Genomic DNA, 72,089 nt, shown 5'->3' with positions numbered 1-72,089 from the left:
GGCTTTTAAGGTTTGATTTTTTTTGTTAGTTGGGTTTAGGGATAAGCGTTATTGTTAGGGTTTAGAGTTTAGGATAGTCAATTAGGATTATAAGAGGATTAAGGCCTAATGACTAACGAAAGTCTAACACTGTTAATCAAAAGGGTAAGTTGATGTATTTTTCGAAAAGTGATGGGTATATAATGAATTTGGAAAGTTGAAAGGGTATACGGTGCAAAAAAAAGTTTGTCAGAGGTATATGGAGAAAAACCGTTATAATAAACATTATAGAACCAAAGAAAAAATAATACTTAAATATCATGGATCAAATGTAAAATACCTAATACAAATGTTACTTTATATCATAATTTAATTTACAAATTATAACTGAGCAACAAATAGAAAAATCAGAGACACTTTCTCAACTACTGATAATTACCTAAATCTGTTCATCTAACATACCCATCTCTTCGCGATCTACAAGACGAAAAATAAAGCTTAACATCATCAAGCTCAACAAAACCCAAACAAACAACAAAACAGCCACAAACCAAGCTCATCAGTTGATTCTTTTGCTCATCTTTGGTTCATCTTCGACTCTTGAACTTGCCTTTTTAGCTTTGAGTAATTCTTCCACCACCGATAAATATAGATTAAAAACAAAAGGGTTATATAAGCATCAATAATGAAGTTTAAAGAAACTAAAAAGAAAAAAAACTATTCACTATCAAAAAAGCAACAAGATACAAAAACATCATAATATAAGCAAACATAAAAATAAAACATCAGAACGAAAGAAATAATTGAATTGCCAAAGAACTAAAAAGGAAGATAAGATGAAGAACTAAAACGAAAGTGAATCTAAAAACCCAAATATTAGGAAAATCCACAGTAGATAAAGAAAAAAGAGGCTCTAATAATGGAGAGTGACTCACTGGTAATTGAAGGAGAATGTTCTATAGAGATAAATTAACTTTTAAAAATCAGAAAATCCACCACCAACAGATTCAAACTTCTCGGCGGCGTGGAATGAGAGAGTGTTTTCTTTCGAGCAACATTTCAATGTCGTTGTTGAAGTGTACATAATGAAGCAACCAGCAAAGTTTAGATCTAAAATAAATTAAAATACAGCAAGCAACAAGCAAGATGTAAGAAAAAAATGAACCTAAGAATCGAAAAAACAAACAAAAGCAGATAATTACCATGTGTAATTGAAGAACATGCCTTAGGACCTGTTCTCCCCATCTTATTTTCAGTTCACTTCAGTTTAGTTTAGTTCAGTCAGTTCAGCTCCAATCAGTGCAGTTCAGTTCAGCTCTAATCAGTTCAGCTCAGTTTAGTTCAGTTCCATTCTTTGATAACCATTTTGTTCTATATTATTATTATGTTGGTATAATTTATTTTACTAATTACTGTTATTATTATTATTTATTTTTATATCATTATAATAATAATAATAATAATAATAATAATAATAATAATAATAATAATAATTATTATTATTATTATTATTATTATTATTATTATTATTATTATTAATATTATTATTATTATTATTGTTGTTGTTGTTGTTGTTATTGTTGTTGTTGTTTCTATATATTATTTTATTTATTATAGCTTTACTCATTATTATTACTATTATTATTAGGAGGAACATGGTTTAGGTCAAAGCACAAATAAACCCATATTTTTTAGCCCATAATCCAATCAAATCGCGTCAAGACGGTTTATGATGTAATTTTCGCGGTCCAACCCAATCATTATTTTTATTACTAAATATTATTATATTATTAAATCTAATTATTAAAATAGTAATATTAATTTACTTCTTAGATATTATTGTTATTATATATCATCATCAGGTATTAATATATTAATATAAATAATATAAAATAATAATAATTAATTATCATTATTATAATTAATTATTATTATTAATTTATGATTATTAATATTATTTATTTATAACTATCATTTAAAAATATCCAAAATACTATTATTATTATTATTATTATTATTATTATTATTATTATTATTATTATTATTATTATTATTATTCATTATTACTTATCATTATAATAATTATTTAATATTCATATTATTATTATTTAGATATTATTTATATATTTATTACGTTCAATTTAATTCAATTCAGTTTAGTTTAGTTTAGTTCAGTTCAGTTCAGCTCTAATCAGTTCAGTTTAGTTCATCTCTAATCAGTTCAGTTCAGCTCCAATCAATTCAATTCAGTTTAACTGTTTTATGCCGAATAGCATAGACCCTAAAGCGTGAAAGAAGCAAAAGAAACTAACAAAATCAGACAAAACTAACTATTTTTTGATGAATATTGAGGGAGGTTCACGAGAGAAGCAAATAAATGAGTTGAGAGAATAGAGGAAAGTGAAAGTGGGGATGAACGTGGGAGGGTGAGTGATTTTAGGGAAGGTTGAACTTGTGGCTAGTATAGCATGAAGGTTATAGTAATAATTAATAATCCCTTTTTTTTGGGGTTGTGATAGGATCTTCAAAAATGAAATCAGATTTAGTTAATAACAAATTATACATTGATATATTACATAATATGCAAGTGATGTCTGTATTGATCTACGAACATCATAATTAATATAAACCAACTTTGGCATATTAATTTATCACTAAAACAATGATAATTTTGAATTACTTAAATATTAGTTGAACATGGGTAATATAAAAAATTGACTTATCGACTAAAACAGTGACACTTTCTCAATTACTAATAATTTTAAAGCATAATGATATTCGAGTCGAGTCTCGATAGTCGATAACATGATTCAGATTAGATGATTAACTTAAACAGAGTATAATTTTCTTGAATTAGCTTATCAACTAACATTGATACAGTCGTCGAATCCAATAATAACACGCATGTTTCAGTTCAATTAGACGATTTCAATTTTTAAATGCATTTCACAAAAACGATTAACTCTAATGTTATATTTTTTTTATCTAGAATTTGCTTATCGACTGTCATTATTGACACATTCATTTAGTCCAATAAATATTCTTAATCATTTAAGTAGATGTGCTGTTTTTAGTTTCAAAATGCAACACACTTAAAGACGATTAACCTAATGATTACCCACTCACATTGACTATTCTATGCACTAATCAATTCGTATTAGTTTGTGTTTATACTAATCTATATTCCAGATGCAGTATCGATCTATACACTATTCATACATTAATAGTAAAACAAACATGAATAGAGAAGATAGATTGCACGAGGATCACAAAGCATCACTTTGGATGAATTTGGGTTAGAATAAAGCGAATAATCACTAAAAGAAATACGAAAACTGACTCTTCTACACTCTTTTACTCATAACTTTCTATGTACTAGTGATAATGGAGTGATTATAATTGGGTTATAAATTACACTTGAAGAGCTTTCCAACGACTGGTCAGACACTAAATTTCGATGAGAGATGAGAAAGTTATGATGTTTCGAATATGAGAAGTTTTGATGATTGGTTGAGGGACCGGCTCCGCGAAATCTTGCCCGGACGGGCGGATCACTTTTTCACTTTATTCTACGCGTTATGACCTGACAACCGCTCGATCGGGTCGTAATTTTGTGGTTCTGGAGCGCGTGTTGCGCTGTTTATTACTTTAGTATGTATAAGTACTTCTCCTTTAAGTAAAGAGAAACCATGTTTTCATATTATATTATTCAGCTTATTAGTTTTCTAGAGACCGCTTATTCTCTCAAGAACCCTAATTTATTATAATTTGCAAGCACATTCAAGATTCAATGGAGAAATCATTTTCAATATTCGTTCTTCAATTGGTATTGTCTCTCATATCTTATTATTCTTTTTTTACTTCTTCCTTGTTATCCCATCATGTTGCTTGGCTATTTAATTATGATTATGATTATGTTTTGCCCAATCATGTGTGAGTATTTTATTTTCTAGGGATTTGGGAATCTATGTGTCCATATTAGGATTGATTGAATGATTATTTAATTTGTTGAATCGTTTGATTCTTACTATTGAGTTATTAATGTAAATCTACAAGTTTGGCCAACTGTGTTGATTATTATTGCACTACAAATTTATAGACCGAGAGGTAGGATTTTGTATAGGCTCTTAATAGTATGCTTAGCAATCTATGACCATGTGAGGACGGCTTAATAAGCTTCGAGGGAGGTAATGTTCGAGAGAAATTACATGTGACCTAGTTAGATTGATTTAGGAAAAATTAACGAGAACAGTTCAACTATGGGCGTTCTGCCCTTTTCAGTCTTAACTAAGGATTATTTCGGAGTACTCCCACCTATGCATCATTTTTTACAACATTGATCCCGGTTGAATAGTTACCTATTTAAGAGGTTAATTTTTTTCTAATTTCTTAAATTGGTTTACCACGCTTGTGCCTCCCCCTCCTCTAGCACCCCCAAAATCCCCTCCCATGCCTTGCATAATTTTCCATTGGAAATTCTTGTTTCGTGTCAGATTTCCTAACAATCTTTCAACTTTCATGTTACAATGACATTTAGAACTCAAGAATTCAACTTCACAAAAAAGAATTTTCCACAACTTTCAACGAAAAAATGGGTTGCAGGACATATAAATATCATATACTATAAAGCAATTAAAAATAAAAGGAGAAAGAATGAAAAGTGAACTTGAATTACATCTATGAGTTTGTGACCTTGAGATTGAAGACCTAAAATTTCATCATCAAAATCAGCACACATAAGATCAATCTGCAATTTTAACTCATTGAGTTTCCCACGTGTCAAGTGCTCAAACTACGCTGAGTTAGCTAGTAATTACCTTGAAAACCCCTCCCCCCAAAAAAGACGGTATCATGAACAATCTCATTAAAGCATCAAACATCATCAAGTTCCGCACTTAAACCTTGATAAAAAGAGAATAAAATACGTCATTTCAATCTCAAATTATAACTACAAAAAATAAGTAGAAAAAAACAAGTAATACATCGATGAATCAGAATGATGAGCGAAAAAATTAGGTCTGAAATTACCAGTATGAAGAGAAGAAGGAAGATTGTTAGCTAGTATACATTGATAGAATATGATGTCTTCACTTTTTGTGTTTAATTCAATTTTGATTTGCTTCTCTCAGACATCTTTGTTTTTGTATTTTCATATTGAATTTTACTAGTATTTGTTGACAACGATTTTTTTAGCGGACCTTAGTGTTAGTCTTGGACGAACACTTAAGCCACTACAAGAGCCGGGGGGGTGAATTGTAGTTGGAGAGATTTTCAAACTTTTTGGGGAAATAAAAGAATGAATAAGTAAGAAGGAACTAATTGCATGAATAAAGAAAGAACTAGGAACACGGGATTTTTACAAGGAAAACTTCCTAAGCCCAATAGGAAGAAAAACCTTGACCACTAGGGAATTTGACTCAATTCTCTTTAATCACTTTTAGGCCAAAATACTCTCTTTTGTACAACTTAAACTCGGACCAATCTGTTCCTCTAGGAACTTGTTCCCAGTCAGCCTGTTCCCTGAACAGTTGACTTCTCCCTTGACTTCATCGAAGTCTTTTTCTTTCCTTCTCTCTTTCTCTTTCTCTTTTTCTCTCAAGAATGACTACAGATTTTGATTCTCTCAACCCAATCCATAATACATCAATGTCTAAGAAGAAGAAAAACCGAGCAAACTTTTGCTAAGAATATTACATAAAAATTCTGAAAGTTATTTTTAGAGATCCGTTACAAACATCTATTTGTAGAGACCTATTTACTCGAATTCTTCTCCACGATCCTCTCCATGTTTTTCTCCATGAACACACGTACTCTTAGCCACTTCTCCATTTTGTTCGTTATAATCTTTCCGTTGGCAGTTGAGTTAGTAGGGCTTCCACGATCTTCTCCATGATTCAGCCACTTCTCCATGATCACACGCCTCACATATAGCTAGGTTGTTGTGGTTCATAAATTCTAGGAACTACCTCAACGTTCACTTTGTTGGCGCGATAGCTTAGGTTAATGTTTGGCGGCTCATTATTTCTAGGAAAACACCAATGCTGCGCATACATCTCACTAAACAAAATATTCTGGAATCTTCATATATTTCATTTGTTATAACCATAATATAAATCGGATAACACAAATAAATAATAAATAATTTTAAACTTGATTAAACAGTTAATCAAACCTTCATAAAGTATTTACCATTTTATTTGTGAACCTAAAGACTTTTAACCGTATTAAAACTAGATAAATAAAATAAACAAAACAAAAACAAACTAGAGAACTAGAACTAAGATATAAACAAGTTACTTCTAACAAAGAAACTAAAAACCGAATTAAACTAATAAAGTATAAACATTAATTAATTATTATCAAAATAGTGAAATAAAATATTCCCCTTTTTGATTATGACAATTAATTAAATTTTTTTTAAGGTTTTTGTTTTTGTTTTGAAAAGCAACTCTAAATACATAGAAAAATAAACTACACAAACTATCCACAATCTAACTAGTGTAAATAACTCTACAGACTGGAACAGGAGCAAATAGGTAGGAACAAGACAAGGAGAAGATACAAGGAACTAGATAAAATTTTTGTTTTTGTGGACACACACTATTCTTCCCCTTTGTCATTATCAAATCAAATGTTGTACCTGCAGCACTAGAGAGTCGCAGTCTAGGCACCAAGCAAGTTGCTCAAACAGATATCTCATAATATTAGCCATACAAACACACAAGCATAATAGGCAAGCAGCAAGAAGCATTAGGGACAGCAAGAATCAATCCCGGAGCATCTTGTTAAGTCCAGTTGTAGAAAGTAAAGGGAAATCCACGACAGTAGAAGGAACAGGATCAGAATCTAGGTGAATAATGACAGTTTCAACTTGATCCCGTTCCTTCTGGAACTTGGACCCACCCAACCTTTGGCTTTTTCTGACAGACCCACTGGCAACCCCTTCTTCATCCAACTTTCTTTTACTCCCTACCTCAACCTTAACCGGAGTTTCTTCTCTCTCACACTCTAGCTTCCCATTCACCAACCTCAAACTTAGTATAGACAAAGTTTCTTTTGTAAAATAATTTTCGGGCTCAAGAGAAAAGGAGGGGTTGAAAGGGAGTTTAACCTTGCATTGTTTGAAGACATAGGACAGGATATTGCCATAACCCACTTTGGTGTTGTGGGTAATGCAGTGAGAGAGATGGGCAATTATCAGTGAGGGAAGGTTGATTTTATTGTTTTCAGCAAGGCAATACATAATGGAAAGATCCATTAGGCTTGCCTGGGTTCTTTTAGAGGAGCGAGGTAAAATAAAACGCCAAACCAACTGAAACAACAGCTTATGAAACGGAGAGACAACTCCTTTTGATCTAAAGATAAAGCATTAGAATGGCCGTTAAAGATGGCAAGAATTTTGGCGTTAGTGACTCTATTTATGTTTAACTTAGCCCTACCCTTAATGTAATCCTTATAACCCTCATTTGGAATATCAAACCAGTCCCCAAGTTTCTTCTCAGTGATTGTAACAACTGACCCATTAACAAGCGACACACACACCCTCTATAATTGCAAACCCAGAACAAAAATCTTTCATCTCCTTTTCATAAAGACCCTCATCTATGCTAACAATTTTCAACCACTTCTGAAATTTTAAAATTTTAACAACTCATTCCATTTGACTTTTTGCACCATGCAATGTCTACACAAAACCCACAAGAAATTGTGAAGATTTTGTTTTCTTACCTCTTTTTGTAGGTACACAAGTTCTTGTTCTTGTTCGCTTTCAATTTCATGATCATCTCTTCCTTTTTCGGGGAGAGGAAATTTGTGAAGAAGATGCCGTTTTTGACCCAGAAGAATCTGCGTCATTCTTGGAGGATTCTTGAGCACTTTCTTCTTCAGGAGATGGTGGTTTCTATTTTGGTAATTTTGCATGTGCATCAGAGGTTTGAGTTTTGGAAGACATGTTGACAGAGGTTTTGTGAGGTTGAAGATGAGAATTAGGAGAGAGAGAGAGACTTGAGTTGATGTGTGAGAAATAGTGAAGGGTCAGTGATTTGATGTGTTAGGTTTATAAAGTAATCATGATGCCTGTGAAAAGAAGTGGAGGATGGTTTAATGAAGCGGTTTATGGGTTTTCGGAAGGAATTAATGAAGTTACTCCTCTTAACTAGATTAATTGAACGCTTAATTTTGGGCATAATTCAGAGTGATGTGCTTATTTTTGGACGGAAGGTGTGAAAAGAAAAAGAAACAAGGAAATTTTGAAAAAAAATTTACTCTTGCATATGATAAATTTTTTGTCCATTACAAAAATACAAGCATACCAAATATGTGTAAGGACACTAAGGGTAATATTCAGAGACATATGTGAGTCCTTATACTTGACCCTAGGTGTATGAAAATTAATTCATGAAGATTGCAGTACATACTTAGTAAGAAACAATTTGGGGGAAACAACATCATGTGCACATTTAAACAATCTTTATCATTCCTAGTTCCAAGCGTATCTTTTCAAACCTGTCCCTAGATAGAGGTTTAGTCAATATGTCAGCTATTTGATTTTTAGTAGGACAAAAACAACTTTGACTAACCCTTTCTCTACATTGTCTTTTAGGAAATGATGTCTAATTGAATATGCTTGACTCTAGAGTGATGAACTGGATCCTTCGAAATACAAATAGCACTAGTATTGTCACAAAATAGGAACACACTTGAATTTTATGCCAAAGTCACGTACCTGTTGCTTGATCCACAATACTTGAGAACAACATGCAGCAGCAGCCACGTATTCAGCTTCTGCTGTGGAAAGAGCAACGGTGTTTTGTTTCTTTGAGCTCCAAGAAACAAAGCTTATCCTAGGAACTGGACATACCAGATGTGCTTTTGCGATTCACCAAGTCTCCAGCATAGTCAGCATCGGAATAGCTTACAAGATCAAAGATGTCACTTCGAGGATAGAACAAGCAAAGATCATCACTTCCTTTCAAATATCTAAGAATCCTTTTAACAGTGTCAAATGGGATTCCTTAGGATTTGATTGGAATCTTGCACATAAACCAACACTAAAGGATATATCAGGCCTACTTGCAGTTAGATAGAGTAAGGAGCCAATCATACCTCTATAGAGTTTTTGATCTACGGACTTACCACTTTGATCCTCATCTAACCTTGTACCTGTTCCTATAGGAGTATGGTTTGTTTTTGCTTGATCCATTCCATATTTTTTCAATAACTCTTTTACGTATTTTTGTTGATGGATCATTGTTCCTCTTTCAGTTTGCTTGATTTGCAAAGCCAAGAAAGAAGTTTAATTCTCCCATCATACTCATTTCAAATTCACTACGCATTAACTCAGCAAATTCTTTACAAAGAGATTCGTTAGTTGCACCAAAAATTATATCATCCACATAAATCTGAACCACTAGGATGTCTGTTCCTTTGGATCGAAGGAACAGGGTCCTATCAACTTTGCCTCTTATAAAATCATTAGAAAGTAAGAATTTTGAAAGTCTTTCATACCATGATCTAGGAGCTTGCTTAAGCCCATAAAGAGCTTTATCTAGCTTATAGACATGATTTGGAAGATCCGGTTTTCAAAACCAGGAGGTTGTTCCACATAGACGTCTTCAATCAATATCCATTTAAAAAGGCACATTTGACGTCCATCTGGTACAACCTAAAACCCAGAATGATGCAAAGGCAATCAAAATTCTTTTGCTCTATTCTAGCTACAGGGAAAGGTTTCATCAAATCAATACCTTCTTGTTGATTGTACCCTTTGGCTACGAGTCTGGCTTTGTTTCTATTGTTCTGCTCGTCTAGCTTGTTCCTGAAGACCCATTTTAGTCCATTTTTGGTTTTTGGCTTGTCTCGAGGTGCCAGACCTTGTTCCTTGGAACTCATTAGTTCCTCTTGCATGGCGTTTATCCAGTCAGACTCATAGGCATCATTGTGATCTCGTGGTTCTGTCATAGACAAAAAGGCATGGAAAGCACAAAATTTTTCAGTTGGGATCTCGTTTGAGTTCCCTTTTAATATCACTTACTATTAAATCCAATGGATGGGATTTTAAGTTTTTCCACGCTTTGGTATCTTTCTTGTCTCTGCTCCTCCAGTTTGAGGAGCTTCATTCTCTGTCTTCTGGATGAATTTCTGGTGCCTGTTCCTCCTGTATAACAGGATCAGGAACATCTATCTCTTCTTCAGAAATATGCTTTTTGTCGTTACCTGCAGGTGTTAGTTCCTCATCAATGTTTACTGACTCCTCAATACGAGTCAGTCCTATTTCAAAGTCATTTTCATGACTTGGTCCTGCAAGAGATTAGTTTCATCAAAAATACATGGATACTTTCCTCAACACACATTGTTCGTTTGTTGTAAACTCTATATGCCTTACTACTTAAGCATATCCAATAAAAACAGCCTCATCGCTTCTAGCATCAAACTTTCCTAAATTGTCTTTACCATTATTATGTACAAAGCATTTACAACCAAAGATCTAAAGTATGAGATATTGGGTTTTTCTTCCTTTAAGTAGCTCATAAGGGGTCTTTAAGATGAATAGGTCTTAGCATGACTCTATTGATATATAGCATGCCGTATTCACTGCTTCGCCCAGAAATTTTTCGGAAGATTGCTTGCTATTACATTTTCTTGCCATGTCCTCCAAAGTGCGATTCTTCCGTTCTACCACACCATTTTGTTGTGGGTTCTAGGAGCTGAGAAGTTTGATCAAGACCTTCATGCTGCAAAACTCATCAAATTTTGAGTTTTCAAACTCCTTACCATGATCAGAACGCAAGTGCTTAATCTTAAAACCACTTATTCTTTGAGTTCTTTTAGCAAAGTTAAAAATTCTCAAATGTTTCATCTTTGCTATGAAGAAAATAACCCAAGTGTATCTTGAAAAATCATCAACTATTACAAGTACATATCTCTTACCAGATCGACTTTGGATTCGAACAGGGCCACACAAGTCCATATGAATCAATTCAAGGGGACTTTGTGAGCTTACCATTTTCTTTGATTGAACGAGGATCTAACTTGTTTACCTTTTGCACAGGGTCCACAAACTTCATGGTTTGAGACTTTGATAGTTGGTAATCCAATCACCAAGTCCTTACCACTTAGCTTCTGGAGTAATGTCATGCTTGCTGACCACATCTTTTATGCCAAAGAAGTGGTTCATATCAACGGCACTTAAACATGTTAGATTGTTCCTAGGAACAAGGTTGAGATCAACAACATAGGTGTTCCCTTTCCTTGTTCCTTCTAGAATTTTGGTACCTGTTCCTGTTTCTTACTATACAATGTTCATCAGTAAAATTTACACTGTTCCCTTTGTCGCAAAATTGAGAAATACTAAGCAGATTATGTTTTATACCCTCGACCAAAATACATTGTCTATGGAATGTGACTTAGATTTTCCTACCTTCCCAATTGCAACTATGTTACCGGTAAGATTGTCTCCAAAGGTCACAGTTCCTCCATCATAGGCTGAAAGCGAGAGAAATTTCTCTTTATCTCATGTCATGTGTTTAGAACAACCGCTGTCGAGGTACCACAGGTTGCTCCCCCTCACTTTAGCCTGCATCAAAGCAATCAGTCAGTGTAGGAACCCAGTTTGACTTGGGTTCCTCTGTGGGCTAGTATTTCTCTTAGCTTTCCAAACTTGTTTATTAAGTGGGTATTCATTTCAATATGTTCTTCTCTGGAGGAACAGTCAGACACTAAGTGTCCACTGTTCCCACAGTAAGAGCATATTCGGCTGCTTGGAAGATCAACATATTTTTTCATTTTGTTTTTCTTCTTGTGATTGAAACCTAGCCCACTTCTTCCTTCATTTTTATATTTTTGTATCCAACTTCTGGATCAGGAAAGTCGTTCTTGAAGTTCCATTTTCTCTTTAAGTACAAGATATTTACTTAAAACTTTTTCATGTTCGAATTTTAATTTTCGAACTCGGATCTGTATTTATAGAGGAACTGGTTCCTTCAGGAACAAATAGTTTCAATTCAGCCATTTCCATATTCAAGAAGTAGTTTTCATTTTTAGCATTTTCAAAAGCTTCTCGAATACGTCGGTTTTCATCAAAGACTTCAAAGAATCTTTCTCAATGTTTGCATTCACTGTTTTAAACCAATTTGAATGCCTTTGGTGACTTCAAGGCTTTTTTAAATTTTCTTCTCTAACACAAATGCCTTGTAGTCATCTAAGTTTCCAAAAGTAGTTTTATTAGTTGATTCTTTGAAAGTTCTTTTAACTCTTCTTCTATAACATTTATGCGTACCTTGTTGTTTGGCAAGTCTTCTTCTTCGTCTGTTTTTGCCATGAGACATAAGTGTGCTGTCTCCTCTTCTGGTTGTTCCTGCTCCTCGTCTGAGCGATTCTCCCCAGGCAGCTAATGGCCCTTCTCATATCAACTTTTGAGAAAGGTTTTTGTTGTTCCTTTCCCTTCTCCTTGTACTTTCCTTTGCCTTTTTCATTTTCCCAGAGAGGGCATTCTTTATGAAGTGATCCGGACTTCCACACTTGTGACAGCTTAACTTTCCAGGCTTTTTCATGTTCTTCCCTTTGTAGTTTTGTTGAAGAACTTTTTGAATCTTTTCACGATCAGTGCTGCTTCTTATCATCAGTATCTGAATCCTCCAGATCATCGGACTTGAGAGCCAAGGCCTTAGGTCTATTAGAGTCAACTTCATGAGTTCCTAGATGGATTTCATGAGTTAACAAGGAACCGGAAAGTTGCTCGATATTGAATGTGGTGAAATCTTTAGTTTCGAGCAAGATGACCTTTGCCATCCATTTTTCATCCTGAGGAAGACTTCGTAGAATTTACGTACTTGTTCCTCGGGGGAGATGATCTTTCCTAGAGATTCAAGCTCATTTATGATGTTGGAGAATCTTGTGAGCATCTCTTGAACAGACTCCTTAGGTTTCATTTGAAATAGCTCATATTTGTGCATGAGCATGTCAATCTTGATCGCTTGACTTCGTTGTTCCTTCATGAGTAACTTGAAGAAGTTCCCACATTTGCTTGGCTGACTTGCATCCCATGATTCGATTGTGTTCATGGGGACCAAGACCACAGTGAAGAATTTTTTTGCCAAGTTTTCATCTCCATTTTTCGAAGTCTCTTTATCAAATTTGGAGAGAGGCTTAGGGAGTCTTCACCTTTTTCATTTTTCTCTGTGACTTCGAAGTCACCAATCTCTATTACTCTCCAAACTTGATATGTTTTCGGCCTTGATGAAGATTTCCATACGATTCTTCCAGTATGGTAATACTTGCCATTAATATGGTGGACGCTGAGTTGAGTAACCTTCTTCCAATCTTTCTCCTGATGTGTTCATCGTTTCCAGGAACTAGCTCCTCAGTGTTAACTGATTTTGGAGGAACTAGGCTCTGATACCAATTGTTAGTCTTGGACGAACACTTAAGCAACTACAAGAGGGGGGGTGAATTGTAGTTGGAGAGATTTTCAAACTTTTTGCGGAAATAAAAGAATGAATAAGTAAGAAGAACTAATTGCATGAAAAGAAAGAACTAGGAACACGAAATTTTTACAAGGAAAACTTCCTAGACCCAATAGGAAGAAAAACCTTGACCACTAGGGATTTTGATTCAATTCTCTTTAATCACTTTTAGGCCAAAAGACTCTCTTTTGTACAACCTAAACTCAGACCAACTCTGTTCCTCTAGGAACTTGTTCCTAGTCAGTCTGTTCCCCCTGAACAGTTGACTTCTCCCTTGACTTCTGAAGCATATGCATCTGACTTTATCTCAAAATTAATCATAAGTTTGTTTAATTTCTGGGTTTGGTTAATATTGAGGATTATTAAGATCTTTAAGGGCTTAATTTGCTCTAATCAAGGTGGTAATAAGCTTAACTAGCTCGGTTTTCCCTAAAACTCTACTTAAGCATCTTAATTAGGTTAATCTTTTGCTAATCTCCTTTTAAGCAAGATTAATTAGTACTAATGATACCTTAATCATCATTAGGTATTGATAATCAAGTTTAGTAGGTGATTAACTAGCCTAATTACATGTTTAAGTTAAGCTAATCATGTTTAGAGCTAAACTAGCTTATTTCTCTTGTAATCCGATTTGTATTAAGCTTAGGGAGGAGTATTTTGCTGCAATTCCAAGCCACCTCAAGCTTGTAGCTGATCTTAGGGAAGTGAAGAAGACCATGTGAAGTTCACATGGGCTAAAGAAGACATAGCAAATGAGAAGAAGAAACTTCAAAGCAAGGAAAGCTATTCTGCCCAGTTACACGTTCAGCAGCCCATCCTTTCTTCTATTTTGGGCAAGGCTTTTTACTTCTCCAATTGGCTTGAGCTATTGAGTATATTTACTTTAAGATATGTATTTTAATGTCCAATTGGTAGTTTTTCTGTTTTCCCTCGTCCAATAGGGTAGCTTAGCTAATCATTAGAAGTGTGCTGTAACAATTTTAGTTTTTGTTTCTCTTATTTTATTGTCCTAGTTGGAATAGCAAATGACGTCCAAATGAGCTGAATTTTGGACATGTTGTAGCCATATAATTTTACTTTGTAATCCTTTTGGGATTAGATCAATTGAAGGAAAAGTGAAACTTTTATGCCCAAAATACTAAACTGTGTGCATAGTGTTTATTTCGGTCAGTTTTGACCTCTTATCAAACCTTATCTAATTCAATCATCTAAACGTTGATTTGGTGCTTGAATCACAAAGTAGACTCAAACTAGAAGCTCATTGTTATAGTTTGGTCTTGATTGGTGGTACTTGGGTTGTGGAAAGTTGGTGGTTGTTCAAACAATTCGAACCGGTTTGGTACATGTTACTTATCTTTGTTCTTTCTTAACTTGAATGCTCTTGGTGTCTAAATATTTATGCATCATTTGGTATCAGAGCTTAAGGTTGATTAAGAGCATTCAATTCATCCCATAAACACACTAAAAACACTCCTTAAACCAAACACAATCCCCCCCTAAAACCGAACCTATTCTAAGCCCAAACACACTTATTTTCTTTCTTTCTAGCCTAACTTCATTGAGGTTGAATCAATCATGAGTGGAGGTGAAGAAAATCAGTTTAGAAGGGGTATGAACATGAATGAAGCAAGGTTGGTTGGAGTAGAGAATCAAATAGCCACTTTGTCTGAGAAAATGGCTAATATGATGGCAGTTATGAGAGAGGGGTTTAGAGGATCAATGAGGAGAGAAAATGTGGAGGATGAAGGTGTAGCTTATGATAGTAGTGAGGAGGTTGTCTCTGAATCTTCAAGAACTAGGAGAAAGCCACGGAAAGTTGATGGCTTTAGAGACATTAAGTTAGAAGTTCCTGAATTTGATGGAAACCATAATCCAGATGTTTATTTGGAGTGGGTTTCATGGTGTGATAGGATCTTTGAACTTAAGGAGTATGATGATGCTAAGGCTTTCAAAGTTGATGTAGCTAAGCTAAAGGGGTATGCATCCCTTTGGTGGGAGAATGTTGTATTAGCTAGAACTAGAAAGCATAAGCCTAAACTCAAGAGTTGGATAAAACTTAAGAAGAAGATCAAAGAGAAGTTTTTACCTTCCACTTATACTCTTGATTTATATAACCAATTAGCTGATTTGTCTCAAGATCATAAGGGAGTTGAACATTACATTCATGAATTTGAGAAATTGATGATGAAGCTTGATGTTCAAGAGAGGGAGGAGCAAACTATGTCACGTTTCTTAGGAGGATTAGATAAAGACATTCGAAGGAAGGTGGAGTTGCAACCTTACTCTACTTTGGATGAACTTTTCAGATTAGCCATCAAAGTGGAGAAACATCAAAAGGAGAGAAAGAAGAAGATGGCATGGAGAAATAACAAGGAGGAAGACTCATCTTACACTCCACAAGATGAACCAGCAAAGGCCGAAAACCAAGGCCAAAAGAAGCTCACAAAGCAGGAGGATGTCAAGTGCTACAAATGCCAAGGTTATGGCCATTATGCAACAAAATGTCCTAACAAGAGAGTCATGACTCTTGTAGACATTCAAGCCATAGAAGAAGAAGCATCCAAGCAACAAGAAGAAGAGGAGCAGGTGGAAGAAGTGGTGATTGAACCAATCCAAGAAGGTCCATTACTCATAACAAGAAGATTACTCCATGAAGAGGGGTGCTCCAAAGGCCTCACAAAAAGGGAGCAGATTTTAAAGACAAGTTGTGAAGTGGAAAGCAAGAAATGTTCACTTGTGATAGATAGTGGGAGTTGCGCCAATCTAGTGTCCTTAAACATGGTTAAGGAAATGAAGCTTCCATTGATCCAGCATCCAAAACCTTACCTTCTTCAATGGGTTAATCATGAAACTTCAATTAAAATTTCTAACCAAGCACTAATTTATTTTTCTTTTGGCAGCTATTATGAAGATAAAGTGCTTTGTGATGTGTTACCCATGGAGGCTTGTGAAATCTTATTAGGGAGGCCTTGGATGTATGATATGCGAGTGCAACATGATGGTTATGAAAACACTTATAGCCTAGAAAAAAACCTTCAATCCATTACACTTGAACCATTCATTTTGAAACCAAAATCCACTGAAAATAGTGAGCTACATGAAAACAAATCGAGTGCAAACCTTATACCAATAAAAGAAAAGACTGAAAAAAAGAAAAACCAAGAAAGAATCCAAGAAGGGGAGTGCACTAACAATAAATTTCATGTTTCAGGTGAAAAAGAGAAGAAGATTCGAGGACGAATCTTACTTCAAGAAGGGGAGAATGAATGCATATGCATCTGACTTGATCTTGAAATTAATCATAAGTTTGTTTAATTTTGGTTAATATTGAGGATTATTAAGATCTTTAAGGCTTAATTTGCTCTAATCAAGGTGGTAATAAGCTTAACTAGCTCGGTTTTCCCTAAAACTCTACTTAGCATCTTATAGGTTAATCTTTTGCTAATCTCCTTTTAAGCAAGATTAATTAGTACTAATGATACCTCAATCATCATTAGGTATTGATAATCAATTTAGTGGTGATTAACTAGCCTAATTACATGTTTAAGTTAAGCTAATCATGTTTAGAGCTAAACTAGCTTATTTCTCTTGTAATCCGATTTGTATTAAGCTTAAGGACGAGTATTTTGCTGCAATTCCAAGCCACCTCAAGCTTGTAGCTGATCTTAGGGAAGTGTAGAAGACCATGTGAAGTTCACATGGGCTAAAGAAGCCATAGCAAATGAGAAGAAGAGACTTCAAAGCAAGGAAAGCTATTCTGCCCAGTTACACGTTCAGCAACCCATCCTTTCTTCTGTTTTGGGCAAGGCTTTTTACTTCTCCAATTGGCTTGAGATTTTGAGGATATTTACTTTAAGATATTTATTTTAATGTCCAATTGGTATTTTTTCTGTTTTCTCTCGTCCAATAGGGTAGCTTAGCTAATCATTAGAAGTGTGCTGTAACAGTTTTAGTTTTTGTTTTATTTCTATGTCCTAGCATTACGTCCAAATGAGCTGCATTTTGGACATCTTGTAGCCATATTTGTTTATTTTGTAATCCTTTTGGAATTAGATCAATTTAATTAAAAGTGAAACTTTTATGCCCAAAATACTAAGCTGTGTGCATAGTGTTTATTTCGGTCAGTTTTGACCTCTTATCAAACCTTTGCTAATTCAATCATCTAAACGTTGATTTGGTGCTTGAATCACAAAGTAGACTCAAACTAGAAGCTCATTGTTATAGTTTGGTCTTTATTGGTGGTACTTGGGTTGTGGAAAGTTGGTGGTTGTTCGAACAATTCGAACCGGTTTGATACATGTTACTTATCTTTGTTCTTTCTTAACTTGAATGATCTTGGTGTCTAAATCTTTATGCATCAACTTCACTCGAATTCTTTTCTCTTTCTCTCTTCTCTTTCTCTTTCTCTTTTTCTCTCAAGAATGATTATAGATTTTGATTCTCTCAACCCAATCTATAATACATCAATTGAAGAAGAAAAACAGCAAACTTTCACTAAGAATATTACATAAAAATTCTAAAGTTATTTTTAGAATCCTTACAAACATCTATTTGTAGAGATCTATTTACTCGAATTCTTCTCCACGATCTTCTCCATGTTCTTCTCCATGAACACACGTACTCTTAGCCACTTCTCCATTTTGTTAGTTATAATCTTTCCATTGGCAGTTGAGTTAGTTGGGCTTCCACGATCTTCTCCATGATCTCAGCCACTTCTCCATGATCACACGCCTCACACATAGCTAGGTTGTTGTGGTTCCTAAATTCTAGGAACTACCTCAACGTTCACTTTGTTGGCGCGATAGCTTAGGTTAATGTTTGGCGGCTCCTTATTTCTAGGAAAACACCAATGCTGCGCATACATCTCACTAAACAAAATATTATGGAATCTTCATATATTTCATTTGTTATAACCATAATATGAATCGGATAACACAAATAAATAATAAATAATTTTATACTTGATTAAACACTTAATCAAACCTTCATAAAGTATTTACCATTTTATTTGTGAACCCTAAAGACTTTTAACCGTATTAAAACTAGATAATTAAAATAAACAAAACAAAAACAAATTAGAGAACTAGAATTAAGACATAAACAAGTTACTTATAACAAGGAAACTAAAAACCGAATTAAACTAATAAAATATAAACATTAATTATATGTCATTATCAAAATAGTGAAATAACACTTAGTTTATTTTTGACTAAGTGATACAACTTTAGCCTCAGTTGGTTATAGAGCCTTTGATCACTAACCTTGCCTTGTTTCCAACAATTATTTTATATTCATCTAGCTTTCTTGTTCCGAAATACCCATTTCAAACCAATTATCTTTTTATGCTTAGGCTTAAGTTTCAGATGCCATACTTTGTTCTTTTTGAACTCATTGATTTCACATTGCATTGCTACAATCCAGTCGGCATCTTGGAGTGTTTTCATGTGATTTCTTGGTTCCATAAGGGACAAGAACCCATGAAATACACAAAAGTTCTTCAATTTATGAACACGTCTGAGTTCCTTTTTTAATGTCACTTATAATGAGATCTAGAGAATGTGACATTTGATACTTGCAAGGTTTAGGATGGAATTGGCTACTGGAATATTCTCAGGTTTCTCCAGATTGTCGTTTTGCTCATTTCCAGTTCCATTTTGATTTTGTACGTTTGGTTGTTCCTCTTTTGTAGGAATTTCATCATTTCCTTCATTTTCATGCAACCTTGGCTTGGGAATTTCATCATGTTGCATCTTGGTAATGGTTTCTTCATCATTACCTACATACTTGGTTAGTCCGATTCCAGATTCATCTTGTTCGACAACATCCAAAGAATTGTTAGTTTCATAAAAAATAAATATGGATGTTTTCTTCTACACACATAATCCTTTTATTATAAACTCTGTAAGCTTTGCAATATAAAGCATATCCGAAGAATACAACCTCATCACTTCTTGCATCAAATTTCCCTAAGTTCATCTTTCCATTATCATGAACAAATCACTTACATCCAAAAATCCTAATGCAGGAGATGTTTAGTTTTGTTCCTTTGAGGAGCTCATAGGGATTTTTATGCAAGAAAGGTCTTACCATTACTCTGTTGATGATATAGCATGTTGTATCGACTGCTTCTGCCTAAAAGTTCCTAGGAAAGGAACTTGCTAGTAGCATGGTCCTTACCATCTCTTCAAAGTTTGATTCTTCGTTTCAACGACAGCATTTTGTTAAGGGGTCCTTGGAGCTGAGAAATTATGATCCATGCCTTGTTCCGTCCAATACTCATCAAACTTGTTTTTATCAAATTTAGTTCCATAGTCAGACCTAATATGAATTATTTGATGACTAGTTAATGTTCTTTGAATTTTCTTAGCAAATTCTACAAGATCCTAGGAGGTTAATGACTCTTGGTTAGAGAATGTAAAGTTTGTAGATTTTAACTCTTCTAGAGTTTCTTCACCTAACTTGGCCATCGAACACAAGTTTATAGTTTCTTTACTTGGTTGAGGTTCCTCATCTTGAGAGTCAGATTTCCCCCATGCAGCTATCATTGCTTTCCGGAAGTTTAGTTCAACAAAGGTTGATTTATTGAATAATTCTTTGTTTGGTGTCATCTCTTTGCTATTTTTTTCTCTCATTGAGGACATTGTCTATTATGTGGTCAGTTCCTCCATATTTGAAACAACCAGGGTTAGGCTCAGAACTTGAGTTTTTATTTCCAAAGTTCTTTCCTTTCCCTTTACTTAGCATGTTGTAGAATTTCTTGAACCTTCTAACCAACATGGCTGCTTCATCTCCAACTTCTGCTCTTAGTGCAAGTCCTTTGTTTCTAGAGCTTTCAAGAACATTGGTTCCTAAATGTAGCTCATGAGTCGTAAGGGAACCCGCAAGTTTTTCAATATTAAACTTAGTGAGATCCTTAGTTTCTTGAAGAGTTGTAACCTTGGCTCTCCACCTTTCATCGTAAAGAAGACTTCTCAAAACCTTCCTAACTTGCTCAGCAATAGCAATTTCTCTTATAAGGGAAACTAGCTCATTTGTTATGTTAGTATACCTTGTAAACATCTCTTGAATTGTCTCTTTGGAACCCATTTCAAAATGTTTATATTTAGACATTAATAAGTTAATTTTGGAATGCTTGACTTCAGTAGTTCTATGATGCGCAACTTGATGAAGTTTGCAAACTTGTTTTGCGTTCTTGCACCCCATGACCCTATTATGTTCATCAGGTCCAAGACCACAGGAGTAGTTTTATAACCATTGCATTAGTTTCCATTTTTTCAAACTCCTCATTGTCATAATCAGATAGTTATTTAGGAATTACCTCATTTTGAGTGTTTGTCTTTCTTATCTCAAATTCTCCTACTTCAATAATAACTCGCCCATTGAGGACTTTATCTGATTATGTGTTCAGTTCCTCCACATTTGAAACAACCATGGTCAGGTTCAAAACTTAAGCTTTTATTTCCAAAGTTCCTTCCTTTCCCTTTTCTTGCATACTTGTAGAATTTTTTGAAGCTTCTCACCAATATGGCTGCTTCATCTTCCTCTTCGGCTCTTAGTGCAAGTCCTTAGAGCTTTTAAGAACATTGGTTCCTAAATGTAGCTCATAGGTCATAAGAGAACTCGCAAGTTGTTCAATATTGATTCTGCGATGATTCAATTATATATCAAGGTGGAGATTACAAAACATGGGATCAAGAGACTCGTTCAACAAGTGGCTAACTGGAGGAAATGTTCGTAGGAGGAAACCGTCACTGAGGACGTTCCTACTTCATCACCTCCACTTGCTCCTTAGCTCTTCTTTTGTTACCTGTTTATCATATCTTTAAGAAACTCTCTATTTGTGTTTTTTTGTGTTCCTTTAATGTTTTTTTTGTACGCATATGCAGTAGTGAATGAAATGGACTAATTTTGCTTACACTTGTTTCTCTAATTTTTCCTAAATTACACTTAGATGTCTCATATTAAAAGACTATCGTTTGTGCAAGTTTCATTCCTCACTGTTGCTAACCAAAAGTTCGCATACTTTGGTAATGTGCTTGTATTCCTACTTATGCTTTCTCATTATTTCTTACTTACTATATCTTTTGATGATGACAAAGGGGGAAAACATATAAGGCAAATTAGTTTCACTAATCTTTTTTGGATCATGTGTTTCTTTTCTTATATGTATTATTAGTAAAAATCACAAATGCCTTAATTAATCATAAACTCTTCTAATTTATTTCTTTGTAGAGTTTGCCTTTGTTGTCATTCTAAAAAAAGGGGAAACAATTGACCCTACGTTTTTAAGATGACATATAACAAAGACAATCTTAATTGGACTAGTATTCTACAAAGTGTTTATGTTGATGAAGCAGGTTTGTCAAGGTCAATGAATGATTCAAGGAGTATTGGACCTCAGGAGACGTGAATAAACTGTTGGTAACAGAGTTCTCATAGACTGTAGTAGAACTTAGGAACATTTGTGATGAACAAGTAACCAGTCAGAATACGGAGTTATTCCCAAGATTAGGAACATAGTATTTATAATCTAAGGAATCAACGTTAGTATAGGTGTAGATACTTGGTACTTTAGAGCTAATATGCATAGAATAAAATCAGTTAATTTTATCTTTATCTTTGTTCAAGTAAAATCTTATCTTTATCTATTTTGTGATTTATCTCAAGTAATTTGTTATGAAATTAATTCTAAATTGTTTGACTGGAATTTGTTACCTATTACTTGAATTGGTTGAAAACCGATTTTATCACAAAAGACATGTTAAATAAAATCTTATTTTGATATTTGAAAAACAAAGTTGTTGTATTATTGGAAAAGATAAGAAATGAGTTACTTAATGATAAGTAGGGTTTATTCGTGTAAACTCACTCATCTATAAATAACTCATTAACATATTTCTCTAAGCATCACTGATCACACATTATAAGAGAGCGAAAGTTTACTAGTGTCAGTGCCAATAACAATTCTCATACTTGTTAAGTTTCTGATCTTATTGTGCTTTTCACATAGTGTTTATTCATCTATTGTACGTGAATTTGGGGTTAGGAGTTTGAATGAAATCTTGTATTAAGGAGAGGACTTTGAGTTAAGTCAAGAGTGAGATTAACCACAGTTGAGGGACTGTTGTGGGATTAGTGTTTCTAGTGGAAAGAGAGAAACAATAAGTATAGAGCAATAGGTTGTATTAAGTTGTTGACCAATTAATAGTGGATGAGTTCTAGTTAAATTCCCTTGCGGTCAAGGTTTTTACTTTCATAAGGTCTACGAAGGTTTTCCTCGTTAAATCTCTTGTCTCTTTACTTTAGTTTTCCCGTTGTTCTTTAAATTATGCAAAAATTGTTCATTGTTTCCAATAATACAATTCGCCCCTTCTTGTATTATTCTGATTAAAAAAAAAATACTTGTTGAGATTCTTCATTGTTTCTAAATTTTGACATTTGGATAGTGAATTGGAACTATGTGTAGCACCAGCATCCCTAGTTTAAACTTTGAGCAACTTGAAACTTTTGGTAGTATAAGTGTTTAACCTTAAATCTTAATGGTGGTGTTTGTGACAAACTACTTTATACGTGCATGGTTTTAATTAAATTTTGACATTGTAAAAAAACCTTCTCGATGGTGAGAAAAGAGAGAAGAATATGTATGATGCTTATGGTATAGTTTGCCTATATGTTGGTTGGATATGTGCTTCGACAATACTTTTTACGATGGTTATGAAAATTTAATATTTTCGAAATTTTGTTGGGTTCCTAGTTTTGGGGAACTTGATTTTATGAATGTTTTAGAGAGGCGGAACAACCTTTGGCACTTATTGTTCCTTGGTTTTAACTTATTAAGTACTTATCTTCTCTCACTTTAAGGCTATTGAAAATTGTAGAGAAAAATTATATATGTTTGAAATAAGCTTAACTTGTCTTGTTTTTCCTAATAGATATTAGTGTTTTATCTGTAGAGTTTTTGTGAATTATTTCCCATGTAAAAATGTGTCACCACACTTTTATCTATGGTTCAAACATATTCACGAGTTAAAAATAAGTAGATGACTCATTGAAGTCTAGTAATATTCTCCTTGTTGTCCATATTGCTGATTGTCAAACAAAAGAAAAAGAAAGCAAAAGGTGTTGTTCCTTTTATGTGGAAAACTCAAATTTTTACTCGTTCCACCGAAACCAAGTGCACTTCATACTTTTGTCCAACCTTATACATTCAAATGTCATATTCCATCCAAAAAATTCTCACACCCGTTATTATACCATATCGCAAATCTTTGTTCTCTTCATGTACCTAAACCTTCTTCTCCTATATTCACCATTCTACCAAATCCCTTGACTATGTTCCTCTTCTATTACTTTTAGATTTGATAATGATGGTGGAAAAATTAAGGGGGAACCTAAAGGGGATTCAAAGGAAAGAATGAGGAAGAATAAGTACTAATGGAGAAGAAAAAGGAAAGATTGAGGGAGACAATATAAGTACAATTTTGAGAGAAAAACGGAGAATAAAAGGAGAGCTCTATGAGGGGGAGAAAAATAAGAAATTGAAAGTTAATAGTCCCAAATATAAGTTCCTTTAAAGCCTAATGTCAAAATATGTACAAAGGAACTGAAGATATTAAGTTCCTTGCCAACTAAAGTAAAGGAACAACAACACAATAACATTTAGGCTCCGTTTGGTTGGATGTAAAACATTTTCAATGTAAAATGATTTTTCATGTAAAATATTTTACAGTGGAAAATTCAAATGCAAGGCTAATTTTCCTTTGTTTGGTTCAATGTAAAAAAAGTTGTGGAAAAGAGATAAATGGAAGGGGAAGGGAGAGGATCGATAAGAGGATAGTAAAAGGTTTCTAAGGAAGAGGAAGAAAAATGTGTTTTCCCTTCTTTTTAAAAGGAAAATGATTTTCACCTAAAGCTCCCTTGATGGAAATCTTGTTTTACACCCCTTATCAAACCAAACAACGGAAAATGAAAGGAAAAGGAAAACTAATTTTCATGGAAAATATTTTACACCTTACCAAATGGAACCTTATTGTAAAAAGAAGTACGGAGGAACTATGCGATGTTCAAGAAGGCACCGACATATATTTCAAAGGCAAATCTTCTAGGCTTTCCAGGAAGAAGAAAAAATTAAAACCAAAAGTTATGGTAGAGGAACAAGTTTCCGTAACACAATATTTTTTAGCCTAATCCTTATGTTCCTTCATTTTCAAGCCATTGGTTATTATAACTCGTTGAACATTATGAATTTCTTTGATTCGTATTGTAATTTGGTAACATGGAAGTCCATATATGACAGTAATTATGCTTTAACTTTTTTAACTGCTTGACTGACATGTGTATGAGGATGACTAATAATACTAGATTGATGTTTGAGCAAACTGAAAGTTTTCAAACTCATGTGTAACTAATCAACTTTACATTTTGGTGGTGTGGTGTCGCTAGCTATGAGCTTGAAAGATTGGTCATGAAACTTGAAATGTATTACACTTTTTGATGATGCCAAAAGGGGAAGATAATGGCAAAGTAACTTGTTTCTTACATGTCGAGTTATTCTCTACTTGATAATAATGATCTTGCATAACTATATTGTAGTTTATTTACGTTACTTTATATATTACATTGCCTTGGTTTGTCATCACCAAAAAGGGGGAAATTATTGACCTAATTGGTTTTGATAATGACAAACTTAAGTCATTAACCAACATGATGTTTGAGTTTTATGTGTGCAAGATTCATATATTAATGGTGGTGCCTAATGAAGGAAGTTTTTTATGAAAATTGCAAGAAGAGTTGAAGTTCCTGAGTTGGAACTCCAAGTCAGAAGGAGAAGTTCCTGAGGGGACACTTCAGAAGAGAAGATGTCTTCTAGTATAAGTTTACTATTAGACATTGTGTAAGGGAACAAAAGTTTGATCGGATTTATGGAACCGAAACTGAAACTAGAACTGGAATAGCTCATTGGATTTAGGAACAGAGTTGTGCGTTGAAAAAAAGAAAATGTTCGTGTGGAACAAAGTTATGTTCCCTCATCAAGGTAACTATGTCTAAAGGAACAAGTTAAACTGAATCTAATTAAATTAGCTAATATAATAACATGTGCTAGTAGTTAGGAGTCAAATATTATGTGATCTTATCAATTGAGTTAGTTTTAGAATTAAATCTAGAAGCCCATTTAGGGCCATTTTCCTTGAAAATGAATGAATACGAATAGTTGCATTCTATTTAAGTTGTAAACATCTCAAACACCATATATGTACTTAGTTTCATGTGTTTAATTGTAGTTTTGATTAGTAATACAAAATATAGACATGTCGGAGCCAAAATAAGTCATTTTAGCCCATTTTGGGCCATTTTCCTTGAAAATGAATGAATATGAATATTTTCATGTTAGTTTTAGTTAAAAACACCTCAAACACCATATATGTACTTCGTTTTATGTGTTTAATAGTAGTTTTTTATTGGAAAATACACAATATAGACATGTTGGAACCAAAATAAACCATTTTAGCCCATTTTGCACCATTTTTCTCGAAAATGAATGAATATGAATAGTTTCAGGATAGTTTACGTTATAAATACTTCAAACATATTATATATACTTAGTTTATTTGTTTAATAGTAATTTTGATTGGTAATACAAAATAAAGACATGTTGGAACCAAACTATGCCATTTTAGTCCATTTTACACCATTTTCCTTGAAAATGAATGATATGAATAGTTTCATGCTAGTTTAAGTTATAAAGACCTCAAACACCGTATATGTACTTAGTTTCATGTGTTTAATAGTAATTTTGATTGGTAATACAAAATATAGAAATGTTGGAACCAAAATAAGCCATTTTAGCCCATTTTGCACCATTTTCCTTGAAAATAAATGAATATGAATAGTTTCATGCTAATTTAATTTATAAACACCTCAAACACCATATATGTACGTAGTTTCATGTGTTTGATAGTAGTTTTGATTGACAATACAAAATATAGACATGTCGGAACCAAAATAAGCCATTTTAGCCCATTTTGCACCAATTTTCTTGAAAATGAATGAATATAAATAGTTTCATGCTAGTTTAAGTTATAAACACCTCAAACATCATATATATACTTAGTTTGAGGTGTTTAATAATAGTTTTGATTGGTAATATAAAATATGGACATGTTGGAACCAAAATAAGCCATTTTAGCCCATTTTGACCATTTTTCCTAAAAAAAGAATGAATATGAATAGTTTCATGCTAGTTTGAGTTATAACACCTCAAACATCATATATATACTTAGTTTCATGTATTTAATAGTAGTTTTGATTGGTAATACAAAATATAGAAATGTTGGAACCAAAATAAGCCATTTTAGCCCATTTTGCACCATTTTCCTTGAAAATAAATGAATATGAATAGTTTCATGCTAATTTAAATTATAAACACCTCAAACACCATATATGTACGTAGTTTCATGTGTTTAATAGTAGTTTTGATTGACAATACAAAATATAGACATGTCGGAACCAAAATAAGCCATTTTAGCCCATTTTGACCATTTTTCCTAAAAAAAGAATGAATATGAATAGTTTCATGCTAGTTTGAGTTATAACACCTCAAACATCATATATATACTTAGTTTGAGGTGTTTAATAGTAGTTTTGATTGGTAATATAAAATATGGACATGTTGGAACCAAAATAAGCCATTTTAGCCCATTTTGACCATTTTTCCTAAAAAAAGAATGAATATGAATAGTTTCATGCTAATTTAAGTTATAACACCTCAAACATCATATATATACTTAGCTTCATGTATTTAATAGTAGTTTTGATTGGTAATACAAAATACAGACATGTTGGAACCAAAATAAGCCATTTTAGCCCATTTTGCACCATTTTTATCGAAATGAATGAATATCAATAGTTTCATGCTAGTTTACGTTATGAATACTTCAAACATCATATATATACTTAGTTTGATGTGATAGTAGTTTTGATTGGTAATACAAAATATAGACATGTTGGAACCAAAATAAGCCATTTTAGCCCATTTTGCACCATTTTCCTTAAAAATGAATGACTATGAATAATTTCATTCTAGTTTAAGTTATAAACACTTCAAACATCATATATATACTTAGTTTCATGTGTTTAAAGTAGTTCTGATTCGTAATACAAAATATAGACATGTTGGCACTAAAATAAGCCATTTTGGTCCATTTGGCACCATTTTTCTTTAAAATGAATGAATATGAATAGTTTCATGCTAGTTTAAGTTATAAACAGCTCAAACATCATATATATACTTAGTTTCATGGATTTAATAGTAGTTTTAATTGGTAATACAAAATATAGACATGTTGGAACCAAAATTAGTCATTTTAGCCATTTTGCACCATTTTCCTTGAAAATGAATGAATATGAATAGTTTCATGCTAGTTTAAGTTATATACACCTCAAATATCATATATATACTTAGTTTCATATGTTTAATAGTAGTTTTGATTGGTAATACAAAATATAGACATGTTGGAACCAAAATAAGCCAATTTTACCCATTTTGCACCATTTTCCTTAAAAATGAATGACTATGAATAATTTTATGCTAGTTTAAGTTATAAACACTTCAAACATCATATATATACTTAGTTTCATGTGTTTAATAGTAGTTTTGATTCATAATACAAAATGTAGACATGTTGGAACTAAGATAAGCCATTTTAGTCCATTTTGCACCATTTTCCTTGAAAATGAATGAATATGAAGAGTTTCATGCTAGTTTAAGTTATAAACACCTCAAACATCATATAAATACTTAGTTTCATGTATTTAATAGTAGTTTTAATTGGTAATACAAAATATAGACATGTTGGAACTAAAAGAAGGCATTTTAGCCCATTTTGCACCATTTCCCTTGAAAATAAATGAATAGGAATAGTTTCATGGTAGTTTAAGTTATAAAGACTTCAAACATCAGATATATACTTAGTTTCATGTGTTTAATAGTAGTTTTGATTTGTAATATAAAATATAGACATGTTGGAACCAAAATAAGCCATTTTAGCCCATTTTGGAAAACAAAATATGTTTCAGATTCCCGACGAGCTTCCATATAAGAAGCAGTACTTGTCTGTTGTGAACACTAGATGGAGGGATTGGGCCACATGTATACAAGCACATCAAGAAGGAGGATTTGGCCACCTTCAAAGAGGCTATGGTAGATGTGGCTATAGTCACAACAAGAATCCGCCATTTTACCGTCCGCATTTACCGTCCGTCTAAATTAGCAGACAGTAAAGTTAAATTACCGTCCGAATTAAATCAGACGCTAAATACCGTCCGATTTCCAAAATTTACCGTCCGTTTTTCTGCCTGACACTATTTACCGTCCGTTTTTACGTCCGCTCAAATATAAAAAAATAAAATAAAACAATTTACCGTCCGCCTAGGACCATTTACGTCCATAAGACGGACGCTAATCTTGCGGGTGATTAATAAGACGCGACGACCCTACTTTTCTTTCATCCACACAAAACAGTTTTCTTTTAAAGCGTTCTATCTCTCACTCATAATCTCCCAATTCTCTCACTCTCTCTCAGTCTCGCTCACTCATAATCTCCCAATTCTCTCACTCTCTCTCATCCCAATTTTCTCACTCTCTCTCCTTATGTTTCTCTCACTCTCTCTCATCGTTTGTTGTCGTCGCCATCCATCCCCAACATCACAGGCTCCACGAAAACAGTTGAAATAACGCCTTCGCCATATTTCAAGGTTAGATCTAGTATTTTTTTTTTCATAATTTCTGTTTTTTTGGGTAGTTTTCCGTTTTGATGGTTGATTTCCTTTCAAATTTGGTTTTTTAAATTGGTTTTCTTCAAACTTTTTAAAATTCGTTTTTTTTTAAATTTGATTTCTTAAAATTGGGATTTTTAGTTGGATTTGCGCTGTTTTTATGGTTTTTAGGTCGGCGGCGGTTAGGGTTATGGTTTTTTAGTCGACGGTGATGAGGGTTTCTAGGTGGCGGCGGCTAGGGTTTTCGCAAGGGTTGTTCTGGGCTGGGGTTTTTATTTCAAATGGTTTTTTTTTTATATTTTTCGATATTGTGGTAGATCTGAGTATTTTTTTCATAACATCTTTGTCCTTTTTTTAAAAAAATTTCTGCACAGATTTCATTTTGATTTATTTAAATTTTTTTTTTGGTTTTGTGGTTTTTTAATTTCGTTTTTTTATTTGAATTTCGTTTTCTGTTTGTTTTAATTTTTTTTTCTATTTTGATTTTTCTTACTTATTTTTTGTCATTCTGATTTTTGATTATGAGTTTCGGGTTTGTGGGTTATGGAGTTGGGATTTGGTTAATTTTTTGGTTAATCTCATTTAATTATGCTTGGGTTAAATTTTGGTACTGCTTGTCTTAAATGTTTATTTTAATGTTGGGGTTATATTAATTTTTGTTCAATCTTTGTGGTTGCAGATCAGATGTGTTGAAGGATTATTTCAAGAGATTGATTCCAGATATTAGTTGAATAGATGTATTTTTTTATTTAACATTTTAGTTTAAGTAATTTTGTTCTAGATATTACTGGGATTTCAATTGGGATGTAAACTATGTTGTATTTACCATTACAATTAATATTAAGTACTTCTATAAAGATTCATTTTTATGTTTCAATTTCAATGTTTCTTTTCATTTTTGTGTGCAATTTCCGTATGCCTTTGTGATTTACAGAGAAAACTTACATCAGAAACTTTATCAAAATCTTACATCATTAAGAGAGAAAAAAGTATTAAAGTAATATTTGAATTTTTATATTATTATGCTGTCTGTGCCATTAACGTCCGCCTTTGTGATTTAGCGTCCGCGTATTCGGACGGTAATTAGCGTCTGACTTACTCAGACGCTAATTATCGTCCGTATTCTCGGACACTAATTACCATCTGAATTGTCAGACGCTAAATCAAAAAATCGGACGCTAAATGGAGAATTAGCGACTAAGGGTTTTGCATCAACCTTTTAGCGTCCGTTGACGGACGCTAACCTCTTTACCGTCCGATCCCGCATTTTTAGCGTCCGATTTTAGCGGACGGAAAAGAGTGATATTCTTGTTGTGAGTAAGTTTATAATCTAATTATTAACTTGGTTTTATTAATTTAAATTATATTCTACGAACTTAATGTGTTTTTTTTTTTTTTGCAGAAAAAGTGAGAAAAGGCGCTCGATGGTGCAAAAAAGAACACACATCATCACCACTTAAGTCAAAGGAGCTATGGGGATGCTAGGGAGTTGTGGAAGCAGGAGAACTTCTGTCCACCTAGTTTTGATTCTGGATCGTCATCTAATACACCATCCTCCTCGGCGTCCTCCACTATTAACCGGGGTGATGACTGGTGGTGCGTGATGAATAAGAAAGATCTTGTTACTAAACATCGATTTATTCCAATTGAGGAAACAAAGATCGCAGCTGACAAATACGTATGTATATCACTGTAATTAACTTTTAGTTTGACATATGAATATATTTTTCATTTATTAACTACATTATTACTTGTAACTTGCTTTTTGGGTAGTTGGAGTACAAGGAGAAGCAAGCCAAGGGTGAGTTCATTCTGATATGTAACAGAGACGCCCTTTTTATGGTTCTTGGAGAGAAGCCAAATCATTCGGGTCGTTGTTATGGTTTTGGAGGCGTGAATGTTGGATATACGAAGGCTTTTGGGTGTGTACCTCGTAGGAACTATTGGAGATCGAGTTAGGAACAAGAGGAAACACTCATGCGGAAAATGAGTGAAAGGTGGAGGGAGGACATTGCCACATATATGCAGAATGTGATGATTTCACATATATCCTTTTTTTCCTTCACCATGTGCTGTGCCATGTCCTTCACATGTACAACCACCTATTCAGCCACCTATTGGGCTATATCCTTTTTTCCCTTCACCATTTGTTGTGCCATCTCCTTCACATCCCACTCGACCACCTATTCCATCATTTGTTCCACCATCTGTTGGGCCATATATTGGGCCATCTCATGGGCTAGCTGCTTCACAGCCCACTCAGCTACGTACTCCACTATCTGGATTTTCCGACACTCATTCTCCTCAGTTGAAGGTATATATAATTATTATATATACATGTGCTTTATATAAGTAATTATCATACATACATGTGTTTTATTCAAATAATATCTTACATAATTAATTAGAACTTTACGTTGTTATTAGGACGAGGTTCCATGTCGATTGTATTTGATAGATCCAATTAGTGGAGAGACTTGTCTAGTGACAAATGCATATTCTTATGCTTTTGATGTGACCACTACAGTTTATGGGTCTATACTAATGAATGATCACCTTAAAGTGAAAATTCATTGAATTGTAGAGAAATATAGTCATTTGCCACTACCTATCCCCGTCCATGCATATGAGATCGACACTATAGCTAATGCTTTGGGTACGTGGGTGCAATGGCCAAAACATTTAGTGAAAATGTTAAGTGATGAGGTAATTGTTCATATAGGCCTCAACTTTTGTAAAAATAATAGCATTCAATTTAAAAATTTCATAATCTTATGCGCGTTCTCAAAAATAATTATTAGGTTACACCAACACCTAAAAAACAAAAAGGGATTTCAGGGGAGGTTGTAAGATCTTCTAGCCAGCTGCTTTCAGTTGGTTCGGCTTCTCGTTACAGTCCAGGCACTGATGATCGATCGTACTTGGACTCCCTCACTGAAGACTGTAGGGAGTTAGCAGATACACTTGCCCTTGTCGTTGCACACGATGATCCTGTTGGTGTTACCTTGCCGAGCTCCTTGTTCCATTATTCACAAGATGATGGCACTGCTTATCTGACCAAGGAGGATATTGGTCAGTTTCTGAAAGGAGATATGATTAATATTTCTATTATCCAAGTGTACATGAGGTAACAATAATAAAAGTTATGATTTATTTTTACATTTCAGTATTTGGTAGTTGTATTTTTCACATATAATTTACTTTTGCCAATGAGTTTTTAGGGCTACATAGTCTGACTTGGATGGATTTGGGGATGCTGTTGGACGTGTTTGCTAGATGTGTCCAGAGAGTACCGCAGATGTGCATGCATCGGAGGAGGTAACGACTTACATTCAACATGCTATGACACGATCCGTCGTTCTTGGTGCTAGTATCATCTTCGTGCCAATCTTTTAAGAGTAATATTCTATCTTAATATATAGTTTTACAAATATTGATTGTTGCATGATATGTGATTTTTTTTAGTAATTAATTAATTATTGTTATTCAATCTTGCAATAGTCGTCGTTGGATGCTCCTTGTCATATGCCCTTTGCTCGGGATAGTTTATACCTTCGATTCCGCTAACTTTCATAAGGAGCGGAAGTTAAAGATTAGAACGCCTATGATAGCGTATGTTAATCGGTTTGATATACTTTAAATGAATGAGATTATAACATACAACAATGAAAGACTAAATCATTTGATGTTGTGTTAATTATGTAGTGCTTTTAGGAGGTTTCGGTTGAGCGGCTACAAAGTTCGTCGGATGAAGCTTTTGTGGAAACATATTGAGGTATAATAAAATTCTTTGATTCAATTAAAAGCCTACGTTATTCTCATTATACGGTAAATTTTCTCATTTACCAATCCGCTATTCTGCCTTTGCGCAGACGGGTCACTCGCGGCACACATTCTATATGATCGATGATTCCAATGCGCTTTGATTTCATTTCTTTGCTTTCGGGGATCGCCTTACTTTCATAACATCTGACGCTATATATGTTAAGATCATTTAAGAAAAATATTATAATACATCACATAATTGGCACTAAAAGTAAAAGAAAGAGTCCTCTAGGAAGCGTTACGTTCAGATGCCCTTTATCAACTTATGACCTCGCGGATGGAGAGGGATTCGAACCTCTGGTATTCCTATCAATACTTCGGTTTTCAAGACCGACTCTTTCAACCGCTCAGAAATCCATCCCCTTCGCCCGCCCTTACGCCTAAGAAATAGGCGTAAGTGGCTTATCTATGTGATTCGCTATGGCTATGTAAAGGGACCGGCTTCCCCGAAAGGTTAATGCCCTAGGATTTCCTTCGGAACCATATGGAATTGGGTGAGGGATTCCCTGAAACCAGAGCACCTAAAAAGCGATAACAAGCTAAAAGGCGCATCTCTCCAAGCCAAGATCGTCTGCTCCTCAGCAATTGATCCATAAAGCCCCACAGCTCCTTCTTAGGCGAGCGAAGTGACCTCCGTTGGACGTTGGAAGAAAGAAGCTAATAGAGTCATAGAAGATCCCGAAAGAGGCGAATTGCCAGAAAGTTTCTCAAACCCGTCATCCGGTAACCACAGGATGATCCACAAGAAAGGTGGCAGGATTCGAACCTATGGCCGACCAACCCCTGACCTGCTGGGTTGGGTGGCCGGGTTAGCACCCCTCGTCGCCTCTGTACTCGAAACAGATGCGCTTCGCTACCCAGCGCGTAACCTTGTCTCCTCACTATAAGAGAGTAGCTGCCAAAACAAGCTCGCTAAGGCTATAAGGTCGCACCTCAGATCCGAAGTCAACAAGGGAATCGCTTGAGAACTAACTGCATACCTGAAGTTAGCTTGTGTGCGCATAGCCTTATCTTTTTAGACTTCCTTTAGGAGGCTAGAAAGTGTTCTGAGGGCAGCTAAGCCTACTTCTCATGTCCCCACTCATTGATTAGCCGATACGAGAGATGGAGTTAAGCTACATCAGCTATAGAATCGAACAATGGACCGGAAAGCAATCAAGATCGGAAAGAAGAGCTGGCAACGTTTTTCCTTCTTCAGAACAAGCAAACTAGCTACTCCTATTATAGCCCCTGAGGTTATAGATAGTTTGTTTAGTGTGGTTCTATAAAGAGATTCTTATTAGTTAGTAGAAAGCCATTCCCTCTTAAAAATTTTGATAAAGTGCCCACAACAACAAGGAGGCACGGAGTGCGGTTATTTTGTGATGCGATACATTTTTGACGTACTCGATTCATTTTTTTTTTTGGTAATTAAGTAAGTGATATCAATGAAAAACATCAACCATACAAACACAGGGCAAACTAGAAAAGCCTAGAACCCTTCAAACTGGACATGCCCAACGTATTACAGAGAAGCAATCCACTCTCTATCACTCTCTTTCATCTTGGCATTCATAAGCTGAACTACTCTATTCTTTACAATGTACTTAATCTCCCGAGTAGCTTTACTTATAGACATGATCATCTTGTCCCAAAAAGCCATGTTCCTATTACGCGAAATGTAGTACACAAAAGCTGCTATAGTTGCCCAGTAGACCATCTTTCCATATTTCGAAATCTTCCATCTGATCTTCACCCATCTGAAAGATTGCAAAAGCCCTTTATTACTCCAATACCCTCCCTCCCAGCCAGCCCATAATTTCTTGCATACATCTTTTACTAAATTGGCAGTCAAAGAAAAGATGCTTCACAATTCCAACCTCCTGATTACAAATCAAGCATATATCATCATCACATAAATTCATCCTTCTCAACCTCTGCTTAGTCTTCAGTCTATCTTGCATAGCCATCCATAAGATAATTTTGTGCTTGGGCAAGGAATACCTGTTCCAGACAAATCTACTGCAGTTGATATTTCTTTCCTGTCCCACCATAGTCTTGTAATACTTTCTGATGTTGTACTGAGGATCCAACATCCACTGAACACCAGGAGTTCTCCTATTCATCTCATTCTTTGCTTGACATATGTATTTCCAAACCCAACTTGAGGTACTAGGAGCTTCATAGGTCCCCCAACTATCATTCCTAATATACACTCCATTCACCCATCTCACCCACATATTGTCTTTTTTTTTTTTTTTAGCCACAACCCAAGCTAACTTGCACACAGCAACAACATTCCATAAGCTAGTATCTCTAAAACCCAAACCCCCTGAAGACTTAGAATGACATAATCTATTCTAAGCAACATCCCCAACTCTTCAATCATTAGGTGTCCCTGTCCATAGGAAGCTCCTACAAATTGCATTTACCTCCTTAAGCACACCCTTTGGGATAATGAACAGCTACCCCTAGTAGACATGAATACTTAATAGCACACTATTAATTAGCTGTGATCTAGCAGCAAAGGAAATATTCCTTGTGCTCCAGATTCTAATTCTCTGCAACATTCTATCAATTAAGGCTTGGCACTCACTTGCTTTAAGCTTACTAGTAGACATAGGGACACCAAGGTACCTGAAGGGAAGCCTACCAGTTTGAAATCCACTCACATCTGTTACTCTTTGAATCAAATCTTTAATCATACCAGCATAGTAGACCTCAGAGTTATTCTTATTGACTTCAAGGCCAGATGCATTGGAAAACATTTGAAACCTTGAAGCATAGTATAGATGGATCGGAAATCACCATTATAGAACAACAAGACATCTGAAAAACAAAGGTGTGTTAACCTTAAATCTTTGCATTTCACATGATACCTTGAAGCCTTCCATTTCACCAATATACCTGAGTATTTTGTCTATGTAGTCCATACCTAGAGCAAACAGTAGAGGGGACATGGTATCCCCTTGTCTAAGCCCCCTCTGAGCTCCAAAAAACCCAGTAGGAGCCCCATTCATCATAATAGAGAAGGTTGGGGTCCTAATACACACCATGATGAGCTCCTTACACTTCTTTGGAAAGCCTACCATGTCTAGCATTTGCTTAATAAACTGCAAACTAATGGTAGCATAGGCCTTTTTAAGATCCAACTTCATCATGAAGCTAGCCCTTGAAGCTTTCCTCTTATAACCTTTTATCAAATCTTGACAAATCATAACATTGTGGAGAATACTTCTCCCTGCCATAAAAGCCCCCTGACTTGCAGAAATTATATCAGGAAGTATCATCTTTGTGATGCACTTATAAAGTACATTACAACATGCTATAGGTCTGTACTCAGTTACATTCTCAGGGCACTTCACTTTAGGGATCAATGTGAGTGTAGTAACATTAACAACCTTTAAGAGTTGACCTGTTTTAAAGAAATCTAATATGGCTTCACACATCTCTCATCCATCCCATACTAACTCACACCATACGTCTATCAATTGTTTATAATAGCAACTATTGAAACCATCACTCCATGGAGCCTTGTCATCTGATATACTAAACATGGCATTTTTCACATCTTCCTTTGTAAAATCAGCTTGTAAAATATTCAAATGGCCTTCAGTGAGCTTTTTAGTGTTTATAGCACTTCAGTCTTCTGCTAAGAACAAGTGAATAATTTCTTGTAAAACTCTACAAAGGCTTCAACAACTTTCTCTCTCTGGTTCACCCACATACCATTGCTATCCTGAATAACATGGATTTTACTCACTCTTCTTCTAGCTCTCAAAGCTTGAAAGAAGATCTTTGTGTCATTATCACCACACTTCAGTAAGTTGAGCTTAGTTTTTTGTTGCAAGAAACTATTGAGCATTTTCTTAGCAGTTTGATACTCTTCCGTTGCTTCCTTTTCAGCTTGAGACAACCTATAATCACCTTTATTCAAAAGCATAAAATTTTTGGCCTCCTGTAGAACAACCCTATTCTTCACACTAACAACTTCAATATCACCTATACCCTTTCTATTCAACTCCTTCAGAGCTTGCTTTACCAACTATAACTTCTGAACCACTCTGTACATAGGACAACCTCTGACTTGTTGTTGCCAAACATTTCTTACAGCTTTAATTACTTCACCATGATAGCACCACATATTGTGAAAGTTAAAAGACTTTTTCACATTGCACTTAGGATACACACATAAGAGCATTGGAGTATGATCATTATCACCTTCAGGCATAAAATTGACTTCAGCAAGCTCAAATAAATCCACCCAAGCTTGATTTGCTAGCACCCTGTCTATCCTTGAATAGACTCTCCTATTTCCTTCTTGTTTATTGTTTCAAGTAAACTGCCTTCCATTTGCCTTTACATCACTAATCTGACAGTAAGTAATGCACTCTAGCATGGGAGCAATCTCACCAGTTCTGACAGGGGCACCAATTCTATCCTCAATACTACTAAGTGGATTAAAATCACCTAATAACACCCATGGCATATCACTCTAAATAGCAATCTCTTTTAAACCCTCCCACAAAACCTGCCTACTGTGGATATCATTGAATCCATAGCAGAAAGTACATCTGAACCTCTTCCCTATACTAGAACAAACAATACAGTGAATATATTGGATATATACATGACTTATGTTCACAGTAAACGCTCCTGGACATCACTTAACTACAATTCTACCGTTTTCATGACAAGATAAGTTTTGAGTAAAGCACCAATTAGGACAATTTTTTGAATAAAGTTTGCCTAAATTATTAGCTTTAACTCTAGTTTCAAAGAGGCTAAACAGTTTAATGTTATGAGAATGAAAAAAATTCCTCACCTCACCTTGCTTATTTCCATTGTTTAGGCCTCTTACATTCCATGCAAGGATATTATCCATTTTGGTTAGGGGGAGCCACCCCCTCACATTTGTCCACCTTGTGCACTTGCTCATCATTTGGAACCACTCTAACCATAGAGCCACCTCCTGCTTTACCACTACCAAATCCACTCTGTCTTGTGTCCTCCTGCACCATTGCAGCATATGGTACATCTACAACATCATCAAGCAACAAATTAAAGGAATTATGCACTGGGATTTCAGTTGGTTCCTCAATAACCTGAGTACCCCTGCCAATCCTCTGAAAACCATCTTTATCCACAACAACTGCCTTTTGCACCCATACTTTCTTCCCACCCTTCTTCCTACATTGTTCACTAGTATGCCCAAACCCTGAACATTGTGAACATTTAATAGGCCTCCATTCATATTCAATCACTTGTTCTACCATACAACCATATTCATTACAGAATGTTATTGAACCTAGTAACTCTTGCTGCATTTCAACTTCAATCAGCACCCTAGTAAAGTGCAATTTCTCGTTCTCCTTTGTAGCATGATCAAGCTTTATATAACATCAAATTATGCCAGCGAATTTACTCATGCTCTTCTCCCCCCAATCCTTGAAGGAGAGATGTGGAAATCTCACCCATATTGGTACCCTTGTTACTACATCCTTATCAATCACCATATCCGGTTCCCATAGCTTAACTATTAAAGGTTTTTGATCGAAAAATTGAAAACTTTCATGTGTCACCTTCAAGCAGGATTTAGCAGTTTGAAATCGCATTATAAACACCGCTTTCTCAATCATAGCTATTTTGGCAATCCCTAGTTTCCCCCAAATACGCCTAAAAAATCCCTCCATAACAAGTAATGGCGGATTCGCGCCAAGAACATAGCACACTACAGCAGAGGACCACTATTCCACCTCCTCTTGTATATCCTCTTATTCAACAACAACAACATTTTCCTTATTATTATTAACCTGCTTCTCCAAATGCTCCACATTATCATCCGCCCATGACATACGTGCCCCTGTGGTAGGATCTTTCGACCCACTTTTCATTACATTCAACCATTCGGATAACACCGCTTTCGAGCTTGCTTGTTGAATTCGCTCAACACCGACATCCGTCAACACCTCCATTGTAGCTACCTCCACTTCCTTCTCCAAGTTATCAGGATTCTCCTGAAAAGGACTAAGGATTTGTAATTCTGAAACACCGATAACCTCATCAACACTCTTGGTTTTTCTTACCGGAGAAGAAGACAAACCTTTCTTTCCTTTACCCTTGCTTTTTTGTGCACTCTTCTTGGCTCCTCTCCCTCTTGCCATGGCGGCAGCGTATGCTAAGCTTATCGCCTAAACATGCGCTACGAGAGAAACTAGCCGTTATTCGTTATTGAAAACAAAATCTATGAGGATTTGACTCAACATGCTACTCGCTTCATATTTTGGTTCGGAGGATTTCGACGAAGTAAGTTCATATAATTATTCATTTCATATTTTATATATTTAACTATTTGAGGCTAACTTTGGTAAATTATTTTCAGGTTGCTCGTACCTTTACCCATGATCCTTATACGGAAGATCAAATCAATGAGGTGAAGAATAAGTGGGCAAGATAGTTTATTGATGAGTGTATTGCGTAGGTTAGTTAGTTAATGTTAATTTTCTTTGTTTTTCTAACTTTAGATGAATCCATACCTATTAAAAAGTGAGAAGTTGATTTACTGTAGCTTAGGATCAGCGGACTTACCGTTTTGCCCTCTCAAACTCTCAAAATTACTTGCCACCCTTAGTCCCTTACTTCCTTTGTTGTGTTCCTCTAAGCCATCCATGGATCCATCTTCATACTCCTCCCTAACCTAGATAATCCCCCTTCCCTTTCTCTCTCCCCTTCTCTCCTCTTCCTTTTCGATCAGCGTCTTCTGCCGGATTCAGAATTGCGCTACAAAATCGCCAATTGCATTCACATAATAAAAACCTAATTTAATCTCCGCTTGATGAAACTCCGCTTAATGGAGATTCAAGTAATTCTGATTCTTCTACAGAAACTGTTGAAGAAGCAAATGAAGATTCAAAAGCCCTTTTGAAACTCTTCTACTCTTTTGATTCCCTTGAGTCTCAGCTCGCTTTGCAGGTAATTCTACATCTTCACCATTAGTTCTCTTTTTTTTTTTTGGTGTTTTGTCTTTTGGGCTTTCTAGGGTTTGGTGATTTCTTTTCTGGGTGGTTGTTATTTTTGAATAAAGTCTTAATGTTGGTGTAAATTGTTTGGTTATTTGAAGAACTGTTGCAAATTTTAATTTTTTAGGTAGATGAATGTTTGTAGTTACTTAAAATTGGTGCTTTTGATCACTATTTCTTGAGTTTCCTGGGGTAAAGGAATGTTATTTGGCCCACTTCATTTGTTATGGAAAATCAATTCACTTAAAAAATAGCTCAAGCTAGTCTCGAATCTCTAGGGCTTGATTCCGTTAGATTTTAATTTATAGCACCACTTTAATTTATTTTTTTTTTTGGTCAAATTTTAGCAATTACAAAACTTGCCAGGAACAATACTGATAATGAAACATGGGAGAACAAAAATGATGATGCTTTATAGAACCAACCTGCCAAGTTCTGAACTACTGCTAGATGCCATAAAATCGCCTAATGTTTTGTAAATGTAGTCAGAGTACGTCCAGACGAGACTACAATAAAATTGGCAGCAACTAACCATACTTAAGTCAAGTTCCAACTTATTGCCTGGATGATAAATATTGATGGCTTCTTCTCCCTTGCATTTGTGCTTCATAAAATATTGTATCCATTACTTGTAATGTGACCATATATTCATACATCTTGACAGCAAGTTCCTCACTAACCTGATAAAACAATCAGTAGGATTGAGTATTAAACTTTCTGCAATACTTAGCAAAATTTAAAAGACTCAAGATTTGGAACTCTTGATCTTGCATAAGCGAACGAACATCAATATAACCACCTGCATAGACTCTTTCAAAAGATGACCGTCATCATCAAGAACCCTGTAGCATTCAACCCTGCTATCAGTGGTTTCAGATATGAACGTCATCTCAGAGGTGATTTCGACCTTACCACAAGGAAAATCCAAGGCATGACATTGGAAAAACTACGTCGTTAGAGCTATCATTGGATGATCATAGCAAAGAATGGAAATACATTGTTCAACGTCGACTTTCACGCTCTTTAGCAAACAACTTTGTCCTTCGGTATCTTCAGTTATACATTAATTTAAAACAACTTTTATAGTCTCTCCATTCCCCTTTCTTTCCCCTTTGTTCCCTAAAACTCCCTATAAACAATTTGTTCATGACTGAATGAACTCAGGATAGCTCGATACAATAGTACAAAAGTCAATATGTTGCAATTAAAAAGAAACGACGAACATTGTCAATAACAATGTACTATATCTTATTTGAGACTGCTGTGACTTGTGAGAACCTTGTCAATTCCACAACAAGCTTTTCATAAATCATGAGTCTATCCTAAAAGAGTGTGAATTTATAATCTATGTACACAAATTATTAGAAATTGCAGCACAATTTCTTAGCAAATTGCTTTAAAATTTTTGTGCAGTTTATGATTTTGGGATATCAACCCCTGTATTTTCCCTTTTTCATCCTTTCGTATGAAAATTGAAAATAAAATTAAGTCACCACACTAAAACATCAAAATCATGATTACCCCATAATTTGCTTAAGAAAAACCATCTTTAAACTAAACTTTTAATCTAATTGCTATTCTACCCATAATTGATATCAAAAATCATGATCAACCACATGATTAACCATACCTATTGCCTTAGTGGTTATAGGGTAAGTTAGGTCAGGGTAAAAGTAGTGTGGTCTGAGGGCAGGTCATCTTTGTTTGTACAGTGGCATATAAGTTGTGGGTCAATAGTGGATTTGCATTACAGAGTCATTTACTCATTTATTATTTCATTTACAAGTTACGAGTCAAGAGTGGAATTGGATTATCAATATGGGTCCACTTAAATTGCTTTAATAGACTAAAATTGTGAAGAACTAGCATCTGTGTTATCATTGTGGAGATGGAGATGGAGAGGGGGAGGGAGAGGCATAGGGAAATGGAGATGGAGAGAGGGAGAGATAGAGATGACATACATAAAGGGTGTTATCATTTCCTGAACATATTAGTAATAAAAAAAAGTCAGTGTATGTACCTCCAAAATATTAGCTCGCAGAGGAATTTTTCGTAACTAGGTAAACATGATATTGGAGGCAGTCGTGAGTAATTTGTCCTTGTTGCACTTGCATCTGTGTGCTTGCTGTTGTGTGGCATTGTCATGGAGGTTCTTAAAGTTTGAATGCAATGGTTGAATTCCATTTGTTCCTTGCATTTTTGTGCAAATAAGAAATTGATTTGAGAATATAACTATAATTGTTTTGTAAGTATGTAGACAATATTTTTGTTTTAGAATGGATTTCCCCAATTCGACATAAATTTTGGTGCTAATATTCATGGCTGAATTGTCAAATGGTCTTCACATGTTTTTGAGAATCTTCGACCAAGCTTATATGATTTCCTTCGCAAAATCAACTACAGTTCATTTTGCATTGATATTGTCCGTGAGATTGGAAGGCAACTATTGGAATGTGTAGCAAAACCAACCAACTCCATCACAAAATACCCCTCTCTTCATGATCAGCTGGAAAAAGATGTCGACAAATGGTCCAGAACCGTCCCCTTCGCTTTAGTTATTAGACAACCCACACCCAGAACTCAACTAATTAAATCTAAGAAAATGTACCCTTTTCACTAAACTTCAGTTCAGGTTCATTCGAAATAAGAGGGAGCTCTTCTAGCAACAACACTAAAAAATGTGTCTCTGTTACTCAATGTTCTGCAACTACAAATCTTCCGTACACTTGCAACCTACTAAAGTTGTTTAAGTGGAGAATCTGAGTTATCAAGGTTAAATAAGGTCTGAAGTTGACAGCCAATCAAGTTGGTTCTTCTCGTTTGATTAAAACATACATAAAAGCTTTTACAATTTACTTAACTTGGGTGTGATAGAATCTGTTTTTTATGTTTATTAATTTAGGTTTAGTAAGGGTCCGAAGTTGATAGCCCATCAAGTGCGTTCATTTTATTTTCCTTACATTTAAATTATTGCTATCTCGGACCCTGCTTATCGCTCTTAAGTAACTCTTTTGCTGAAAAGTACAAGTACAAGAACAAACTTCTTCCTACTACTACTATGATATACAGCAACAACCATCATCTTGTATGCCTACATTAATTTGTCACTATCCTATTATACGATTTTGTCAATGAAGAACTCATGATATGATTAGATATGGAAAGTTTTCATTCCCTTTCTTTATTTTTCGTTCCTTTTTTTTGCTTTCTTCATGGTTTTCCTCCAAACCATTCATTTGCTTTACCAGGATTTCCTCTCTTCCCTTTTTTCCAGGTTTATCTCCTCCTATTCTCTTTCCTGTTCCTTTTTTCTTTCCTTTTCTTCTGCTCATATTAGCTAATTTTTTTTGTGCTCTGTTGATTTCTCTCATCATTCTCACCGATTGCCTCCTGCTTCTTGCATCCTCCAAGCCAGTCATCATGCTTTACTTTCTCTGTCATCTCTCCAGCGTAATTTTAGGTCACCCCGGTCTCAATATCCCATGTGGCCGAGCTCTATTAGAATACTTATCTAGCAAATGGATCAATTTAATTTACCACTCTGGATTACTGGGATGGTGAAAGATGTTACTCTGAGCTTGATAAGCTCAATCTTTTGCATGTTGACGTCTCATACCACCTCTTTCTTCAGGATATAGACGAAGATTTGTTACAGAAACTTGTATAATTCTCTCACGAGGAAAATATTTTGGCATCACAGCCTTGTCGGGATAATACTTTGTATTTCATGAGATTGATCAATGAGTTGCTTCATCTGAGATTGATCATAAACTTCGGGTATGCATTCTATCTGAAGCAAGTACTCCTATGTGGTACTTTGTCTGTCCTCTTTTGTTTGCCCTATTCTCTTTTCACTTTTAAAGATTTGTATTGAGTTAGTAGGTAATTGCCATAATTCTGTCTACTTTTAGGATTAGTAGGAGAAAAGTGGAGAGATTGTGCAGACCATGTTACCTTAAAAAGAAATGGAGCAAACTCTTAGAGACAATACAAAAGGGAAAGTGGGGAAGTCGTTTAGGGATGGAAGGAGTTGTAAAGTATGTCATATTAAGTTTAAAGCTTTTAGTTAGCAAGATCAAGCGTTCTTGCTTATCTTCTACTCCACTATATAGATCTACTTTATAGATTCCTCACTCACCATCCTATTAATTACTCATACTTGCTAAAAATTAAAAGAAAAAGAAGTAAAACCAAGTTAAAACAAATGCCTCAAATCATGAGAGAATATATTCTTTGAATTTGATCGCAATTTGTGTGATATCTTGCAAATTGTGAAACATGTATTATTGATTCGTTTGTAACTATATGCCTACTAATATGTTCTTTTTTGTTCTCTCTGTCTCATTTCTTTTACTTAGAGATGTGAGGTTTATCAATTATTTTTTTGCATGTAGCCTTGCTACCGAACTTGTGTTTAGTTGTAATATGCTGCGATTGTAGAAGAGGTGAATGTAGAAAAAGTTTGATAGGTTTAAGGGCTTAGTTTGTTGCATAATAAATCAAGGTCTTGCTGTTATAAGGATTATGTATAGTTAAGAGTTTAGGTCTATGCTCTCCATCACATATCCATCACATACATCACTTGTTGATTCAGGGTTATATAATCAAGGTTGGTGATGATCCAACTTGGTAATTATATTAACTAGACTCGAAAAATTAAAAATTTGTAGTTCAACATTAAGAGGAGTAGTGAAATCAGTTTGATTTGGATTATAAATAGTAGAGGTTAGAGGAGAAGAATGTAGTTAGGGAAGAGGAGATAGACTCAAAGAGAGAGGGGGGGGGGGGGGAAGACTGAGAAAGAGCTTAGGGAGACATTTTTGTTAATGTGTTTGCAGTTATATGAATAATGCTTTCTTTTCTACCCTTGTTGATTAAAAAAGTCTTTTATCATATCGACTCAACCATAGTAAATGACTGAGAGGGTAAGAAAGGGAGAGGGCAGCAAGTAGAAAAGACTTAAAAATTTACAGAATAAAAAATGTTGAGTGACAGTAGGAGAAAAGAGAGCTTTAGGTATAGAAGAGAGTGAAAGTAGTAAGAGATGATCTAAATTTACGAAATTGTACACGAGACTGAAAGGGGAAGAGGGAGCAGGAGGGAGAGTTGAGAGAGGTGGGGAAAGAAAATTGGGTTATTTGTCATTTCAGGCCTATAAAATTTTGGATACAATTATTCTAAGTTGTAACATTTTTGTATCCCCATTGTTGATTAAGCAAGACTTTATCAACTCAACCATACTAAATGAGTGAGAGGATCAGAATGGGAGAGGGAGAGCAAGTGGAAAAAACTTTCTAAACTTTGCACAATCAGAAAAGTTGAGTGAGAGGACAGAGAAATGAGAGCTTTTGAGAGAGCGGAGAGAAAAAGTAGAATATATGATCTAAGTTTACGAAATTGTATAAAAAAACTAAGAGGGGAAGAGAGAACCGGGAGGAGAGAAGGTCAAGGGGAGAGAGGTAGAGAAAGGGAATTGGGTTAATCGTCATTTGAAGCCTATAACATTAATTGAAATTTTGGGTATCATTTTAAGTGGTAATATATAAATTAGTTGATTATTTTTTATGCTATAATAAATATAAACAGAAAAGCGTGCAACTTACTACATTTGGGTTGGAAAATAGTAGAGGTTAGAGAAGATGAATGAAGTTATAGAAAAAGGAGATAAACTAAGAGAAATAGGGGGGAAAGACCGAGAGTGAGCTTAAAGAGAGAATTTTTTTTCAATTTTATAATATGTTTCAGTTATATCAATAACGTTTTCTTGTTTCCCCTTGTTAATTAAGCAAGTCTTTATCACATCAACTCAACCATAGAAGTGAGTGGGAGGATCAGAAAGGGAGAGGGTGAGCAAGTAGAAAAGAATAGAAAATTTGCAAAATCAAAATAGTTGAGTGAGAGTGAGAGAAAACAAAGCTTTGGGAAGAGAAGAGAGCAAAAGTAGTAAGAGATGATCTAAATTTACGAAATTGTATACGAGACTAAGAGGGGAAGAGAGAGTGGGGGGGATAGGTGAGAGAGGTGGGGAAGAGAATTGGGTTATTAGTCATTTCAGGCCTATAACACTAAACGAAATTTTGGGTTTGATTAATTTAAGTTGTAACATATAACTTAGTTGATTATTGTTGATGTTATGATAAATATAAACATAGAAGCGTGCAACTTACTACATTTCGATCTGGATTAGAAAATAGTGGAGGTTAGAGAAGAAGAATGAAGTCACGGAAGAGGAGAAAGATTGACAAAAAAAATGGTTGACTAATGCCAAAAAGAATAGAGACGTCTCTACTATGTTGTGCACTAGGTCTGTACAATATTTGCTAAGCTAAGGTACTTATATAGAAGATATATATAATATTTATGCTGCTGAATGTTCTTTGGATATCTCCCTCGACCATCTACTCTATATAGGTATATGAAATACTGCGAGCAACAGTTGTTTTATCAAATAAGTCCTTTTTGCACTCTTACAATTTGGCACCACTACTATAATTGGTTTCATAAATGGCTAATTGGATCTCATGTCAAATCAGGCTATTGGTGATGCATTGCGTGGATTGTTATTGGTGTTCAAATTGTAGGCAATTATTACATGGGCAAAGAATTTGAGGGGGAAAAGTGTAAGATTAGCAAGGAAAGAAAAAGTTGGTAGAAGATGGGATCGAAATCCATCGATGGTGCTATGAGAGCAAGCTGACTGTCCTATTGTCAAGTAATCATGTAGTAGTTTCTTTTTTCTTTTTGTTCAATATTCTATTTTTGTTATCTATTTGGGGAAATGTTAGAATATAATGTTGGTGGAAGATTGGCGCATTGTAGTCGTTTTGTTATCGCAGTGTATTAGTATTATGTTAATATCGATAACCATGTAATATTCAAATAGATAGGAATATAATGTTGATTATACCTTTAGGTTGTTGATTATAGTTGATTGATTTTTTCAATTCAATTTGAAACCAAGATTATATTGGGTTTGTAGAAACGCATATTACTATTTCAAGATCAAGTCCAATAGCATTATAGGTGTATAGTTAGAGAATATAATGCAAAGTAAATCACATTAAAAATCTAATGGTCTGGTATTTTCTTATTAATAATAATAACTTTTAAGTCTGAATTATACATATAGTAAATTTGTAATTAGTAAAGTATTTTTGAATCAATTTAATAGATAAAAGGAAACTAGAATAATCATATAATTAGCTTGTACACGGAGTAAGAAAAAGGTACAGTAGTAATTAGGTCATTATTTCTAACTACGGTGATCGAGCTGAGCATGACTGAAGGGAAAAAGATGGTGGAAATTGAATGAACAGAGAAGGCCAGTTGCGAAAATGCTAGCAACAAGGTCTTTTATGATTATTATGTTACTTCCTCCGTCCTGAAATAAGTGAAACACTTCACTCTTTTATGTGAGAGATTTTTGAGAGAAGTGTGTCACTTATTTTAAAACGGATGAAGTATTAGCACTTGAGAGCTTCTAGCATCTTGAGGATTTATTTCTTATAGCTGGACCTACTGCTACTTTCACGTTGGTGATGCGAACTCGCTCACCTATTTTCATGATTATTTAGATTAGCCAAAGCGTGGTTCTCTACGTCAAAGAACATGTGCGAACCATTATGACAAGTTATTGACAACCCAAACACGTCAAAATATGGTCCGTGAGAATACATTATAAAGATTTTTACGCCATTAGATAACGCTAATTAGATTTTTTTCCCCTTAAGGGACCACACTTACCACCGAAGATGCTACGAAACCTAGCAATTAAGCTACTACATGTTGCAATTATTAAAAAAACGGAGAACATTTTACATGAACCAATAATAATTAAGATACTTTGTTCAAAATAATCACACTATAAATTTTGATGCCTAAATTTTTCTACCTTGGGGGACGGCGCGCACCGCGCGCCGGCCAACAACTAGTATATAAAAATTATTGCAACTTGTATCAACCAACATTATCATAGTGATTTGAATTTCATGATATATATATATATATATATATATATATATAAATATATAATATATATATAATATATAATATATATATATATATATATATATAATATATATATAAATATATAATATAATAATATATAATATTATAATATATGTTGGATTCGCAAGATATTTGTGTTGGATTAAATCATATTTATTTATTTTTGAACTTGGAATTTGGATGGTGGATGTTGGAGATGTTGGTTGTTGAATAGAATTTTGGATGATGGATGTTGGAGATGTTGGTTGTTTGATGAAATTTTGAATTTGGATGGTGGATGTTGGAGATGTTTGTTGTTGGTGGTTGTACAGGTTAATTCCCAATTATAGGTTTATCCAATTTAAAAACGGAACTCTGCTGAAATTTATGCATAAAATTTTATTGCATATTGCTGCATTCTGCTTGCTGCATAGTGATGCAGGAGCTTCTATCTTGAACCAAGGTCTTCTTATTCAACATGATCACAAGGAGAAGATGGTGAAGGAAGTACAATTCATAAGCTTAACTAGCTCGGTTTTCCCTAAAACTCTTCTTAAGCATCTTAATTAGGTTAATCTTTTGCTAATCTCCTTTTAAGCAAGATTAATTAGTACTAATGATACCTTAATCATCCTTAAGTATTGATAATCAAGTTTAGTAGGTGATTAACTAGCCTAATTAGGTGCATTAGTTAAGTTAATCATGTTTAGAGCTAAGCTAGTTTAATCTTCTTGTAATCCGATTTTTGTTAAGGCTTAAGGAGGTGTATTTTCTGAAATTCCAAGCCACCTCAATATTAGGATGATCTCATTGATGTGTAGAAGGACCATGTGAAGTTCACATGGGCAAAGAAGCAACAACATATGAAAGGAGAGAACTTCATGGCAAGGAAAGCAAGCTGCCAGCTCCAGCACGTCCCAGCAGCCTTCCCTTTGAAGCTTTTGGGCAATGATCATTCCTTCTGCAGATGCCTTGAACTCTTGACGATATTTTGTTTAGGAAATGTATTTTAATATCCCATTGGTTGTTTTTATGATTATCAACTTCCAATAGGGTAGCTTAGCTATTTTGTAGGAGGTGTGCTGTAACAGTTGTAATATTTGTTTCTCTTAGTTTATTGTCCTAGTTAGCATAGCAAATGGCGTCCAAATGAGCTGATTTTTGGACATGTAGTAGTCATATATGTTAGCTTTGTAATACTTTTGGAATTAGACCATTCCAGTGGAGATTAAAACTTTTATGACAAATATACTAAGCTGTGTGCATAGTGTATCTTTGGGTCAGTTTTGACCAATTCTCAAACCTTTGCTATTTTGATCATCTAAACGTTGATTTTGTGACTGAAACACAAAGTAGACTCAAACTAGAAGCTCATTGTTATAGTTTAATCTTGATTGGTGGTACTTTGGCTTGTGGAAAGTGGTGGTTGTTCGAGTTAAACAAACCGGTTTGATACATTGTTCTTATCTTTGTTCTCTCTTAATTCGAATGCTCTTGTTACCTAAACCTATATACATCATTTGGTATCAGAGCTTAAGGTTGATTAAGAGCATTCAATTCATCCCATAAACATCTTAAAAAAACTCCTTAAACCTAAACACAAACCCTCCCTAAAACCGAACCTTTTCTAAGCCCAAACACACTTCTTTTCTTTCTTTCTAGCCTTAATTCATTGTGGTTGTATTAATCATGAGTGGAGGTGAAGAAAATCAGTTTAGGAGAGGCATGAACATGAATGAAGCAAGGTTGGTTGGAGTAGAGAATCAAATAGCCACCTTATCTGAGCAAATGGCTAAATGATGAAGTTCTGAGAGATGTGGGGTTAAGAGGACAATGAGGAGAGAAAATGTGGAGGATGAAGGTGTGGCTTATGATAGTAGTGAGGAAGTTGTCTCTGAGACTTCCAAGACTAGGAGAAGGCCACGAAAAGATGATGATTTTAGGGACATTAAGTTAGAAATTCCTGAGTTTGATGGAAACCTTAATCCAGATGTCTATTTGGAGTGGGTTTCAAGGTGTGATCGAATTTTTGAACTTAAAGAGTATGATGATGCTAAAGCTTTCAAGGTTGCTGTAGCTAAGCTAAAGGGGTATGCATCCCTTTGGTGGGAGAATGTTGTATTAGCTAGAACAAGGAAGCATAAGCCTAAAATCAAGAGTTGGATAAAACTTAAGAAGAAGATGAAAGAGAAGTTTTTACCTTCCACTTATACTCTTGATTCATATAACCAACTTTCTGATTTAGGTCAAGATCATAAAGGGGTTGAACATTATATTCATGAGTTTGAGAAATTGATGATGAAATTAGATGTTCAAGAGAGGGAGGAGCAAACTATGTCACGTTTCTTAGGAGGATTAGATAAAGACATTCGAAGGAAGGTGGAATCGCAACCTTATTCTACCTTAGATGAACTCTTCAAGCTTGCCTTAAAAGTGGAGAAACATCTAAAGGAGAAGAAGAAGACATTTGTGAGAGGAACTTCCTACACTAAGGGAGGTTCGAATGTTGAAACAACCATATACATCTCCTTACACTCCAAAGGGATAGTTCGAAGGTGTTAGATAAAGGGAAGAAAGTGGTTGAAGAATCCTCAAGAAATCTGATGTGAAGTGCTTTAAGTGTCATGGTTATGGTCATTATCAAGCTCAATGTCCAAAACAAAAGGTAATGACTTACTTGACATTAAAAACATTGAAGAATCACTTGAACATAAGGAGACAATGAAGAGGAACGAAGAGGAGGCCGAAATGAAGAAGAGTTGAGGTTGGAGAGTGACTCAAGGTGAACATTTAAGCCTTGTTTTAAGAAGAGTTCTTCATGCCAAAGAAGCTGAATTGATTCCATCCAAAGGGATCAAATCTTTCAAACAAATGCTTGATTGGAGGGAAGATATGCTCGATGATCATTGATGGAGGAGCTGCACCAATGTCGCCTCATCTTCTATGGTGGACAAGCTCAATCATGCTACTTTCCAATCCAAAACCTATAAGCTTCATTGGCTTAATGATGGCAATTGTGTGGAGGTAACAAAACAAGCTTTAATTAGCTTTTCTTTTGGTGATTCTTATAAGATGAAGTTTTTGTGATGTATTACCTATGGATGCATGTCATGTACTTTAGGTAGACCTTGGCAATCTGATAAAGAAACTTGCATAATGGTAGGACTAATACTTACACTTTCATGCATAATAAGAAGAAAATTGTGCTTAGTCCAGTAGCCTGGCCGAATCTTCTAAACCAAAACAACACACCTAAAACACAAAACAAAAAAACCTTAATCCTTTCTAAACCTCAATTGATAAAGCTGTAGAAAAGGGGAAGTTATGTATTTGTTGTTGTTATTGGATGAAAATGATGAAACTTAATGAAGTGCACGAAATGGTTAAGACCTTTAGTGAGGAGTTTGGTGATGTTTTTCCTATTGATCTTCCTATGGTTTCCCCCTAGTAGAGGAATTGAACACCAAATTGACTTGATTCCTGGGCCCTTTACCTAAAACCAGCTTATAGATGTAATCCTGAAGAAGCTAAGGAGTTGCAAAAACAAGTTAGTGATTGTTAGCTAAAGGATTTGTGCAAGAAAGTCTTAGTCCATGTGTGTGCCTGTCATTTTGGTTCCTAAGAAGGATGGTTCATGAAGTATGTGTGATTGCGTGCATTAACAACATAACAGTAAGTATAGGTATCCAATACCTAGACTTGATGATTTGCTTGATGAGTTACATGGTTCCACTATATTTTCGAAGATTGATTTGAGAAGTGGTTACATCAGATTAGAATCAAAGAGGGTGATGAATGGAAAAAGCTTTTAAAACTAAGAGTGGTTTGTATGAGTGGCGTGTGATGCCATTTGGTTTGACAAATGCTCCTAGTACTTTCATGAGACTTATGCACGAGGTACTCAGGCCCTTCATTGGTATCTTTGTTGTTGTTTATTTTGATGATATTCTGTGTATAGTCAAAGTGAACAGGAACATCTTAGTCATCTCAAGAAGGTTTTCCTTAAACTAAGGGAAAAGAAGCTGTATGCAAAGATGGAGAAGTGTGAGTTCTTTACTTCAAGTGTGACATTTCTTGGATTCATAGTGTCATCTAATGGCATTTCTATGGATGAATCTAAGGTGGAAGCAATCAAGTCATGGCCAGTTCCTAAATCTATCACTGAGGTTCGAAGTTTCCATGGTTTAGCTTCTTTTTACAGGAGATTTATCAAGAACTTTAGCACCATATTGGCGCCATTGACTGAGTGATCAAGAAAGGGTCCTTTATTTGGACTCCTGCAGCACAAGAAGCATTTGATCAATTGAAGAGTATGCTTAGTAAGGCTCCTGTTCTAGCCTTACCTGATTTCAAGAAAGTGTTTGAAGTGGAGTGTGATGCAAGTGGCGTGGGCATTGGAGCTGTTTTGCAACAAGGAGGGCGTCCCATAGCCTATTTCAGTGAGAAGCTCAATCATCTAGACTCAACTACAGCACTTATGATAAGGAGTTCTATGCTATTGTTCGTGCCTTGACTCATTGGACTCATTATCTCAGACCAGCTCAGTTTGTGTTCATTCAGACCATCAAGCTTTGAAGTACATAAATGGACAACATAAGCTCAGTCCAAGACATGCAAAATGGGTGGAATTCCTTCAGTCCTTTGATTTTGTTTCAAAATATAAAACTGGAGTTTCTAACATTGTTGCAGATGCTTTATCAAGGAGGCATTCTATGCTTTCTCTTATGGAGGCTCGTGTACTTGGCTTTAGTCATCTTAAAGATTGTATTATGATGATCCAGATTTCTCTTTATTGTTAGAAGCATGCAAAGAAGGATCTCATGGAGCTTATTCATTGCAAGATGGCTTTCTTTTTCGAAACAACAAGCTTTGTATCCCTAAATGTCATTAAGGGATTTGCTAATCAAGGAGGTTCATGGAGGAGGACTAGCAGGACACTTTGGCATTAACAAAACTGTTGATGTATTGCAGGAACACTTCTATGGCCGAAACTTGCAGGAGATGTTCACTATTCTAGCTCGATGTTCTATATGTCAGAAGGCTAAAAGTTCTTTCATCAAGGCTTTACACGCCTCTCCTGTTCCAGTTCAACCATGGGAAGATGTGAGCATGGATTTCATTGTTGCTCTACCTAGAACTCAAAGGCAAAAGATGCAATCTGGTGGTGTAGATAGATTCTCTAAAATTGCTCATTTCATTCCTTGTAATAAAACTGATGATGCTATTCATGTTGTTGATTTGTTCTTTAAAGAAATAATTAGACTTCATGGAGTTCCAAGGTATATTGTTTCTGATAAAGATGTAAAGTTTCTTAGCTATTTTGGAAGAACTTGTGGAAGCTTTTAGGTACTAAGTTGCTGTTTAGTACTACTGCTCATCCTCAAATGATGGCCAGACTGAGGTGACCAACAGGACATTAACTATGCTGCTAAGGACACTTGTGAACAAGTCTCAAAGAGATTGGGATCTAAAGCTAGCTCATGCTGAGTTTGCTTACAATAGATCACCAACTTATGCTACTAAACACTCACCATTTGAGGTAAATTATGGGATTAATCCTTTAAGTCCTATTGATTTACTTCCATTTCCTATTGATGTACATAGTAGCAAGGAAGCTGAAGTGAAAGCAAAAGAAATGAAGCAACTTCATCAACAAATTCGAACCAGAATAGAGAAGGTGAATGAAGCATACAAAGTTCGAGCAAATAAGCATAGAAAAGAAGTTTACAAACCTGGTGATCTAGTGTGTTACATCTAAGGAAGGAAGATTTCATACAAGGAGGAAGAACAAGCTAATGCCACGAAGTGATGGACCTTTCAAAGTGCTAGAAAAGATCAACAACAATGCATACAAGATAGAATTGCCAGATGAATTGGGGAACATATCTGCAACATTCAATGTTGGTGATTTAGCTCCCTATATTGCAGATGAATCTGAGTTACAAGAAGACCTTTTCGAGCCTGAGGAGAATGATGCAGGAGCATCTAGCTTGAACCAATGTCTTCTAATTCAACATGATCACAAGGAGAAGATGGTGAAGGAAGTACAATTCATAAGCTTAACTAGCTCTGTTTTACCTAAAACTCTTCTTAAGCATCTTAATTAGGTTAATCTTTTGCTAATCTTCTTTTAAGCAAGATTAATTAGTACTAATGATACCTTAATTATCATTAAGTATTGATAATCAAGTTTAGTAGGTGATTAACTAGCCTAATTAGGTGCATTAGTTAAGTTAATCATGTTTAGAGCTAAGCTAGTTTAATCTTCTTGTAATCCGATTTTTGTTAAGGCTTAAGGAGGTGTATTTTCTGAAATTCTAAGCCACCTCAATCTTAGGATGATCTCATGGATGTGTAGAAGGACCATGTGAAGTTCACATGGGCAAAGAAGCAACAACAAATGAAAGGAGAGAACTTCATGGCAAGGAAAGCAAGCTGCCAGCTCCAGCACGTCCCAGCAGCCTTCTCTTTGAAGCTTTTGGGAATTGATCATTCCTTCTGCAAATGCCTTGAACTCTTGAAGATATTTTGTTTAGGAAATGTATTTTAATATCCCATTGTTTGTTTTTCTGATTATCAACTTCCAATAGGGTAGCTTAGCCATTTTGTAGGAGGTGTGCTGTAACAGTTGTAATATTTGTTTCTCTTAGTTTATTGTCCTAGTTGGCATAGCAAATGGCGTCCAAATGCGCTGATTTTTGGACATATTGTAGTCATATATGTTAACTTTGTAATCCTTTTGAAATTAGACCATTCCAGTGGAAATTGAAACTTTTATGACAAATATACTAAGCTGTGTGCATAGTATATCTTTGGGTCAGTTTTGACCAATTCTCAAACCTTTGCTATTTTGATCATCTAAACGTTGTTTTGGTGATTGAAACTCAAAGTAGACTCAAACTAGAAGCTCATTGTTATAGTTTAATCTTAATTGGTGGTACTTTGGCTTGTGGAAAGGGGTGGTTGTTCGAGTTAATCGAACCGGTTTGATACATTGTTCTTATCTTTGTTCTTTCTTAATTCGAATGCTCTTGTTATCTAAACCTATATGCATCACATAGCTTCCTCGAGGTTGCATAGATTCCCAATAATGCAAACATGCATAAAGGTTTTTTTTGAAAAAAAATTAAGCATATTGCTACGATTCATGGGGAAAACCGCAGCAATATGCCTTTTATTATTATTAAATAACGAATATTGTTGCGGTTTTTTCCCCAGAAACTACAGCAATATGCTCTTTGAACCTAATATAACATAATTATATTGTTGTAGTTTCCAATATTGTCAATTATATTAGGGTCCGTTCCGCGTTTTTAGCGTCTGATTTTTGCGGACGCTAAAAGCTGACATTCTTGTTGTGAACTCATCAGTTATAGATCATCACCCCCACTATATGTTTGGCCCAAATTAAACCAGCTGCTTTAAATTAGCCCATTCCCTCCCAACTCCTTCTCTCTTCTCACTCCTCTCGCATTTCGCTCATTCCCTCTGCTCTCCTATTACTCATCTCGCATTTCCCTCATTCCCTTAGCTCTCCTTTCACTCCTCCAACCCTAAAATCAGTCTTCATCCTTCCTCTCTCCTCCTTCCACCATCTTTCCTTTCTCCCTCTCTCTCTCACTAAGCTCGCACAACCTTAACTTTGTTGCGTTGCCAACTTCGTTGCGCCAACCAAGCACCACCACCATCTTCGTTGCACCAACCAAGCACCACCGCCATCTTCGCTGCACTAACTAAGCACCACCGCTATCTTTGCTGCACTAACTAAGCACCACCGCTATCTTTGCTGCGCCAACCAAGCACCACCTCTACCTTCGTTGCACCAACCAACCAGCCACCAACCACGACCAACCACAAAACGTTCTCGCTTAGATTTCTTGTAATTTCGAATTAATTATTTCCATTTTTCAGATCAACATATCTTCTTTCCCTCATTTCATTTCCTTTTTTTCAATTTTTAGTTCCTAATATGATTTCAATTTTTTTTTGTTTTTTAGTTCAAGAATAAATTTAGTTTTGTGTTTTATTTCAGATGTAATTTATTTTGTTTTTTCGTGTTTTTAGCTAGGATTTCAGGTTGTAATTTGTTCTCTGATTTTTCATGGTTGTAATTTTTTGTAATTTGTTTTTTTTTTTATTTTAGATGTATTTCGAGATTATTATCTACTGTATTTGAAGTAGGGGTGATAATGAGCCTGACAAGTTCGCGAGCAGCTCGGGCTCAGCTTGGGCTTGGTCAAAGCTCGGCTCGAGCCGAGCTAGGCAAAGCTCGACTCGTAAAGCTCGTGAACAGCTCGATTATTATTTTATACTAAAAAAAAATTACATTAAATTTTTTTTATATATTAAAAATTTATTTATAATATATTAAAAATTATATTAAATATTTCTTTTAAGATATTAACTAAGGTATATAATAGAAGAAAGATAAAAAGAAAAGGTAAAAACAATTAAAAAGGACATTTTCATTAAGGTGTGATTGTTTGATCATTGGAGAGATAAAGAGAAAGTGAGAATAATTACTGAAGAGAATTCACGCATGGACAATGGGGAGCAATGTTGCAAGATAGAAGCAAGTGAGAAAGAAATTTGGCTTCTAGAGTCCCACATCGGTGGAATAGGATGAGGGTGTGAGTTAGAGGCTTTATAAAAGAAATATTTCACTCCATAACTTTCTACCATTGGCCTGCTACTACTTGCTTGGCTATGCAATAACAAGTGTTAGTTATTGGGCCTTCGAACTACTAAACGTTCGGGCCTAATGAACTATGACCTTAGGCTTGCTTAGGGTTTAACCTTGAAGTTATATTCGAGCTCGAGCTGGGTTTTAAAAAATTATATTAAGTATTTCTTTTAATATATTAACTAAGGTATATAATAGAAGAAAGATAAAAAAGTAAAAGTAAAAAATAAATTTAAAAGGGTATTTTCATTAAGGTGCAATTGTTTAATCATTCTCATAGAAAGGAGAATATTTATAGTACACCTGGGTGTACCATGCTCATGGTACACCCAAGACTATTTTCTCCAAATGAGCTAAATGAGCGAATGAGCAAAATGAACAAATGAACAAATGGGCAAACATTTTTACTCATTTATGAAAATGAGCAAACACTTTTATTACAAAATGAGCAAAATGAACAAATGAGTAAATGAGCAAAATTCCCATATGAGCAAATTTAGTGTCAAATGAGCACCTGAAGTTCTAATTTATTATAAAAATACCCCTGGGTGTACCATGCTCATGGTACACCCGGGTGTACCATGAGTAAACTCAATAGAAAGAGGAGAGAGAAAGACAAAGTGGGAATAATTACTAAAGAGAATTCACGCATGGACAATGGGGAGCAATGTTGCAAGATGGAAGCAAGTGAGAAATAAATTTGGCTTTATAGAGTCCCACATCGGTGGAATAGGATGAGGGTGTGAGTTAGAGGGTTTATAAAAGAAACCTTTCACTCCCTAACTCTCTATCATTGGTCTGCTACTACTTGCTTGGCTATGCAATAACAAGTGTTAGTTATTGGGCCTTCGAACTACTAAACGTTCAGGCCTAATGAACTATGACCTTAGACTTGCTTAGGGTTAAACCTTGAAGTTATATTCGAACTCGAGCCAAGTTGCAATTTTTGGACTCGAGCTTGAGCCTAGTTAGGTTCGGTTTGGCTCGTTAACACCCCTAGCCGAGCCTAAATGAACTCACGAGCCGAGCTCGAGCCGCAAATTCTAATCACGAGCTCGAGCCGAGCTCGGGTCCCCCAAGCTCGGCGAGCTCACAAGCCGAGCCCATCAAAAGTTAAACGAGCTCGAGCCGAGCCCAGTGCTATTCGGGCTCGGCTCGCTCGATAAGTACCCCTAATTTCAAGAAGTAATGATAATTTTTTTTTAGTTTATTGGTTTAATTTATGTTAATTATTGTTGGATTATATTGCAGTTGTGCTTTATTATTGCTTATTATTATAAATTCTAATTCTTGAATTATTCATATTCATTTCGTTTTTTATGGATAATTGTTGGTTATTAATTACAGTTTGGAATTTTTTATTTGTTATTCTTGTTGTTGCTGCCCCTTACACAGTTGTTGGCCAATGATTTTTCTTAAATGCACTTGTATTCAACTGGTCCGATCAAGGAGATAAAACCGAAGCGGTTAATGACGTAACAGATCAACAAATCCACCCTATAGGTTAGAAGGTCAATGATTTCCAACTCATGCTTAACCACTTTCCTTGATATATTTTACCTTCTTTATCCACCCAACGCATAGTTTTTCACAACCTCTTCAATCATAGCTTGGACTTGGTCCACCGGAAGCTTCTTGATATGGTCAACGCATCCGAATTCCAAGTTGGCTCCAGATTAGATGTTGGTGTGAGACAATCTTAAATGTTTTGCATGAGGAGCCATTGGTTGAATCCATGATGAGGACATTCTCGAATATATTGCTTGAACCGCTCCCAAGCTTCACTCAATGTTTCATATTCATCTTGAGAGAAGTTAGAAAATTCCGCATTTTCTCGGGTGACAATATTTATCCAAAAATTAGTTGGTAACTTGCGCCCATGTCCTAAGAGAACCCTCGGGAAGTGATCTCAACCAATGCTTCTCCTTGTCCTGAAGCGAGAAACCAAACATATGCGTTCTTAGGTACTCTGGGGTAACATTGTTTTGTTTAAGTGTAGCACACAACTCCAAAAAGCTATCCAAGTGAGCAAAGGGACATTCCTTAGAATGCCCTCCAAATTGATCGACTTTTATCATCTGTATGATTTGAGGTTAAAACTCAAAATAATTGGCGATAGTGGTAAGGAGTGCAATATCACTCCGAAGCTCAAACTTCAAATTCCTAAGTATTCACTTCCAAAAGCTTCCAAACTTTACTAGATGAGAGTAAAATAATCTCTAAGCTTAAACAAAATGGCTAAGTTTAAAAGTTGATGTCCTAAAACGGCTCAAAAAGAAAAACCGGAAATCGTGGAAAAATAAATATGCAGCGCCCGCTGCATACAAAAATCCTGCCAAAGTTGAGTACATGAACGAAGCACCCGCTCCATGTATCTTGGAACGCCTGCTCCATATGAAAATTGTTGCTTCTAAAGTTAATGCCTCGATGAGAATGAGTGGAGAGTCCGCTCCAAACAAAAGGCGGACTCTCACCTTTGGCCCTCAAAAGACTGTTTCGAAAGGGCCAGGGACGTAGGCTCCTCATTGAATCCAACATTCCATAATCTTTCTCTCTTGGGTCATCTGTGAAACACTAAAAATACCTCAATAAAGAGAAAACCAAAAAAAGGAGCAAAATAGGAACCAAATAGAGAGCAAAATTCCCAAAACGCGAAACTCGTCATAGAAAAGGCCCTAAGTAGAATTGTTAGCAAAATGGAAGTAAAAGAAGTGAAAATAAAGAAATATGCACAACATATGGCGGAAAAAAGGAGGCTAAAATGATTTAAAAACTCATTTATAAGTTTGTTAGAGAACTCACCTGGAAATATGAAATGCCTATGAACAACAGTTGATTGTCAGACGGTGTTTAACACATTTGCATTTCCAATTATTCATGTACACGATTCTGCATCACAAATGCAACTAATTGTAGAAACAGACAACTCACATTGCAATGCTTTTACAAAGGCATCCTATGGTGCTACTTGCACCCTAACAAGTTTAAAGTAGTAAATGAAGCAAATCATTTTGCATTCAACAGTACACGTAAGACAGGCTAGGCATCAAGAACTTATCTGGCCTTGTGATCAACAGTTAAAGGAATAGTTTGCGTCCTCCTACAAAGAACATCCTGTGGATCCCCACAATTAGACAAAATTATCTTGACAACCAGAAACAACTGGTATAACGGCAGTGGATCCAACCATCTCTGAAGCTCTAGGTTCTGAAACGACCTGATCATAAACCCATTTAAAGCCACCGGAGAATGCTTCTTTCTACTTGTTCTGCCACTCAGATTCATCAGTAGCTTCCACTAGGGGAAAAAAGCAGAAGGGCTGCGCAAGTAGGGCTGCGCATTTTAAAAAAGCGCAGCCCTATTGTTGAAGGGCTGCGCCATTTTTAAAAAGCGCAGCCCTTTTATGGGAAGGGCTGCGCTTTTTTTAAAAAGCGCAGCCCTACCTACAGAAGGGCTGCGCTTTTTAAAAAAGGCGCAGCCCTTCTGTAGATGAAGGGCTGCGCCTTCTAAAAAGCGCAACCCTTCTCTAGGTAGGGCTGCGCTTTTTTGAAACTAGCGCAGCCCTACTAGCTGTTGGGGTATTTTTTTTCGATACTTACTATGCACATGCGCGCCCATATTTTCTCTTTCCTCTTTCCCTCTTTCTTTCACCTTCAATTTCGTGCGAAAAACCTCCACCACCACCACCCATTTTTCGAGCCCTAATTCTCACCACCACCACCCTTTTGCGAGCCCTAGTTCTCACCACCACGACCCACTTTGCGCGACCACCACTACCACCACCACCACAACATTTCGTCTCCACCATCACCACTACCACCACAACATTATTTCGTGCGAAAAACCTCCACCACCACCACCTTGCGCGCCGCCCACAACATTATTCTCTTCTCTTCTCTTCTCTTCTACACCATCACCACTACCTTTCTCTTCTCTTCTCTTCTCTTCTCTTCTCCACCATTTGAGTGGTTAATAAGTAAGGTATGAATTAATTTTGTTTTTAAGTTACTTTTGTTTTTCTTAATTGAATTAAATGATTAATGTGCAATGTGGGTTTTGTCAATTGTAGGAAGAAGAGGCTAAGGAAGGCAAATAAAGTCCCAAGTAGCTCTTTTCTCTTCATTGCTCGTCGTTGGTGTTAAGAGGTAACTAATAGATAGTTTAACATGTAGACAAAGTTGATAATTTATTGAATGTATATGTATTTTTATAATGTATATATAATATATTATTTGTTGATATGAGATTGTATGAAAACGCAATGTGATTTAGCTATATATATGAAAATATATAACTAGTTGTTTGAATCATCATCATATATGCCTAGATACCCGTTCAAGACTTACTCATTAGGGTAAGTCTTGAATAGTCCCCGGTTTGGGACTGTTCTTGGACGTTTGATCTCACTTAGGTGGTGAATGTGTGTCTTCTTTTCAATTCTGAGGAAAATCTTGGCTTATCGTTTCGCTACATTGTTCTCTGGGTACATATGTAGATAAGCAATTATCTACATTGTGTACTTGGAGAACTGTAGGGAAATGCTGCCGGATTTTCCTTAGAATTGAAAGTTGGCATATATTCACTAGTGAGATTAGACGTCCAAGGATGGGTTAGGTTGGAGTGATAAGGACCTTTGACTGCATGCATACAATTGAACATGTGACTATCTTAGCTTGTTGTATACGTGTGTGATTTGAATATGTGAGTGTATGTGTACTTTAATAATGATTGATGCATTATAATGAATGTTGTGTTTAATTATTAGAGGTGGTCTTCTTGAATGAGATGGATCGTACTTGGATGTATGGTAGTCGTGAATCGATTGAGTTTGTGAATGGGGTCTCGGAATTCTGTAGAAGTGCATTAGAATATCAAACATCCTCTGGAGCAGTCGACTTTTATTGTCCTTGTTTGGATTGTAGAAATGTGAGCAAGGTTAGTAGTATACATGTGGTTAGGGAGCATGTATTCGCCGTGGGTTTAGGCCTCAATACCATGTATGGATTTGGCATGGTGAGCAGGGGAGGTATATGGGAAGCTCTGGATTAAAGAATGATGTATGTGAAGAAAAAAAGAAGGATGATGATGAGTTAGGGGATGAGAATTTGGATGATGAATTTGGAGATGATGATAGGGATCGGGTAGACGAGATGATACACGAGGTTGAAGATCAGTCGTGTAGACGACCTCGTATTTTTGAGTCTATGTCTAAGGCTGCTGAAAAGCCGTTGTATCCAGGTTGTACAAAGTACACCAAACTTTCTGCGGTGGTAACACTGTTCAACATTAAGTCGAACGCTGGTTGGACGGACTCTAGTTTCACATCGTTGTTGGAAGTTTTAGCTGAGATGCTCCCTGAAGGAAATGAACTGCCAAAGTCGTACTATTATGCGAAGAAGTTGATGTGTCCTTTGGGTTTAGAGTACGAGCGGATACATGCTTGTCCTAACGATTGTGTGCTTTATCGTAATGAGTATGAGCATTTACATGAGTGTCCACGTTGTGGATTGTCGAGGTACAAGCGTGAAGGAGCTGGAGGTAGTGAAGGACCACCAGCCAAGGTGTTGTGGTATCTACCCATAATACCTAGATTTAAGCGCATGTTCTCAATGAAAGGAGATGCGAAGAATTTGAGGTGGCATGCAGATCGTAGGAAGAAAGACGGTCTGCTCAAGCATCCGGCTGATTCGCCTGAGTGGAAAACTATCGACAGGGTGCATAAGTCATTTGGTAATGAGGATAGGAATCTGAGGCTTGGATTATGTACGGATGGCATGAACCCTTTTGGCAATCTCAGCTCGCAGCATAGCACATGGCCAGTAGTTTTAGTGGTTTATAACTTGCCTCCTTGGTTGTGCATGAAACGCAAGTACATGATGTTGTCGCTTCTTATATCGGGGCCCAAACAACCTGGAAATGACATAGATGTATACCTTCAGCCGCTTGTTGAAGATTTACAGAAGATGTGGAACGAAGGAGTGTTAGTATTTGATGCGTATGCTAATGAGATGTTCACTCTGCGTGCCATGCTTTTTTGTACTATGAACGATTATCCAGCTTATGGGAACTTATCTGGGTATAAGACTAAAGGAAAACAACCTTGCCCGATTTGTTTAGATGACATGAAATCTACACACCTTAAGGGCTGCAAACATGTGTATATGCGCACACGAAGGCTCCTCAGCCGCGACCATCCCTATCGGTTTAAGAAGAAGGCATTCGATGGGACGGTTGAAGAAGAAGTTGCTCATAGACCATTAACTGGTACTGAAGTTTATAATCAGGTGAAGGGCATTGAAACAGTCTTTGGTAAACCTGCTAGTGAGGTTGATAGACCTACAGGATTATGGAAAAAACAGTCCATTTTTTGGAAACTCCCATATTGGAAAGATCTAAAGGTCAGACATTGTTTGGATGTCATGCACATAGAGAAGAATGTTTGTGAAGCTATTATCGCGACACTTATGAATATTCCGGGAAGACAAAAGATGTTAAGGCGTCACGACTTTACTTGGAAAAAGAGGGGATTCGACCAGAGTTGTGGGCTCAGAAAAGGGACGGAAGGAAGAAGAAAAGAGGGGAGGAAAGGGTTGATGATGATGAAACACAGAAAAGTAAAAAGGTGGAGGATTCGGAGAGAATTATTTGCCACCAGCTTGCTACACGATGTCGCGTGCAGAGAAACGGATTTTTTGCGAGTCATTGTATGGCATTAAGGTCCCTACTGGCTACTCATCGAATATGAAGCGCTTTGTTACCTTAAATGGTGAGTTGAAGTTATCGAGTATGAAATCGCACGATTGTCATGTCATGATGCAAGTATTCTTACCGATTGCAATTCGTGGGATACTTCCAAAGCATGTGAGGCACACCATTACAGAACTGTGTTCATTTTTTCATTCAATCTGCAGCAAAGTCCTAGACCCGTCGACCCTCGATTCCTTGCAGACTAGAGTAGTTGAAACTCTATGCAAATTTGAGATGTATTTCCCCCCTGCATTCTTTGACATTATGGTCCATCTCATTGTCCATCTAGTTCGAGAAATTAAGCTGTGTGGTCCAGTGTTTTTGAGGTGGTGCTATCCTTTTGAGAGATATATGGGAACTTTGAAAGATAAAGTTCGTAATCCTGCACAACCAGAAGGTAGTATAATTCAAGGGATTGTGGGTGAAGAGATCAGTAATTTTGTGGCTGAGTATTTTGCTAGTGTTGATCCTGTTGGACTTCCGACATCCCGACACGAGGGCAGACTTGAGGGCAAGGGTACAATTGGTTCAAAATTGATCACACCTTCCGTAGAAAAGCGTAAACAAGCTCACTTATTTGTATTGCATCACGTACCAGATGTCCATCCTTATTTAAGTGAACATATGGAGGAATTACGTGTTAGCAATCCTGGAAAAGGAGTGAGGGCATTGACGCAAATGCATAACAAGACTTTCATTGATTGGTTTCATAAACGAGTACTCAATGATTTGGATGAAAGTGTTCCTGAAACAGTCAAGTGGTTAGCATTTGGTCCTCGTGAAGCTGTACGCTCTTATGAGGGTTATGATATTAATGGGTATACTTTTTGGACTGAACGTCAAGATCTCAAGTCAAGATCGCAACAAAATAGTGGTGTTTCACTTGTGGCGTCGTCTACACAATATGCAAGCTCGAAAGATAAGTCGCCTGTACATGCTGAAAGCAACTACTATGGGCGAATACAAGAAATCTGGGAGCTGGACTACTGTACTTTTAATATTTGCCTCTTGTGTTGCACGTGGGTTGACAATAATCGCGTTGTGTAAGAAACGATGATCCTTGCGGTTTCACCCTTGTTGACCTTACGTTTACGTGAAACTGAGGAGCCATTTGTAATTGCATCACAAGTGAAGCAAGTATTTTTTGTAACTGATCCTGCTGATCATAAGTGGTCAATTGTTGTACCTGGTAAAAGGAGTATCCTCGGTATTGGTGATGTTGATAATGAGGAAGAATATGATGCATTTGAGGACCTCCCCCCTTTACCTATCCTGAAATTCGTGTGGAAGATGATGTAAATATGTCGGAGAATTATATGCGTGTAGATCACACGGAAGGGATACATGTACTTGAGGATCCTAAGAAAAGGCGGAAGCTCAATGAATCATGAGACATAAACTCAGGTGTGTGTAATTTCTCCAATTTTTAGGCTTCAATTTCTTGTTGGTTGCATTTTGGGAACGAAAAGGCCATTTCCGGCCTATTTTGGCTTATTTTGGCCTTTTCGCTCCCAAAATGTACTTATGAAGTGATTTAACCTCAAATTCTTTTTGAACATGATTATATGATGTATAATGTAACTAGTATGTAGATTTTAGGCTTTAATTTCTTGTTGGTGCATTTTGGGAACGAAAAGGCCATTTCCGGCCTATTTTGGCCTATTTTGGCCTTTTCGCTCCCAAAATGTACTTATGAAGTGATTTAACCTCAAATTCTTTTTGAACATGATTATATGATGTATAATGTAACTAGTATGTGTATGTAGATTTTAAGGCTTTAATTTCTTGTTGGTTGCATTTTGGGAACGAAAAGGCCATTTCCGGCCTATTTTGGCCTATTCGCTCCCAAAATGTACTTATGAAGTGATTTAACCTCAAAATGGCGGTGAAGAAGAAAGACGGTTTATTTTCCTCCGGTGTTTTCACTACAATCAGGTTGCTTAGAGTGCGAGTTCCTGGGCAGTTTATTTTGGGCCTAAATGGACTAGCTAAACGGATTAGCTAAACAAAATGGATCTGTTTTTTAGTTAACTGATCCGGTTCATCCATGAACCGGTTAAATTAGTGAACCAGATTTTCACGCCCAAAAACCTCCTTTGACGAATCCTGTTTTTGTTAGGACCAGATCTATTGTGTTGTGTCATTTGAGATTTTTTCCACTAGTGATTTTCTTTCTTTTCTTGATCCTCTCCACCACCACTAGCTCTGTCATTACACAACCTCCAACACCCCCTCGCTCCCCTCTCCTTCATCACCCTCACTATCTTCTAGTTCTCTATTATCTCTAACCACAATATAGAAATATGCCTTGAATCATTGTGCATCGAAGATGTTCGACAAAATGCGTCAAATAGTGTCTTCGGGGTTCCGCCCGATCGAGTCGAGCGAGGCCGCCCGATCGGGCCCGCAACTGTGCTGAGAATTGAAGTGAAGAAGTGTTCGTTAGTGTTCGCCCGATGGCATCGGGCCTCTTCGCCCGATCGGGCGAGACACCGAATTGCTACTCGGGCGATCTCGCCCGACCGGGCGCGCAACGAAGTTTGGGGAAGTGAAATACCGCCCGATCGGGCGGCTGCCCGATAAACGCGGGAACGCGTTTTTCTGAACGGGATATAAATACCTTATTTATATCTTAGGGTTTAGACTACGAAATTCATTCTTTTCTCTCTGTAATCTGTTCTTCTCATATAATAAAATATTCTCCCTCTCTCTGCCGTGGATGTAGCCAAATTGGTGAACCACGTAAATCTGTTGTCTGATTTTATTGTTTTTGCATTCGATATTTGTTTCTCTCTCACGTCTGTTATAACACACAACCACGTTCAACCCAAAACCAACATCAAGCGAGACAAAACCAACACACAAACCCTTATCCTCTTCACCAAACCTTACCCTTCATTACACCCCACCCGACCCACAACGCTCATGTCTAAACCCAACACAGTCCTTAATAACTGAAACAACAACAATAAAACCTAACACCACAATCAAAAACACATCCGCTGCCCCAACATCACTGTTGTAGAATTTGGAACCCTCTTAATCTTCTTTATTTATGAAATCAAGCTTCTATCTCTCCTTATTGATATTAGGAATATGATAAACCCATAAAATCTCGAACTTTTTTTATATACCCACCTAGGAAGAAGGAGCGGGACACAATAACAACTGGGCGGTGGAAAACAACTATCAACCCACGAGCAGTAGTTAACTCCGACAATGTGACAACATCTCTGATAGGCGATAATGTTGAGTTAAGTATATTTTTGAGTACTGAACTTTGAATAAAATTGTAGTTTACTCACTTGAGTTTCAACTTTTGCAGTTTGCTCACACAAAGTACAATGGTGTTAACTTTTCTGTTAACTTCGAATTTTTTTATATTCAAAAACACTGTGCGGCCTAAAAAACGAGACTGACAGTTATACTTTACAGGAAAGATATTTAATTCCTAACGGCTATTTATGGCTCGAAAAAAATGTGCTTTTTCTCTCTCCTTATCCAATTAACGCCGACTTCTCCTTCTCCAATTAAGCTTATTTCAAAAATCCAAGTCCCAACTGCAATGGAAAAATTCTGAACTTGTTAATGTTAGTTTCCAACAAATTTTCTTTTCTAAAACAATTATTTTTTTCGAAAAGATCTTTTATTTGTGAAAAAGAAATTTTTTTTCAGGAAAATGTCAAGAAACAAGACTCTCCCAACCCTAAAGCATTGTTACTATGGATTCATAATGTCCAATACTGTCATGAACTAAAGACAATCCTGGCAGAAGATTTCTAGCATGCCTTGATTATGATCCTGAAGCCAACACTCAAGTTTTACAGATGGGTTGATGCTGAAGACCCTACAGAGTGGCAGAGGGATGTAATTCTAAATTCAATGGAGGAAAACACAGAACTAAAGAATGAGGTGAGGAATGTAAGAAAAATTAATGGTGGTAGACTTCAAAATGAAACATCATGGAGGGTCCAAAAATTATCTTAGATTGTTTTTCCTAGCACTCTTCACTTTCATTGTTGTTGCTTATGTTCTTATGTAGTTAAGACATGGAATGTGTTGTAATGAATTAAACTATATAACGAAATTTAAAAACATACCTTAGGAGTTGCAATGAACTTACTTAGTTTAAGTTGTTTTGCCTTTTTTTAGCCCTGGCTATATCTTTTAGTGCTTGGTTGGTAATTATTTGTGGGTTACACCTAACATCAGGTTGTGACCAATTGTAGTCTTAATTGAAGGACTAAACAATATGATCTCTTTCAATATCTGAGTAGACAGCTGTTGGCCTTGGTTGTCTAAATGTAGGTTGTGACCTTGCACTCACTTCAGTGTGAGGAACAAACTGCAACTTTAAACATGAATTAGTTATTTGATAACAAGACCTGAAATTTGTTTGCTTAATACATGATGAAACTATATTCACTTACAGTTTCTATTCTTTGACATCCATTAGGGTAAGTATATACACCTACTCCCCTATTATGCATTGGTGTGGTTGCTTGTTCAGTTGTGGTTGTTGCATTGGTAACTGAAGGACCATGGTTCTCAGACCTCACATTTTTACACCCTCTCTTGTTGTGTCCTTGGATACCACAAGAACTAAAAGTCATTGCAGTCCCAACCTTCTTCAACTTACCTGATTTGGTTACTTCTCCAGCTTGAAGTCTCCTTTTTGTTTTTAGTCTATGCTACACCTTTTTCACTTTGGCTGGAAGCACTAAGGAGTCAGAATGTGGCCACTCTTGAGGACCATTAATTGGCTCCAACAAAAACTCATAGGCTTTCATGTAGGTTTCTTTTCTGAAAAAATGACTAACATATTGTTCTGGTTCATCAACTTTGTTCCATATGGCCACCACTGCATGCTTGCAAGGTATTCCACTAACTTACCATGCATTGCAGCTACAAGTTCTCTCTAACAAATTAACAACATACTTAGTTTGAGTGGCTCCTTCTCTTACTCCATAAGAGAAGCCACCATCCCAAAAAGCATTCCACTCTCTAGCCCAAATCTTGTGCTTCTCTAGTAGTTGTTGAATTATAGGGCATAAAAACAGTTCTTTCCTCCCTATTTCATCTCTTTTTTTATGTAATATTTCCATCAAACCCTCTCTAATGTCTTCAAGCATTGTAATGATTGGCTTATGTTTGCTGTTAATGATGTAAGCATTAAGAACTTCTGACATGTTATTGTCAACACTATCACAACATGACATGGAACTATAGAAAGCTCTACACCACTTCATATAGTTTCTGTTTAGTAGATCTTCTGCTGCAGCAACAAAAATTTGCCTCATCACTTCAATTTGAGCATTGAAGTCATTCTCAATTGTGGATTTGGCAATAATCGAAAATTGCTTCCTGTACTCCATGCCACCATCAAAAACAGTTCTGAAGTTTGTGTACACATGTCTGGCACAAACTCTTGTTTCACCTTCTGAAAATACTTCTCTCACAACAGCTAATAACCCCTTTTGGTGATCTTATATTAATGTGTACCCTGCACCTGAATTGTTCCTTAAATCTATTGCCAACAAATTCAAAAACCAACTCCAACTGTCAATGCTTTCCACCTCCACCACTGCCCAAGCTACGGGGAAAAATTGGTTGTTCCCATCCCTACCAACTGCAATTAGTAGCTGCCCCTCAAATGGACCCTTAAGAAAACAACCATCAAGTGAAATAAATGGCCTACAACCTCCCATAAACCCTCTTCTCAATGCTTCAAAGCAGATGTAAGCCCTCTCAAACACATTCACATTCATCTGAAGCTTGATAGTATTGTTTCTATTACTCTTAAGGATCTCAACTGCATACCTTGCGAGTAGTGAATACTACTCCTTGTATTTACCAAATATTAAAGCTTGTCCCTTCATCCTTGCTCTCCATGCCATGAATTTGCTAATCTTCACAACCCACTCAAGCCAAATTATCTAAATTATGTCTTGTAAATTAATTAAGGGTTCACCTTAAACTTAGTATGATAGTTTACAGCTATCCAACTTGCTCTCATCTTCTTCAGTTTTGGAGTTCTCCCACAATTGTGTTCAGGAGTATGTGTTTTCACCATGAAATTCCTCCCCCCTCTTTCCCAATATTCCCAAATTTTCCAAGGGCATCCTTTGTTCTTATTATTACAGTGTGCACCAACCCTCTGACTGTCATTTCTATTAATTGAAATGTTCCTCCCAACTGAAATGGAGTAGTTAATAAGGGCTTTCCTAAAAGTATTAGCATTCGCAAATGACTGTCCGACATAATACTTGGACTTGCTATAGTCTCCTTCTTCCAATACCTTGTTCTTCAATTTCTTAGTTGGTTCTGGTGCCACTAGATACCCACAATCATCCTCATTTCATTCATCAGGGCTTTCTAAATCACTCCCATCTTCATCAAACGCATTTTAAATGTTAATGCTTTTGTTCTTGGTCTGCGATACCCTATTCAACATCAGCAACTCCTCATCATATGATCACTGCTTCTTTTTTTACTCCCTCACCCTATCCCTAGCATTCATTACCTCAACATCATCTTCATCAGTACCTTGTGTGTCATAGTCTATGTCTGGTTGGCTTACATTTGTTGAAGGAATAGGGTTCTCTATTGAAGTCAGTAGGTCAAGAAAGGAATTAGTTTGGCTATTTAGGTCAAACTGAGCTTGGGTCTGGCTGCCTACATGCATGGTGTCTTCTACCTTATAGTCATGGTCAGTTTAGATATGAATCACTTTGTAGGTCATAAGTAATGATTGGAAAGGGTCGAATGTACTTTTATCATAACTAAGAAACCTAATAACATTATTGAAGTCCTTCCTAGGGTCTGCATAATGAAGTTTCATTATGTTCTTATGACCTAAGCTGCTAAAATCAAGTCTTTCAAGTAAGACATACTTACACAGTCAGGTATGTCATCAAACACAATAACACTCCCTCTATTGTACTCCATACCACATTCAGATGCCCATTTTCCACCATGATGGACAATCAAACATTGTTTAAGTTCTGCAATAATAAAAGAGCAAACAAACAAAAATTGAAATAAATGAGAATATGTGTACCAAAATCACTCATTTTCATTAATTTCATCATAAATTTACATCAATATAGTTGGCTTATCATGTAACACTATCAACCAAGTAAGTACAACCAACTTTGTATAACCATAAAAGGATGTCATAGCGGTGAGAGATGCCTAAAACAAAAACTTAACTTTTATCACATTCAACTCCTACATATGGTTATGACATCCATCCTAATACAAATTAAAAAAGCTTAACACAGGCAGCTACCACCTCAAAAAACTCCATCTGCCTACCCACAAGCTACAAAACCTCAATCCTCCTTGAAGAGCCAGGGGAAGCCATCAAAATAAACTGTCATGTCATTGAAGAGCCAAGCCATGAGGTCCACCCCATTGTTGTATATTATATCCTTCAGGGCCCAGACCTTAAAATCGATATATGTTACAAAGTAAGGTTGTCCAAATGAAAGTTGCCTCAACCTACACCAAATCCTCCATTTCTTGCATGTGAGCTCCACATTGAGTTGAGCTTCCCAATTCAGCTTTGGGAAGATGTGGAAGCATAGGATGTTTTGTTCACGGCAGAAGGGGTGTGCGTCAGCTTGGGCAGTCAATCCTATATATGTAAAAAAAAATTTAAAAAAACAAATGGTTTAAACAAATACAACTTCAACAAATCCTACTTTCTATTTAAACAAGTTTAAAATTGATTCCGTCTTATTTTAATGGAGAAATTTAAACACTAAACATAATTAAAAAAATTGATACCCTAATCCCTAAAAGCTTCAAATGAAATTTCACTTACATAATTGAAGTAAAATTACAATATACTCACATGTTTCACACATAATCACACAACAAAATCGCTTACCCATGCTTTGATGATATCATACAAAACAGCAGAAAAAACAAACCACCACTTTACAACAACAACAATTTCCGAAAAAAAAGGAATCTAAGGTAAAGTAGAAAAAAATATACCTTCGGGAGGAGAAAGATTCGGAATTTTCCTTGCTGATGAGCATTCCAACGCCATTCTTGTGAAATAAATGAGAAATAAATGAAAGCTTTGAGGAAGAAGGTTTTTTTCCACTTGCAGAGAGAGTATAATAAGTGTTGAAGTGGGTTGTCTTTGTCTTATATAGTACAACGAAAAAGTACTTTGGGCGCCAAAAAATGCCGCCCCTTCGTTACGCCTCCCTAGATTCTTGTGCGTTGCATTATTTTGATTAAATATCATAAAGTTAGTGGAAGTTAGCGGGCCGCACATTTTTTTTTAATATAAAATTCGAAGTTAACAGAAAAGTTAACACCTTTGTACTTTGGGTAAGCAAACTGCAAAAGTTGAAACTCGTGTGAGTAAACTGTAATTTTATTCAAAGTTCAGTACCCAAAAGTATACTTAACTCCGACAATCTTGTAACAGGGACGGCAACACTGCATCCACGAATAGCAACGACAATGAGGTGGAGTGGAGATAATTGGACAGCAACATCGATAACTCCATTGGGCGTCGACAACATCAAGTCAGGCAAGCGTGGGACTGACGAGGAAGCCGATTTCTTTTTTTGGATTTTATTCGGATGTTTTGGATTAGTGATGGAGAACTAA

At 35.8% G+C, this 72,089-nt stretch overlaps 1 protein-coding gene, 3 long non-coding RNA genes and 1 other non-coding gene across 5 annotated transcripts; 2 read left to right on the top strand and 3 right to left on the bottom strand.

The window, feature by feature from the left end:
- Positions 1–311: 311 nt before the first annotated feature.
- Positions 312–1,369, bottom strand: LOC104887220 (uncharacterized). The gene is made up of 2 exons (XR_789319.4): positions 915–1,369; positions 312–609 (listed from the first exon to the last, which is right to left on the bottom strand). It is a non-coding gene; the product is annotated as an uncharacterized LOC104887220 (long non-coding RNA).
- Positions 1,370–4,633: 3,264 nt separating this feature from the next.
- LOC125495150 (uncharacterized) lies at positions 4,634–5,104 on the bottom strand. Its single transcript, XR_007271832.1, has 2 exons — positions 5,008–5,104; positions 4,634–4,880 (listed from the first exon to the last, which is right to left on the bottom strand). It is a non-coding gene; the product is annotated as an uncharacterized LOC125495150 (long non-coding RNA).
- Positions 5,105–39,613: 34,509 nt separating this feature from the next.
- LOC125494793 (uncharacterized) lies at positions 39,614–46,951 on the top strand. Its single transcript, XR_007271036.2, has 2 exons — positions 39,614–39,992; positions 46,573–46,951. It is a non-coding gene; the product is annotated as an uncharacterized LOC125494793 (long non-coding RNA).
- An 11,487-nt stretch (positions 46,952–58,438) lies between these two features.
- Positions 58,439–58,548, top strand: LOC125495413 (small nucleolar RNA R71). The gene has a single exon (XR_007272050.1). It is a non-coding gene; the product is annotated as a small nucleolar RNA R71 (small nucleolar RNA).
- Positions 58,549–67,698: 9,150 nt separating this feature from the next.
- LOC125494729 (uncharacterized) lies at positions 67,699–71,514 on the bottom strand. The gene is made up of 5 exons (XM_048638479.1): positions 71,460–71,514; positions 70,353–70,459; positions 68,958–69,292; positions 68,349–68,849; positions 67,699–67,840 (listed from the first exon to the last, which is right to left on the bottom strand). Exons 1-5 carry the CDS (start codon positions 71,512–71,514, stop codon positions 67,699–67,701), a joined length of 1,140 nt encoding a protein of 379 aa, XP_048494436.1.
- Between the last annotated feature and the right edge of the window lie 575 nt (positions 71,515–72,089).

The sequence above is a fragment of the Beta vulgaris genome, chromosome 2 (assembly GCF_026745355.1).
Source record: "Beta vulgaris subsp. vulgaris cultivar EL10 chromosome 2, EL10.2, whole genome shotgun sequence".
Classification (NCBI taxonomy): Eukaryota; Viridiplantae; Streptophyta; class Magnoliopsida; order Caryophyllales; family Amaranthaceae; genus Beta; species Beta vulgaris.
The sequence above is the reverse complement of the archived record's forward strand: the minus strand, read 5'-3'. Positions and strand labels throughout refer to the sequence as shown.

Excerpts from the sequence above, each read along its gene's own strand:
- LOC125494729 (XM_048638479.1), bottom strand. The coding sequence starts at position 71,514 with ATGGCGTTGGAATGCTCATCAGCAAGGAAAATTCCGAATCTTTCTCCT. Across the intron at positions 70,460-71,459 it reads GAATCTTTCTCCTCCCGAAG|AACTTAAACAATGTTTGATT; the intron begins GTATATTTTTTT and ends TTATTATTGCAG. Across the intron at positions 68,850-68,957 it reads AGGAACAATTCAGGTGCAGG|AACTGTTTTTGATGGTGGCA; the intron begins GTACACATTAAT and ends CACAAACTTCAG.